This window comes from Ambystoma mexicanum, chromosome 3p (assembly GCF_040938575.1).
Source record: "Ambystoma mexicanum isolate Mex_15411 chromosome 3p, UKY_AmexF1_1, whole genome shotgun sequence".
Classification (NCBI taxonomy): Eukaryota; Metazoa; Chordata; class Amphibia; order Caudata; family Ambystomatidae; genus Ambystoma; species Ambystoma mexicanum.
In genome coordinates, this window is record NC_090925.1 from 364,495,189 (window position 1) to 364,567,277 (window position 72,089).

The window sequence follows — 72,089 nt, forward strand, 5'->3', positions numbered from 1 at the left end:
ATGCTCCAAACTCTGCTATTTTAGTGCTGATACATAAGAACAGCTCTAACAATGTACATCAATTGTACCTTTCAGCAGGTGTTAGAACTGCATCACTGAAACCCACAAACAGCTCCTCCAGTATACCTCTGTTTTTGCATGCAACAACTCCTACTATTCCCTCACTAAAATAGACAGCCACTTGTGAATTGTTTAAAACATGCCAGCTATGCTATGGTTTTGCTTCATATTATTGTGACATTTATTATATATAATATTGTATCTAGTTAACTACAGCATCATCAATTATCATAATAACTACGATGTACCTCACTTTTCACGCAACTTGCTGTAATGTTTACTTAATTATTCTTAACTTTCAATAAAAATCAAAGAACTTAAAAAAAATTCCATCTAATTTGCCTACAGGAAACTTGGCTCCTTGAAAAACCCTAGTTTGCTGGTTATGTCTGCCATTTTCAAGCTGCCCGCCCATCGGGGAGCATACTTACATTCATAAAATCCTACCTGGCGATAGAAATTGTCAGTGTGAAAGAATTGTCAATGGGTTTCCTGGCCTCCCATATTAATGTGAACGAAGGAAGCATAAAGCATAACCTTTTGTTTGTAGATATGTATTGGCATAGTGGGACATCTGAGTTAGATGAAGCGTTAGATAAGTTAACCATCTTTGTAAATGGCTGGTGTAATCGAGTTATAGGTGGCTCACCAATTGACTTGGCCGATTTAAATGCCCATTGTAACGGCTATGATTCAGAGACCACTGCTATCCCCAGGTTGGGTAGATCCAATATGGGGTGGGAAATAGTCAGAAATAGTTGGGAGTACCTTCTGCCCATGGCCTACGAATGTTCAATGTTCCTGGTGATATTCCGTATAAATTTACATGGAGCAGTAAAATCCAGTTCTCCACCAAATATTATATATTTTCACCAGAATGGATGATCAATAGATGTAATTTCTTGAACATCCAACCTACCATTCTAAGTGATGTTAGGCTGATTACAGAGATCGACTTTGGAGTAGTATGTTACGACACAAATGGACTCACTGAAATCTCTGTCAACCCTACGGGGAATAAAATCTTGCGGAATCAATCTAATATTAAAAAGGGTAAATTAAGCAGTTGGTCTCTGTTTAGGTGAACCGTCTCTAGATTGGAAAATAGACACCTTCTCAGTGGATGCATTTGAGCCTTTTTTGATAAATTCCTCGGTGTAACTTTGGGGCACTTTTGTAGGAACAATGGATTGAAGCGGAAACATACTCATGTTTTTGACCAAGATGTGAATGACAGAAAACGCCAAATGAGAAAACTAATTAAAATATTGAAATGCAGCAAATATCTTTCAATGTCATGCACTATTCGTGAAATAAAAAAAAGTTAAGCTCTATCACAGAAATTGGCTGAAGAGTCATAGACTATTGTTATATCAAAAAGATGCAGGGAACATGCAGGTAGTGTTAAAAAGTAAAAACTCTTCTGCAGCTTGAAAGATTATAAATGATGAAGCCGATATGCAATCTAATGCGCAAACTAACCCAGTGTCTGAAAAGGACCGGATAGCTCACTACTCTAGTGTATTCTCGGAAAGAGTACAAAGTACTACACTGAATTTCTGTAATCAGCATAAGAATAACGATTCAGGCCAAATTCCTATGAATCAGGAGGGAGCAGAGGAAATACCTTCTAAGTTAAGTTCCTCGAGTGCACCCGGTTCTAACACACTTTCAAATGCTTTGTTTAAAGGAGATAGAAATGTGGGGAATCATATTATCAATTTTATTTCAGCAGATTTTAACATGTCATTGGGCCTCATTACGAGTATGGAGGTAGCCATGCCGCTTTTTACCGGGTACCGGGTCTGGGTTCCAGGAATGAGGAATTACCAGGCCATTCTGACCTTGGAGGTCCTGGGAATTCCCTTTCCTGGGACCCGGACCCAGTACATCTCATTCCCATTTCCATTGAGCCCCCATAGGAGCCCCCAGACGTCCTTAGCGGGACCCGCGAGCAGACCTCATAATGAGGCGGTAGAGGGTTAATGGCGCCGGCAGCTCTACCGGCACTGTTAACCCTCTACCGCCTTCCTCGTAACGAGGCCCATTGATTTCCAGACTCATGGAGGATGGCACATATAGTGCCAAATTATAAAAAAGGTAAAAGGAGTTATCCAAAAAATTATAGACCGATATCGATACTCGATGCAGACAGCAAAGTTTTTGCCTCATTGATTCTTGTCCACTTAGAAAAGTGGGGTGTGCAATCGGATCGACTGCAAAAGGGGCAGACCGGTTTTGACGTACTATGAATACTACTTTAAACGGTATTGTACTTAAATGGTTTATAGTGATAAAATCGAAAGTTAAAATCTCGAAAGTCAAAATGTCGAAAAAAAAAGTAAAAAAAAAAAAGTTGATTTTTTTTAATGCCGTTTTTATTCGAAATGGGGGGTTTCCACTCCAACCCCACACCCCCCTTTTTTTTTTTTACCCATTGTTTTTAATCCCGGACCCCAAAATAAATATATAATTAAAAAAAGAGTAATTCGACATTTTTTTTTCGATTTTTTTTTCGGCATTATTGACATTCGTGATTTGTTTTCTGACATTTTGACTGACCACCTACTTAAATGTGTCCAATCATTGGTGTGGGGAAGGAAACAGCAGTCAGTTTGTATTGCAACTATCGAACTGTCTGCTGCGTTTGATGCAGTAGACAGAAATATACTTTGGGAAAAATTGTATAAGTGGGGCCTGCCCGAAGGACTACTCTGTCTAATTATTGGTCTTCATGAGCAAACTGTAGTTCAAGTTAGACTGGATGCTGATGGCGGCCTGACTGCAAAGATACGTACCACCAAGAGCATTAGATAGTCACTGATATCCGACATATATAAAGAACGCATTTAACGCCCGCAGTCTTAGCCTCGCCTAAGCTTGCTACATTGAAAGTAACATGGCAGTGTTATGCTGATGATTTTTGTAATATTTGATTGCACAGCGATTGGATTAAAACAATTTTTAACTGCTTTTAATAATGTTGTAATGGCCCACTCCCTGAAAATGAATGCGAGTAAAATGCACTGCACTTTAAAAAAGTATTTGTTTACCTTTATTTTTCAAATATATTTTTATTGGTGAGTTTGCACAAATAAAGCATAAAAAACTGGTAGTATCGCACTTAGAGAACTTTCACCAGGCTGATTTTCTGTTTACCCCCTCCCCCACAACAAAGGCGCATTCACCCTCATTTCCCCCGTACCCGTACCCCACTCCCCCCCTTGTGTCTCGTACAGCCCTGGGGTGGCCACATCAATAATTCTGTTGCTTCCCGTGTTCAAAACTCCTTTAATCATATATTCCCATGCCTGCTTTGAGTCGTTCATCCATGTTCACTTGTGGAATCTGCCTCAGCACCTCAGGGTCTAGATTAAGGTTCACCAGCACTGTTCGTTCCCTCTACCCCTTGTGTCCGGTTCAAGCCAGCCCTCGCCACTTCCACCCACCTCTTTCATGCTCATCGTGCCACATTCATTCACTCCCCATTGGTTCATCTATAGTCTCCAGGGCCCCCTTCCCAGCGTCTAGTTGTGGGCTTTCCGGGTCATATTTCTCGAGGAAGGTAGCCCACTCCAATTCCCTTGATGGGGTCAAATCGAGTATTAGTCTGGTCAGCTGTTCCATTTTGTACAAGTCCAGGGCTTTCGTAGCTCACTGTCTTTCGCTCGGGAGTCCCTTTCTCTTCCATCCCTCCACCAGGCATGCCCTGGCCTCTAGCAGCAGTTAATGCGGCATATGCAGAAGTTTTACCCAATCCTCTTCTACCACCTCCATTCCAAGCAATACTACTAGGGCATCCAAACACCGTTCAACCCCCTCCAGGTCCTTTATCCACCCCAGGATCTCCCTCCAGTACTTCTGCACCTTCTCGCACCCAGACCACATGTGTCAGTAATCTGCTGTCTGCATGCATTTTCTCCAGCAGTGAGGGTCCGCCCCTGGGTACATCTTTGATATCCTTATTGGATCCCACTGCCCCTATATAAAAGTTTGAGCCGATGCAGTTTATATTGGTTGGCCGCCGAGGTGCGGTGTGCACTCACACATAACCTTCTCTACTGGTCTGCTTCCATTTCCATTCCCATATCCCTCTCCCATCTCCTCCTAAACGTGTAAATCTCCCCACCCTGCACCTCCAACAGAGCCTGGTACAGTTTGGAAATTAGACCCCTTGTTCCCCTCTCTGTGTTGAGTATCCTCTCTGTCCCCGTCAGTTCCCTTTGCGGTCCTTCCCTCCATTCCTCTGCCATTAGCACCCCTTTAAGCTGCAAGTATTTAAATACAGAGACTTTCACTATCCTTCTTTTCAATTCTGTAAAGTGCGAATCTGTCAACTCTATTGGCAGTGCCTGGTATAGGTACAGCACTCTGGGGAGAAGCACCATTTTTATTGCATTTAACTTTCCTAGCAAGGAGATAGTGAGCTTAGACCACGTTTCAAGCTCACCAAAGAGCCCGTGCAACAGTGGGGGAACGTTTCTCTCATAAAGATTATCCAGCTCTTTTGGTATTCTCACCCCTAGGTATTTTATACTATCCCCCTCCACCGGTATCCCTAGCCCTTCCCATTCCTTACTTTGTTCCCCTGTTGTCTCTGGGAGGGGGAGGAGAACTGACTTATTTACGTTCACCTTGAAGCCCGACACCTCGTGTTCTTCCAATACCTTGAGTACCCTTGGGACTGACCCCATTGTTACTGTGAGGTATAACAGTATGTCATCAGCGTACATGCTTACCTTGTGGTTTTTTCAATTCTCATGACTTTGTCCCGTTTACATCCTCCCTCGCCATTGGCACTGAGTAGATTGCCCTGATCGCACGACACATTCTGTCCCCCACTCCTATCTTTCGCAGTATGGTAAAGAGAAAGCCCCCGTTCGACTCTATCAAAGGCCTTTCTGTGTCCAGGCTTAATAACGCCTGGCCTCCCAGTTCTCCCTTGGTATGTTCCATACGATCCAAGGTCATCCGAATCGCATCAGGACCCTGTCTACCTGCTATAAACCCCATTTGGTCCGGGTGGACAATAATGGCTAATTTCCCTTCAAAGTGTGTCGCTAGGATTCGTGTGAATATCTTCTCATCAACGTTTAGGAGCGAGATGGAGCGGTACGAAGAGCATTGGGCTGGGTCCCTTGCTTCGGGGTTCCCGATATCAATGCCCTGCTAAACGTTGCAGGTGCCTCTCCCGTGTCTAGGATATGGTTATATAACTTCACCATATGCTGCGATATAACCCTATGGTGTATCTGTTCTCTCACTGTGCCTTTCCATTGGGGAGGCACGATATCGCATCCTGCACCTCTTCCGATGTTATCAGGCTTTCTAGGTGTTCCACCTGTGGGCATGTGAGCCTGGTCAAGGTCACTTACCTCAAGTATTCCCCCACTTCAGCTTCCTCACTAGGGGCTTTGGACTCACATAGCTGCTCATAGTATCGGGCAAAAACTTCTGCAACATCTTTTGGAGAGGCCCGGCATTCCCCCTCGGAGCCCCCCAAAGTTGACACCAATCTCTCTGCTCTCTGTGCCCGTAGCCTTGCCGCTAACAGAGCATCCACCTTGTCCCCTTTTTCATAATATTTCTGCTTGAGGTATCTCAATTTACACAGGGTTTCCCCCATCCCTAACGCTTTCAGCTCTGCCCGCTTGTATAGTAACTCTTCTCTAATCTCATCTGTGTTCCCTTCTGTAGCATGCATCCTTTCCTCCCCATCCACTATCTCTTTCCTCAATCGCTCTTCCTGAAGTCCCCTTTCCCTTTTCCGCCTCGCTCCCTCTCTGCTCCGCAATCCCCTCCAGGTTGCTTTCCCCGCATCCCAGACTACCTCTGTGCGAACTTCTCCAGTGTTATTTATTTCAAAATATTCCACTATTGCCCTGGCCAGTTGGTCCGCAAAGAGTGGATCCCCCCAGAGTGATTAATTACAGAACCAGCTGCTGTCTGGTCTGTGCAATCCTTTGATATCTAAGGACATTATCACCATATCATGGTCGGCCCATCCCACTGGCCTAATACTACTACTCCTCACCCTTGAGCCCTGGTCTTTGTTTAAGAACAGGTCGATCCTAGTATATGTTTTGTGGGGGGTTGAGAAGAAGGTGTAGCCTTCCTCTCGTGGGTGCTGACTTCTCCACACATCCACTAGGCCGTGTGCCTCTATTGCCCCTCCCAGGTGCCCCGGCCTGTCTTCCCTCCCCTCTGGTTTTTCCCCCGCTGTGCTTCTATCCCAGGTTTCATTTGCCCAAGAGTTATAATGTACAGATCTGCTTCAAGCCCCTGTATTGCATTAAGTGCCTTCAGTATAAATTGTACTTGTCGCCGATTGGGTGCGTATGTCGCCGCCAGTAATACTCTCGTCCCTTCCAGGGTACCCTGCAGTATCAGCAAACTTCCTTCAAACACACTTGTGGCCACACAGTCCCGTAGCCTACATTGTTTGTGTAGCACTATACCGACACCCCCCCTTGGTATTTCCAGATGCCAAGTGGACCTGTCCTATCGCCCCTCCCCTCAGCACCCGCTCTTCTCCCTGTATTAGTCGCGTTTCCTCCAGGAAAAGTACATCTAGGGTGGCCTTGCGGAATTCCCTAGCAACTAGAGACCTCTTCATCGGGGAGTTTAGGCCTTTCACATTTAACATGCCCACAACCAGACCCTTATTCGCTTCACCTTTTCCCCATTGTGATTGTACCTCCCTAGCCTTCTTTTCCACCTTTGCATGGTTAGTGACTCTTCCCTTTCCTTCTTGTCCTCATCATTGACTCTTATTTTACCTGGATTGACGCTCACTTCCCCAGGGCCGAGCCCAACACGATAACCCCCTCTTCACTTTAGAACAATTTGTAACCTTAACTTATTGTGTTAAAAAAAAGTAATTGAGACGCCCTCTCTCCCACAGAGGGTCACTTTGGAGCGAAGTCTACTAACTCACTCCAGCAATCCATTAACATACCTGTTCTTTTCAACCCGATTATGCTGTACTTCTCACCAGCCTTCACACAACTTTTTCCCTGGTGTCATTTTCCGAGGGCTGTTCCGGATCGTAGGTGTCTTGCGGGGCGACGGTCTGTTTAGTCTCATATATTTTCTCACTGTTTGTCCTCGTCTCTTCCTCTGCAGGCCGGGTGCAGGTCTTGCTTGTTCCCTGCTTGTGAACGGCCCCTGGGGGCTCCTTGATGCAGACTCAGTATCTGTTGTGAGATGACATAGGGCCTGCTCCGCTTCGTCAGCCGAGTTATACAGTAATCCACTTCTACCTCGAATTGCAGTGAGAAAGGATAGCCCCATCTGTACCTGATGCCCTTTTCCCGTAACCACTTTGTGAGGGGCCTGCAGTCTCTACGCTTGGAGAGTGTATGATTAGATAGGTCTTGGTAGATCGTGACTTTTGAGCCTTCAAAGTCCAGTTACCTTTGTTACTTTGCCCTATTCAGGACGTCCGTTTTGTCCTTGTAGCTAAAGAATTTTGCCACGATGGAGCAGAGGCCACTTCCATATGGTTTGCATCCTCTGTGCGCTCTCTAAAGTTGCACTGGTTTTCCTGCTTCTGCTTCGAAGAGATGGTGCACTAGAGCCTGTACTTTCTCCTCTAGTTGTCTCAGAGTATCCTTATGTTAGTGCGCCTCTCTCTGTTTTCTAAATCATCCATTTTGAGCATCACCTTTTCTTCATGGAGCTCTAGCTCTGTCAACCTGGCATCCAGCCTCATTTCGACCATGTCTGCATTGAGTTAGTTGTGTTCGAGGCCGTCCACTTTGCCCTCAACTGTGGTCATCCTGCCAATTAGGTCGACTACCGAGGCTTGTATATCTCCTCTGAGGGCTTTGATCTCTGGCAGGATGTGCCCTGAGACCTCTTTTGTCATTTCTACCTCAGGGACCTTCATTGTCAATCCTCCTCACTTCCCTGGTTGTGGCATCACTCCCTCATTTTTTTCTTGCCTCCACTCCGGGTGCCCCCTTTGTTTTCCCTTTGTTCCTTTCACCTTCCCTTCCTTATGTCGGGATGTTTTTCTCCACTCTTTTCCTTTCACACAGCCCTTACTGTGGACTACTGCTCCGTTTGCTCACTCCTCTAGCACACAGCTCCATATGCTTCCACTTTGCACCACTTGCAGCCTTTTCCCTTCCTTCCCACAACTCATGTACCTTCTTTCACCGTGTTGCCTATGTGTGATTTCCTCTCTTTTGTTTGGATGTGCACCTGTGAGCAACTGTCGACTGTGCTGTGGCTGTATCCGGCTCACTTACTTTAGACCACTATATGTCTTTGTCAGGTCTCCATTCCTTTTGCACGGGGCCCAGTGGGTGCTGGGTGGTCTCCAGTGCCAGGCGCGCAGCTTTGCCTTCCTACTGCTCTCATTCTTCAGGCAGGCCGTGAGTTCCGGCATATACAGGAGCGTTTCGGCCCTCCCACTGCTCTCTGTCCTGGTGTTCTTCAATGTTTTGTCTACTGACCCCTGGTTGAGTCACATCTGCCTCCCCGGTCCTGTTTCTGTGCTGCCTTCCTGTTTTCCGCTCCACTCTGTTCCTCCTTGTCGCCTGTCTTGGCTCCTTTGGCCCCTAGCAGCGTGTCTTATTGGTAATTAGTCTTTCCGAGACCTGAGGATGCAGGTGGGATGCCCGTTGCCTTTTCCCCAGTCTATGCTGGCACTTGCCAGCCTTCCTGGCTGCTCCGGTGTGAGGCAGGCTTTCTCTCTTGCTTATCTGTCTTGCCACAATGCCAGCAGCCCACTCTTCCTATTGGGCTCCTGCACCTTCCACTTTGGTGACTGCATTATTCCAATGGGCCACTAGTGCCCTGGGTTCCCGTACTGCACATGTTGCACTTCACCCAAGCTTGAGGGTTGGGGGGCACTGTGGGGATAGCACCGTCCTTCTGCTGCGTGCCACTATGAGAGTAATGGGCCTTCCTCAGAGGGCAACACCCTCTCGGTGCCTCAATGCCGTTCCTCCCGGCTTCCTCACCTCCTAGCTGTCGTTCTGCTCACTGCGGTTCCCCACTATGGTAGCAGGGAAGCGGGGGCGGCGGGGGGGGGGGTCCGGCCGTTCCTGGGTTGTTGTGCTGTGTGAGTCCAGTGCACGATTGGTCTTCTCGCTTTCCCCCCCTGGGCTCCTCCTTCCCAGTCTCTCCGCTCTGTGCTTCTGCTGCTACCTCCTCACAGCCGACTGCCACACCACGGTTTCCTCTTCTCGGTGCGCCTCCCAACGGCGTGTCCATCTGGAGCTTGGGGCTGGCACCTCTCCTGTGTGTCTGCACGCTGAGCATATGCCCGACTGTCCTCTGCTTCGTTGCCGGAGCGCCCTGCCACTTCTGGTAACCGTTGCTACATACACTGTGCCTCCGGGGTGAGGCGCAACCTCTCCGCTGCATTCTGGTAGACGTAGTTTTGATTTTCTCCATCATCATTGAGGATGGCTTGTGTACAATGCGGCGCTGCCTGCTGCAGCCTTATTCTGTCAAGTCAGCTGCCTTTAGTTAGTAAAACAATGAGAAGAAGATTGCTTCGGAAAGAGCCACAATGGTTTACTGTTAACAGAAACGCATGGGGAGAGGCAGATGTATATCAGATACGCACAAAGCCGTCCTGTTACAGCTTTCTGGTCATCCAAAAAAGCACCCCAATGCACCTCAACCCTGCCATGCTCCAACCTCTGCTATTCTGGTTCTGACACTGTAGAACTGCCCCGCCAATGTACATCAAAGGTATCCTTCAGTAACTGTTAAAACCGCATTACTGAATATACCTCACTTTCGACATACAACACCACCTCCTGCTATTACATTACTAAAATACAGAGACGGCTCAGCCACTGATCAATCATCCTGTGTTGCTATTACATTATTGGCAGCCAACCACATCCCTGTCGCTGTTACTCCGTTATTGGTTGTCAACCAAAGCATGTCATTCCAGTACTGCCCACACACAGCTCTGATAAAGAACCACGGCCTACCCTCTCAGTTGCCACGCTATTCCAGTACTTAGAACTACAGTAATCCTAAAACGCAGTACCCTTTATTTTCTTGCTGGTTCTCGCAAGCAGCTCTGCCAGCACACCCTTATCCTGACCCATAGAATCCACTGCTATTCGATTATTGGCACCCACAATTTGCTCTGTCAGTAGCCACCTTATTCAAATAAGCAGCTCTGCCAGTGCACATACATCCAAACCTGTAGCACCCCTTCATACTGTGATTCTTTGACCCACACACAGCTCAGTACATGTAATACATGCCTGACCTGTTCACTTCTTCATATTTCAGCATTGGGGCCAACAAAAAGCTCTACTGTACCTGGATAGGACCCACCAGGTATTTTCCTCGGTACAGCAAAGGTGCAACTTGCTTCCAGATGTATTTCTTTAGGTAAAAAGAAGCCATCAGAGAACAGGGCCAGTCGTCTTTCGAGGCTCCTCACTCACCCTATTTCAAGATCTCTCGCCCTACACCTTGGCCAGCTGTCAGCGATTGCAGAAGGTCTCATCCTAGTTGCAGTCACAAAAGATTTGATATCGCTGGGGGTTCCCCTGCAAGCTGATATTTGGCTACCACAATCGTCAGTGTGTGGTTGCCTCAGAAGAACAGGTGAGCGAGCTGATAGAAGGAATAGCAGTGCCCCGGTGGCCTGAGGATGAAGGGCGGGAAGGCTCCCACCTAGATCCTACCCCCTGTGACAGGAGGAGGAAGCCCAAGGGATGGCGTGGCCCTGCAAAGTCATCTCTACAGCCTGCGATCGAGTCGTGTCCGAAAGCCCCAGACTGATGGACTGTTGGACAGCGGTGGCCAGCCCGCCAGGGTATCTCTATTCCTGGTCTGGCCGACCTTCGGGACCTCATGCAGTTATGAGACGTTTGCTAAGTGAGACCTGCAGGTCACTGGCAGGGTTGTTAATGTGTTATACTTGTTCATTGCTAGCTTTTGATGAGGTGGGGGACTATCAGGGGGGGAAGCGGGTGCCTGAATTGGGTAACGCCAGGCACTGTTGGTTTCTTTTTCCGATTTTTCCTTTTCTATTATTTGGGCCTGGGTTTTCAGGGGTTCTGTTTAATTTGCATCATGCTATTTGGACTGATTCTATCACTAGGGGCCTGGTCCCTCATACCCTTCTTTTGGAGGGGAATACGTGTTTGGTGTTTTGAGGTTGGGCCTGAAGGGACTCACGATGGTGACTTCTGACATATACTGCGTCACCCTGAATGTACAGGGTCTAAATGCCCCATTAAAGTGAAAGGCGCTATTTCAGGGACTGTCCACTTTGAACTCATCCCTCCTATTTCTTCAAGAGACTCACCTGTTGCCCTCAGATGAAATACGCCTTAATAATAAGCTGTACCCCACGGCCTACCGCGCTTCCAGTGCTTCTAAGAAGTGTGGAATCGCCATCCTGGTCTGTAAGGGCACTCCCCTAAGAGTCGTTAAGACTTTGCAGGATGGGTAGAGGAGGTATATCATCCTAGTTGCACTCTGTATGGCCATAAAGTAACCCTGGCGTGGATCTATGGCCCAAACGACTAGCAGGACATATTTTATGCTGCTCTCACAAGAAGGCTGGGGGAATTTGCCAAAGGGGAAGTTATTATGGGAGGGCATTTTAATTGTGTTGTTGATCCAACAATGGATAAATACTTACCCCCGACGGCCCGTGATAAGAACATTTTTCTTGTCCTCACTACATTATTGCATGAGCATTCCCTAATTGAAGATTTGTGGTTCTTTCACCAGGGGGAAAAGGAATACACCTTTTACTCTGCAGACCATAAGGGTTTTTCTAGACTAGACATGGTCCTAATTACCAGTACCCTGATCCCAGTTGTGATGGGTATTGAGATTCACCCAAAGGCCATGGGCCTCATTACACGGATGGCAGAGAACCATGGCGCTATTAGCGCCATGGTTCATGCCAGTAAAATACCGGCACCGCCTTGGCGGAAAGGGGAATTACCGACCCATTGCAAGGTTGGCGGGGCGGTAATTCCCCCTTCCTCCATTGCCCTTCCCCATTCCCATTTTTGCCCCATAGGGCATAATGGGGAAGGCGCTAATTACGGTACCGCAAATTGCGGTACCGTAATTAGCTCCCTGGGTCCCTTTGCGGGTTGGTTTTTAACGCCTGCAAAAAGCAGGCGTTAAATCCCCCAACCCGCAAAGGGACCTCGTAATAAGGCGGTAAGGATTTACCGGTACCGGTATTTTACCGGTACCGGTAAATCCTTACCGCCATCCGTGTAATGAGGCCCCTTATCTGACCATGCTCCCTTTGTACTCATGATTGACCTCCCCATCCCACACTCGCTCCCAAACTACTTTGGCGACTGAATGACTTCCTATTGGAAGACCAAGTGGTGTGATCTCATATCTCAGACGCAATACTTCAAGAAAAACGACACTGGGGATCGTGTGTTTGGCACAGTGTGGGATGCTGGGAAAGCAGTCCATCAGGGGTGTATAATTAAACAAGCAGTGGCACAGGGAAAGGCTAGGAAACTTCTCCAAACTCAACTGGAGGGGGTGGTCTGGGAAAAGTAGCAGGTACATACAAAGAGGGGGTCTCAACGCTCTTTCCGTGATATCCGGGTGGGTAAGTCGGCCTTGGAGGCACATCTCATGGGAGGGCATTTTAATTGTGTTGTTGATCCAACAATGGATAAATACTTGCCCCCGACGGCCCGTGATAAGAACATTTTTCTTGTCCTCACTACATTATTGCATGAGCATTCCCTAATTGAAGATTTGTGGTTCTTTCACCAGGGGGAAAAGGAATACACCTTTTACTCTGCAGACCATAAGGGTTTTTCTAGACTAGACATGGTCCTAATTACCAGTACCCTGATCCCAGTTGTGATGGGTATTGAGATTCACCCAAAGGCCATGGGCCTCATTACACGGATGGCAGAGAACCATGGCGCTATTAGCGCCATGGTTCATGCCAGTAAAATACCGGCACCGCCTTGGCGGAAAGGGGAATTACCGACCCATTGCAAGGTTGGCGGGGCGGTAATTCCCCCTTCCTCCATTGCCCTTCCCCATTCCCATTTTTGCCCCATAGGGCATAATGGGGAAGGCGCTAATTACGGTACCGCAAATTGCGGTACCGTAATTAGCTCCCTGGGTCCCTTTGCGGGTTGGTTTTTAACGCCTGCAAAAAGCAGGCGTTAAATCCCCCAACCCGCAAAGGGACCTCGTAATAAGGCGGTAAGGATTTACCGGTACCGGTATTTTACCGGTACCGGTAAATCCTTACCGCCATCCGTGTAATGAGGCCCCTTATCTGACCATGCTCCCTTTGTACTCATGATTGACCTCCCCATCCCACACTCGCTCCCAAACTACTTTGGCGACTGAATGACTTCCTATTGGAAGACCAAGTGGTGTGATCTCATATCTCAGACGCAATACTTCAAGGAAAACGACACTGGGGATCGTGTGTTTGGCACAGTGTGGGATGCTGGGAAAGCAGTCCTTCAGGGGTGTATAATTAAACAAGCAGTGGCACAGGGAAAGGCTAGGAAACTTCTCCAAACTCAACTGGAGCGGGTGGTCTGGGAAAAGTAGCAGGTACATACAAAGAGGGGGTCTCAACGCTCTTTCCGTGATATCCGGGTGGGTAAGTCGGCCTTGGAGGCACATCTCATGGGAGGGGCGGCTCACCCCATCTTGCTCACAAAGCAGCACTTCTACACGAAAGGGAATAAGACCAATAAATTACTAGTTGCAAAATTAAGGAAAATGGTCACACGTAACTATATAGAGGCATTAAGAGATGGTGGCGGGGGTTGGGAGCTTTCGGAGCCCGGGAAAGTGCACATAATGGAGGAATTTTATCGGGTGAATTCAGTAGTACATCGGGGGGTTCAATCTGAACTGCACGACTTCATCCTCAAATCTCATCTCCCCCAGCTGCCTCAGGGCCTGCGGGAACTCTTAGAAGGGCCTATAACTGACCAGGAAGTGACACTGGCGATTTGCTCCTTCCCCTCAGGGAAAGCGCCGGGGCCAGATGGCTTTTCTAATAAATATTATAAAAGATTTAGCTCAATTTTGGTGCCACCGCTGACTAAGCTATTTATTACCTTTTTATCCTCAGGGTCGGTGACAAACTCTATGGCAGAATCGGCCACTACCCTAATCTTGAAACCGGGGAAAACCCCGGAAGACTGCTCATTGTATTGTCCCATAGCGCTCCTTCACAATGAAGCCAAACCTTTTTGCAAAATCACTGCTATTTGACTTGGGGAAGTCCTCCCAACTCTAATTGAGAGCGATCAGACGGGCTTCATACAGAACCGGGCAGCACATGATAATATTAGGCAGGTAATAGACCTTGTGGCGCTGGCCTCAAAATTCTGGGGAGACTATCCCTGTTTTCTTTAGACGCTCATCGAGCATTTGATAGTATGTCCTGGGACTATTTGAAGTTGCTGCTGCCTGCATAGGGGTTTGGCCCGCACTTTTCTAGACTTTTCAGATCCCTGCTACTCTAATTAAGGTCAACTCGCATTGGTCGTTGCTCCTGCCCTTGGGCAAAGAGACTGGACAGGGCTGCCTTTTGTCCCCTTTGGTCTTAATTGTAGTTATGGAGCCACTGGCACAAAGAATCCGCCTTCATCCTGGTATCTTTGGCTTCACATATAGGGAGAAATGCCACAAGGTAGCATTGAATGCTGATGATGGGCTGTGCTTCTTATGGGACTCACTTATCTCCTTGCTGGCTCGGATTGGCCTCCTAGGCCAGTTTGCTAAAGTCTCTGGGTTCGATATTAATTATGGGAAATCTGTTGGACTAGGCCTGACTGAGACCCCGGGAACCCTGGCTACCTTGAGGCAGACCTTCCCCTTCCGGTGGTCTGATCGGGAGTTCGCATATCTGGAGGTAGAGATAACTCCCACCTACTCTGGATTAGCGAAAGCCAATATCCCACGGCTGTGGAAAGAGGCCAAAGACCTGTTGAAGCGGTGGGACTCGCAGGAGATATCATGGCTGGGGCTGCATCTGCACTGTCAAGATGACACTCTTCCCAAAATTGTTAGCCATCTCACAGGCTTTACCAATTTTCATTCAAGAACGTGATCTGCTTGACTTACAGAAAGCAGTGGAGCAGTTTATCTGGCAGCGTAGAAGACCTCGGGTCCCTCGTAAACTTCTCACAAGGGCAAAAGCTTTCAGCGGGATGGGGGTCCCACCGATCCCAAAATATTTCCGGGCCTCCCAAATTGCCTCAATGTTAGAGTGGGCCATGGTAGATGACGTTCCCAAATGGAGGGATATAGAGCAGGCCGCCTCTTTCCCCTTGAACCACCTCCCATTTCTCCCCAAGGAAGCGAGACAACTGTATGGTACTCTCCTAGTAACTACTCTTGCCACCTTACAGAACTGGGACAAGGTGTGTGCGCAACCGGGGTTTAAATCTGGGTTAGGCCCGCTCTCCCGGACCATCCAGAACCCAGCCTTTACACCAGGCATGTACGCAAATGCTTTTCAACACTGGGGTTCTGGAGAGCTCTTAAGGTTACAGGACTTCTACAAGGAGGCAGTGCCACACATTTATTGAATGCAAGGAGAGGTTTAAATTGCCAGAGTCAGAACACTTCAGATATGCGCAATTACGCCATTGGGTATCTAATACACTGGTCAAGCAGGCTGGGTCTTGCGCATCAATGGGTATTGAGCTTAAAGTGCTGGAGGGGCAGAGTTCACGTAAAGTCTCAACATGTTATCGACTGCTGGAAAATGCATTGCCAGGGGAGAAATTCCCCTATATGCTGAAGTGGGAGAGGGAACTGGGCCTGGAAATCTCAGAGGAATCTTAGCTGAGGATATGGGCTAAAGCGCATAACAGCTCTCGATGTACTCTCATTAAGGAAGGGGCTCTCAAACTGTGCTTCAGCTGGCATCTGTCTCCTCAGCTCCTACATGCTATCGACACCAACTACTCTGCCCGCTGTTGGCACGGCTGCGGACAATTAGGAGACTCAACCCACATGCACTGGCATTGCACATCATAAAGACCTACTGGCAGGAGATCCGGTCCAGAATTAAGCAGATCACAGGTGCCCTGCTTCCCATGGACCCGTTGGTTCTCCTTTTGGGCGATGTCACTGATAATGGCTTGTTTCCTATGATAGGCTCTACAGCAGATTTTCCTTCACAGTTGATAATGGCTGCATGCATCACCCAGTCACGATTTTGGAAGTCTGCAGAGGGCCCGTGCACCTTTTATTGGTGGGTGAAAGTGTGAGGGACAATGGATATGGATAAAAAGGCAGCACTCCTTGCAGGCTGCATGTTACATTTCTCACACACCTGGGGCCCTTTCCTGGAATATGTGACTGGGAGAGAACAGATGTTTTTCAGACTTTGGTTTTGAAACATCTAACGCTACAGTAATTGGGTGGATGTTGTGGGGATCTTTTGATAAATCGTGTACAGCTATGTCATTATACCTAGTTGTGTGACTTATATACAATTTGGTTCATTATAACCCTTTACACTTTTTTCCCCCTCTTCTTTTTCCCTCCTTCGTTTCTCTCTGCCGTTATTTGGCTGTTTTAGTTTAGAGTTTGTTTATCATGCAAAATGAAATTTCGATGCTGTTTCCTTGCTCTTGCATTATGCTATACTTTGTACTGTGACCATTGAGGTTTCAATAAAATAAATATGTTGCCACAAAAAAGGTGAAGGTATTACTTTTGCTATTGACTATTCTGTTTTTCTGAATCGGGGAGTGTTAACAGGCAAGGCCTCGTGAAAGAAGGACAGACACCAGCGTAAGAAGATACAATTTCTTTATTTTTCCAACTGGACTGACGATCTACGCTCCTCCCTCCAACTCCCGTCCTCCCCTGCGTCACTTCCTCTTGTGACGCTCTATCGGGAGGGTTGTCTTAAAGAGACAGTCCCCCGCAACAACACCCCTGGAAAAATGTCCTTGCAAGGACTTTAACTTGATCTTTTTTAACTGTGGCTTAACACTCTTGTACTAGTCTTGGGGGGCTCTTGATGACCCTCTGGGGTCGTCCTCGTGGCTCTTGACTTGAGCCACCGTCAGTATTGCCATTTGGGTCCGACTGACGTAGAACTGTAACGCTCACCTGATTCCTGCAGAGGCGCCGGTCTTGACTGGGTGAATGCCGTATCTTCAAAGGTGATGTGTAACACACGGTTGGCTCTTTGGGCTGGACCTCTGTGCACTGTATGTCTGACTCGAAGAGTAAGATGTCTGCAGATAGAAAATATGGGATTAATGAACTGGGGTTATTGGGTGCCTCTCTCCTCTTCCCTTTCTCTTCTCCTGTAGAACCCCAAAGGTTAACGCCCTCACCTTAGGTAAGTGAACGCCGAGCTCTCCATCTGCCTCGGGGCAGGGTGCCGTAACCAGTTTCTTCACTGGATAAGGGTGCAGGCCTCTTGACCTCAGAGGACTGCTGTCCGTCGTTAACTGCACGAACGGTAAGTTCTGGGCACTTCAAATGTCTTAAAAGTCTTTTGTAATGATATCTCTTGTTTTGCAGGGTTCCGGCGATGGTGGATGGCGGGCTGATGAGAGTTGAGGTTCGAACCCGCGTGAGGAATAGAAGCGCCTGGAAGCACGTAAGTAAGAGCTTGTAACCTGCTTCACGATGCGCACTAACTGTCCCTTTTATCTTGCAGGGACAAGTTCGGAGCTTTAGAGAAGCTGAAGGGTGCTGGAATACCCACTGGATTCGGCGTGGGAAGGAGTAATGGCACGTGAGTGATAAAGTTGCCCAATGCCTTTAAACGCACCTTCTTTTGTCTTTCAGATGCGGGATGCAGTGCCGAAGGCCTCCGGAGTGTGCGAAGAGCTGGTAAGCTTTTGTCTTTCAGATGCCGGAATGCAGTGCGAAGACCTCCGGAGCATGCGAAGAGTAGGTAAGCCTTTGTCTTTCAGATGCCGGAATGCAGCGCGAGGCGTTGGTGACAGCCGATGGACCAGGTAAGAGATGCGCTGCCACTGAAGACCGTAGTGCTAACCTGTTCTTTCTTTGTCTTTACAGGTGCTGCTGAAGACTGGATTCCAGGATGGTAAGCCTTTGTTCCCTAAGGCCCAGGATCAGAAGCAGAAGACACGATGAGCGTTCTGCTGCAGAGAATGCAGAATAACGCAAAGCAAGATTCATCCATCGGGTGTGGTTTAAATAGCCTCCTGTAGTGCTTAGGTGTCTCCTTCCACAGCCACGCCTAGGTAAGAAAAGAGTTCCTGCTTTCCAGAAGAGTTCCAGTGTTCTGAACCTAGGGAGTGGCTCCTGCCCCACCCAACAGGAAAAGTAGTCCCAAACAGAAGAGGATCAGGGGTTCAACTGGCAGGTAAGTAAGCAGCATGGTCTGCTGCAGGTAAGTCCACCCAAGCATTATGAGCCCGGCGCTTCCAGCGCTGGGAATGGGCATCTTTATGAGCCTGGTGCCACTGGCGCCAGGACAGGGTCCAAAAGGGCCCAATTGGGACTGGCTGGCACTCGGAACCGGGGTTATGGTTCTGCTTCCAAGGGAGTCGGGCAAGTCCTGATCTTTTGGAAGCAGAGATCATGACAAGAACCTGCGGTTTGAGGGGAACCGACACCTTGTCATGTGCGTCATAGTGTTCTGGGGCTGGGTCGACAGGTGGAGGTCTCTCTTCCTCTCCTCTCATAACATAGGTCATTTGCTGCTGTTATCATTGTCTCTTTTACATCAATAACTTGTAGTGGCTCCAGTGCAAACTGTGAGTCCGTTTTCTTGTTCACGTTTTGTTGGACCCAGACTTCATCTCCAACTTGTAACTGCTTTGTTTGGGCTCTCCTTCTTCCGTCTGCCTGAATTCAGGCTTTCTCTTTCCGTTCAGCATCCCTTCGGATGACCTCCAGATCCGGTTCAGGCCGGGTTATTGGGTTATTGATAATTCTGGTTCTAACTTGGAACTTCATCATGAGTTCAGCTGGGATTTTGTTGGTGGCCTCATGGGGTGTGTACCGATAGTCTCTCAGCATTCTAAACAACGCTTTGTGGGGGTCTGACCCCTCGATTTATGCTCTTTGCATCGTCTTTTTGATTGAGGCCATGAATCTTTCTGCCATCCCGTTGGCTTGGGGCCAGCGTGGCGTGATCCTTTGATGAATAAACCCCATATGCTTCGCAAATATTCCAAACTCCTGTCCACTGAAGGGCGGACCATTGTCTGACTTTATTGTGTTCGGATCCGCCATTCACTGATGATTTTGTCGAAAGTGGCGGCTACGCGGGCGAACGCCGTGGATTTCACTTTCTTTACAATGGGGAACCTGGAGTATTTGTCGATGAGAAGCAGCAAATACTCTCCCGACTCGAGTGGGCCATAGAAGTCTACCGCGACTCGTTCCTAGAGGTGACCTGGGATTTTGGTCAATCTGAGCAGCACTGGGGGTTCTGCTTTTGCTGTACAGTTCTTCACCCACCTGTCAACCATACCGTCCATGAAAGGGAACCAGATGTGGCATCCGAGTTGCCTTTTTGTGTTCTCAGCACCCCTATCGCCTTCATGGGCTGTCTTGATGACATCAGACCTAAGCATCGCTGGTATGACTAGCCGGCATCCCCTCAGTAAGATAGTTTTGTCTTGGACAGCCAGCTCCGTGTGTATCCTGGCCAGCCTCTCAAGCTCATCTCTGCATGCGCCAGGGTGTCTCTGGACTGCTCGGCGAAAGTCTTTCCACTTATTGTTCTCCGTCAGGCTTATGGCTAAGGCCATGGAAGGATCTGCTGCCGAGGCAGAGGCAATGGTTTCAATGGAAATGGCAGGGGGTAATGCGTTGGCTGTTACGTAGCTTACGTATTCGGTGTCACCGGGCCTGGGGATTGGTTTGCCAGTCGGGTACCTGGACAGATAGTCAGTGGGATTGTTCTCGCCCCCTGGTCAGTGAATGATCTTGAAATCATATTCCTGCAGGCAAATTCCCCATCGTTTGATTCTGGGGGGCATTTTCGTTCTTGGACTCCCAAAGAGGCATAGTAGTGCCTGATGGTCCATGATAAGTGTGAATTTCTTTCCGATGAAGAAGTTGTGAAAGTGTTCACAGGCCAGGATGGCCGCCAAGCTTTCCTTCTCCGCCTGGGAGTACGCCGATTCAGGGGGAGCCAATGCCCTGCTGGCGTAGGCTACTACGAGCTTCGGGTAGGTATCCGGGCCGCTGGTTTGTGAAAGGATAGCCCCTTGGCCCACTGGGCTGGCATCTATAACAATTTCAGTGTGCCAGTCGGTATCAAAGTAAGTGAGTTTCCGGGCTTCGGCCACGGCTTGTTTAATGGTGTCAGAAGCACCTTGGCATTCATCTGTCCAGGCAAACAGGGTTTCATTTTGTAACAAGCGCCTTAAGGGTTCAGTGATGGTGGCAAAGTGGGGTACGTAACGGGTGCAGTATCCAGCCATACCCAGGAATTATCTTACGTTGGCTGCCTTTTCAGGTTTCTGCAGGTGGGAGATGGTAGAGACTTTGTCTGGATCAGGGGTCATCCCGTCAGCTGAGACAATATGCCCAAAGAATTTGAGATTGGACTTACTGAATTGGCACTTCTCCAGGTTAAGGGTCAGTCCTGCATCTTGAACCACTGTGCAGGCGGTGCGGAGTGCTTCATCATGTTCTTTGCGAGTCTTCCCAAACACGAGGATGTCATTGCTATAATTCAAGGTCCCTTTAACAGGTCGTATGATCTGCCTGATGGTTTCATGAAAGATTTCAGCTACTGACGATATACCAAAGTTCAGTCGTTTATAACGAAACAGTCCATCATGGGATGCAAAAGTGGTGATTGTTCGCGAATCGGGATGGAGTACCAACTGGTGGTACCCTTGGTTCAGATTTAACTTTGAAAAGAGAACAGCTTTGTTCATTTGAACGATCATGTCTTCGATCCTGGGTCCTGGATGGCGTTCCCTTTGGACAGCTGTGTTGGCCACCCTCATGTCAACACACAGTCGTAGGCGACCTCCTTCCTTCGGGACGATCACAAATAGAGAGACCCATGGTGTCGGTCCCCTGGCCGGTTCAATGATGTCATCCCGTACGAGTTCATTGAGTTCCTTTGAGACTGCTTCTTGGAGGTAAAACGCAACTCTGTGCGGGTGTTGTGGGACCGGGCAAACTGCCGGGTCAATGTGTAGCTTGACTGGTGGACCCTTCCTTTTGCCTAGGCCTTGGCATAGGCGTGGAAATTCCTTCAGGATGTCGTCCTTCGTGATGGTTGGGGTCATGGGTGATGCATGATCCATGTTGTATATGTGTCCTTGGGTTTCGCATCGAAGTGTTGTTGAGCTGATGGTGTCGCCTTCCTGTACATGTATGTTGATTAGGCCCAAGCAGGATGCCGTTTTGTAGCTCAGCAGGCATCGCCCATTGGTCGGGCTCCTTATTACATGTATTGTGGTGGTGGTTATCTTGTCACCATAGATGAGTTGTCTTTTGAATGACCCAACACTGTGTAGAGGAGTGTTGGCACCCCATTGGAATTCCCTGCCACAATTTCCGCACTTTTGAGTGAGTGCAGGGCATGATCTGGCATGGGGAAAAGCCATTCCACACCTGCAGCATTGTCTTAGCATTTGTGGGGTTGATGCATAATTTGATCCACTGGTCCTTTCGCTCACTCTGGTGCTACCTGTGTGGACTGCCACTGTCACATCATTTCTCTCTTGCTTGAGTGTTGTTGTGCTGGTCATCTGGGTGGCTTGCTTATCGACTCTATCGAGGATTCTGGCCATTTCGCTAACTTCTTTGATGGTGAGGGGTTTCTTGTGAAGTTGCTTTTTCAATGTGGGCGAAAGGCACCCTTCTATTACTCTTAGGCGAATGGCCTCTTCATGAGAAAATGCGTCGAATTGGCAGTGTGCCCCTTTGATTTGGAGTCTAGTGATGAATTCATCCACCATTTCGTCACTGCGTTGGGTACCTTGATTAAACATATACCTTTCATAGTCCCTGTTGGGTTCTATGACCAGTCTTTTGTTCAGGGCTGTTATTAAGGCTGCAAAGTCAGTGTGTTCTGGTGGCGGGATGGTTTTGATTAATGTTTTTATTTCTATGCCAGCTGTTTTGATAAACATGCTGTGTTGGCGTGGGGAAGACTTCTCGTCTGCAGCGGCTATGAAGTTGTTGAAGTCCTCGAGCCATTCGACCCACCTCGGGCCTTTATCTGCTTGTAGGGTCATGGAGAAAGGTGGGGGCATGCGCCATGCTGTCGCCGTTGACCGTGTCACTGGTGCAGGGGACTGTGGGGTTTGCCTGGCACGATCAGGGGATGTACTCATGGTGGTACTGAGGTGTTATTTAGGTGGGAGTCCTTGGTTTGGGTTAGGGTCCTTTCACAGCCTGCTATTGTGCACTCACTGTGTTGGTACACGTTCGAGTTGAAGAGCGCACTGGCTTGGTCAGATGGGAGAGGGGTGGCACCCACCTGTTGTGGTCGTCGGCTTGTCTTGTGGTTCTGCTGCATGCTGATTATGTGCTTTGCAGGCTTGGAGGCACACCGTGCCAAATGGGCTAAGACACTTATGTGTGGCACCTGTGGTTTGCCACTGCCCCTGAATGCGTAAAGGGGCTTCACTTTCGATTGAACACTGAGAAAGGGCCCGGGATCGGGCATCACTGCCACGTTGTAAGGGATGGTCCCAGGTGAAGGGCACACGGCCGGACCGATGTTGTCGTGGGAGGCTGGATGGCTGGCTCCCGCAGGCAGGAATGTAGTGGAACGCCTGCGTTGCACGAAGGAGGACCGCGGTGGAGAGAGAAGCGGACCGCTGTCTCAAGCGGTTAGGCGCACAGTGGGATCACTGGCGCGTGGCAAAGAGGACTGCTGGTGAGTGGGAGTGTTCCTCGTCGCCAAATGTTAACAGGCAAGGCCTCATGAAAGGAGGACAGACACCAGCGTAAGGAGATACAATTTAATTTTCCAACTGCACTGACGATCTACGGTCCTGCCTCCAAATCCCGTCCTCCCCTGCGTCACTTCCTCTTGTGACGTTCTATCGGAAGGGCTGTCTTAAAGAGATAGTCCCCCCCCAACAGGGAGTGTGGGTCAGGAGTCTGACTCATAGCCCAGGCTCTCATACTTCCCTCTCACAGAGGGCACAACCATAAAGCTTTCTTTATCCTTTTTCCTTTGATGGCGGTTGCTCTGTGCAGTAGGAATCAGGTGCAGGAGCCCCTTCCAATCCCCAACATAGCTCATGGAGAAGTGGGGCTTTCGCTCATGCCCCAGGAGGATGCAGTCAATATTCATGGGGTACAGGATTCTGCCACGCTGGGGGCTCCGCGAATCGCTTTGTCGTCATCACAGTCTGTGACTTCAGATTTGGGCCCTCCTTGCTCATAGCCGTGGCCCCAGAGGCTCATATCAAAGGGGTTACCTAGGCACAGGCCCTGCATGCAGAGGACCAGAACTCTAGAGTGCTGATTCCCCACAGGCACAGTTAGATGCGGCGGAGCGAGGACCTTCAATGAAGTGGGGAACGCAGGGTTCGGCAACATCGAGCCTCCTCCTTGTCTTTGGAAAATTTAATGATCCTTGAAGAATTATTTTTGAGACTGTATGTAAGGTAATGGGGGTATCACAGGTTAACAAAGATGGCCTCCCATCTCCAAAGGACTTCAGTGGGGACATGGCCACCTTACCTTCTCACCAGATTGCTGCAAGGGTGTTTTTCTCAGCTAACCAACAAAATCAGCACAACACCGGTTTCTTTACGCCAAGAAACATTAATTTGAGCAGACAATCAGAGATGCTTCCTAGGGTGGATTCCCTAGGACCAGCATCCAACTCGGCCCTACATGTAGTACTAGAGTCGGTCCTGAGACTATATGACAACATAAAGGAATGGGCCCCATTACACGTTTGGAGGTAGCCAAGCCTGTAATACAGGCAGGCTACTCCAAACTTGCGAAAAAATCTGGCACCCGCGAATGGGCAATTACCGGGGTATTCCGGCCCCGCTGGACCCGGTAATTGCCCTTTCGCAGGTGCCATAATTGGGTGATCCCCATTCCCAATGAGCCCCATGGGGCTCAATGGGAATAGGGATGCCTGTAGCACCGGCACCAATCATTACAGTGCCTGTGCTACAGGCATGCTGTGCTCCCGGGTGCCTTTCATTCCGCCAGGTCAAACCTGGTGGAATGAAATGCACCTGCGAGCACAACTCAGAGTTTGCCAGTCCGGATACAACGGTACCGGCAAGTTTACCGGTACCATTGTATCTGGACTGGCAAACTCGCAATGAGGCCCATTGTCTCAAACAACTCAGTGAAACTTTCTACTCTGGAAAGTTACTTGCTTAAAGCAGCTTCTCCCGAAAATTTGGGGAAAGGGCCCCTAGAAGGGTTTCTTGGTCAGGAGTCTAGTATTCCACTTCACGGTAACCATGTAATATCTGGGAAAGGGGAGGGTTTAAGGATGGATTCCTTGATTATCAGCCAAACTCTCAACTCTCATACCCCATTGCTGGAGTGTGTATCTAGATTGAGTGCTTCACCTGTTCTCTTTGATTCACCTGTCCCAGTGTTGCATAGGAGTGAAGCGGAAGAGGAAAGGGAAGCTCTAGGGCCCCTCTCATTACTCATTACATAAGTAAAAAGAAGCCCAATGGTAGGAAAATAGAAGTCCAAAAATTAGCCGCCATTAAAACCAAATTGCCTGAATTCCTCTTTAAGTATCTATGTCAAATGCCTATGTCTGAGGATATTATTGACTTGAACACTCAGGCCATTCGTGATAGGGTCAACAATTCAGTGCAGATGTCATCTAAGGGGCTGCAAAGGGAGTCTTGCTCCACATCTATACTAACATCTGGCCAAGAGGCATCCCAAGGGAGCATTCCTCACAAAATGGACTCTCCCAACTGTGTACAGTAAGGACAGGCCTGGTATCATCAATGAAGACAGACGCACGTGATCACAGTTCAAGGGTGTTTATTGAACTTCGATGGGTTGGTTGAACGCCTATCTAACCCTAAATCTAAGGATGGCAGCAAGCTACGACCATCAGAAGATAATAACGCAGTCCTAGTGGAGTCTCTGTCAAAATAAAAGGGCCTATACTAAAAAGCTATTGCCAATCCTTCCCTCTAAACACAAATAGTGTGGGGAAAATGATGTATGCAAAATAAAAGTGTTCAAGAAACAATCTGTCAGGATAGTTGAGCAGTTGGCTTCCCTTCCCCATGTTTTCAGCACGGGACAAGGTGGCACACTCGAGCTTCGCACACACTCTGGCTTCTCTGCCACGAAGATGCAGTTCAAAACATAGGTATATGGGCCTTCTACGCCAAAGTCTCTTTCCCAATAAAATTCTCTTATTGGCAAAGTGCCTGGATTAACAAACCAAATGCCAAAGTTCCTTTCCTTCAGGATTTTCACATGCACAAGTTCTCAGGTTTATCGTTCACCACAGGTCTACCTCAGTGGGGCTTGGGCCCCCTTTAAACACAAGTATAGTACATCAAGCCCTTTCAAATATCCCAGGTTCCTTCCACCTGAGATTCAAGATTCACCCTCTCAATTTGTTCAAGGGTTCCCTCTTTTCTTTTGGTCAATGAAACAATTCTACATAACACACACTTGCTGGATGAGGGTTTTCTTTTTGTCTGAGACTTTCGGGAATGCAGGCTATCTGACTTCCTCCTCCTGCGCGACCACTCAGACACACTATGCCGTCACCTCATTCCCCTTTGTTCTGCTTTCTTCCTCTTGCACCCTCTTTTCACTTATTCGGGCAACGTGCCTTCTCTTTGCTTTCCTTCAACTTTTGCTTGGGGTAGTAGGCCATTATTTTCTAGTTCCGGACCACTTGTCTGTTCTATTTTCACCTTGTTTCACTCCCGAGCCACCTGCCTGCTTTACTTTCTCCTTTTCCCCTTTCTCTGGGTTTTACAGACTCTTTTAGCGGTCTTCCCTTGCAGCTGGCGATTCACTTGTGATAACACGGGTTGCTCATAACCCTTATTGTCGGCTTGCATTCAATGTGTTTCTGCTTCCGTTGCATTTGAAGTTACACACTTCCCTCGTGCAATCCCTAACTTTCATTCAGGTTTCTCAATATGTCTCCGGCAGCTCAGTTGGGTTCTCACAGCTTCTTCCCGCTCAGTCTCTTGTCTTGCTCTCTCCCGTCGGCACTTCCTACACACTGTGCTTATGAGCATTGATCCGCTCCCTTCCTGGCGGTTTGATTGAGCACTCTGCATTCCTTTCTTCCTACAGTGAGTCTTGGAGACAGCTTCCTGCACGACTTCCGGCCCTCGGACAGCACAGACTGACTGCAGCGTCTGTGTCTTGCTGTACACGTCTCGTGACTCTCCTTCTCAGATGAGCTCCCAGCTGCTTTCTCCTCTTGGCTTCTAGTTACTCTCCAGCGTCCCCAGCTCGTTCTAAGTGTGTCTTAGTGTTCCAGCTTTTATACTGGTTGGGAGGTTTAATAGGCGTCAGGTATGAGTAGCTGTCCAGCCCTGCCTGACTCTGCCTGACCTTGTTAATGGGACAAGATGGAGATCGCCCATAGGGACGCATGTCCATTGGTCCCTATGGGTAATCTTCATCATTCCTGCCCGCCTCTTCCTATTCTCACTGGTTTTAAGAAACAGTAGTGGAGAAGAATTATAGGAGTTGTAGTTATCAGGATGGATTATAGAAAAACCATGGGGCATCTTGTCAGGGTTCAAGGGGTAAGTGCATGGGGTTGATTAACAGTATCTCATAGCAACTGAAGGGGTGTCGGGTAGGGGTGCAGTGAAAGAGGGGGAATACTATGTCTTTCCACTGGATGTTTCCTCATCATTCCGCAAGGTTCTGGGCAGTGAAACACCCTCTGGTTTTTTAAAGTACCCACTGTGGTAACTAAGGATGTCAATATTATTTCCAACTTGATTGCTTGGGAGGTAATACATAGGGAGAGAACGACTAATCCTTCCTCATGTTTATTGAGTTATTTGCCCCCTACTTCAAGAGTTGCCTTGAGTCATATGAAGGGCCATCAAATTAAATTGACTTCTTTTCTACGATCTAATACTACTAGTGCTTCTTCTAATAGGGTAAGTAAGGGCTCTAGTAATCAGGAGGTCAACATTGAATGTCCCCAGTAGGTGTTCCAAGTCAATCAATAAGCCATAAGGATGCTTCCAATTCTAATGAGGCAACAGCACACATGGGACAAGCCTCAAATTCTATTGAACACTATCCCTTGAAGATCATGGGTTGGGAGTACACTACACAAAATGAGGGAATAAAACATCTAAATAGAACCTAACTCTTGGGTATCTTTAAACAGATTCTATTGTTGAGTTATCGACAGTCAGAAAATGGTGACTCCATCTCTCTCTCAGTGACACCCAACAACAGAATCGCTTCGTATTTCTACTAAATTATTATTTCCAACCTGGTATGGGAGCAGTGCACAAATTTAAAATCTTTAGGTTAAGTAACTCAGGAGTTGAACTCTATAGAGTAAGCAAAGTCTTTTACATCGACCCCCCTATTGGGATCACTAGGGGGTCCAGCTATCCTGGACAAAAAGCACCTAGATTCTGCCCCTTCAGCTGTGGCAATTACGCATATTTCAAACATCTTTAGGGAGGGTCAGAACGGTTCATGGATTGAGTCAGCATTTAAGACCTTTTCAGTAATAAGACAGGGTTTGACCCAACCCTAAACTCACCTCTATTAAGATTCGTCATGGAATGTATGTGGATTCAGAAATGTGAATAAGATGTTTTAAAGTTCAGAATAATTGAGAACGGATAATGTTTTTCAGGAAACAACGGTAACATTGCATTTTGACCTTATGGGGTACTGTACCTTTACCTCTCCTCCCACCCGAGCTGATAAGGGTCAACCAAGTGGAGGTATGGTCATAGCTATAGATGGTGCCCTGAACCTGCAATCGGATTTGTTCCACTTTTCTGAGGGAGTCATGGCAGTTTCTCTTACCGATTACAACACAAGGTCCAAACTATTACTGGTTAATGTTTACTGCAACCCAGCAAGACATAACATGTTGGCCCTTCATGAGGTCCTGTCAGAAATATTTGAATCTTGGTGATAAGAGGGACATGAGCATGCCATAATTGTAGAGGGTGATTTCAATTCGGATTGTGCGGAGGGGGCAAGATTAAACTCCATCGGGGCTATTCCCCAGGTTACTCAGATTACCATCAATAGAGGGGTGGAATTCTTTTTTGGCTCACTGGGAACTGAACCAATTGGAGATGCAGTCCCCTACGGCATCCCCCACATTCACATGGCATAGGGGACTGGCATCCTCTTGGACAGATTACTTTTATGTATCTCGGCAATTAACTTCTAAATGTGGGCCCCTTGCAATCCTTAACCACCTTCTGGGTGACCACCTGATGATTCACTTTGACATCAACTTTACCCATCCCGCACATGAGTTGAATCCGTCCTAGGCATGGACATCCATCGATAGGGGAGGACTCTCAGTGAGATGGAAAGATAGATTGAGCAAAAAGTTCCGAGATACATTGGTGCAGGCTAGCGGAAGTGATGAGGTGACCCGGCCATTGTGTTACAATTGGTCTGACTTGTACTTGATCGTTATGGTTTGTATCAAACTTACCATCTCCAAGGGTGTGGAGTTGAGGAAAAGGAATATCTCCAATCAGTATGATGCAAGACTTGGTAGCTCAAAGACAGAAAAACATGAGCCTCAAACATCTAAAACTGAGGTGGTCATTGCCTAATGTTTTTATTTAATTTAAAAGGGCTATCTGCCAATGCCACAAGAACTTTTAAAATCAATGAGACATGAGCTTCACATGAATGACAACCATATTGTTTTTAAACATCTATTGGCTAAGAATGCTGGACAATGTTGGGTACATATTATTTAAGGCATGGCGGGTACCCAATCACATTTAGACTGTCCATTGGAAGATCCTACACAGGGTCCTATAGAGCCAGGCCAATGCACATGGTTAGAGGAGGATATCCTATGGGCTATTGCGAAACTGAAGCTTCTAGAGCCCTGGATGGCTTTCCGCCATTTGTGCTGAAACAAGCCCCGATGTTGTGGTCGGAGCTTTTACAACCATGCTTCGATCACACATTCAGATATCATAGAATTCCTTCCTCATGGCCCCAATCTATTATCCCGATTTTTAGAAAAGGGCCCACTGATAAACCTTCTAATTATCAACATATTGCTTTGATCAATGCCATTGGTAAGGTTTTTCCAATCCTTTTACTAAGGAACCTCAATCTAGCTTTGTGACATTCGGAAACTCTGTGTCACTTTCAAGTAGGTTTCCGACAGAACATGGGACCACGTCTCGATGCAACCATCTTGGCACACTTATTTTAAGCAACCACCCGGGGTGGGGGGTGCAGGGTCAATCTACATGGCCTCCTTGGATATGTCTGCGCTTTGATCGTGTAGTGCGTTCCATTTTATGGTCAAATATGCTGAATTTCAACATCCCCCCTTAAATTGGTACAACTTATTGCATACTACACACTAACTCTTCTCTTAAGATTTGAATCACACAGGAAGGGAGAACGACAACCTTATCCCTATAGAATTGACACTTAGAGAGGGATGTATTTTAGCCCCCCCCCCTCTTTACATCTATATGAGTGATACTGACAATCTATGGAAGGGCAATAACATGATCCCTGTTAGGATGGGTCATCTGAGAGTACACTGGCTTGCTTTCGCAGATGAACTTATTTCCTCTGATAGGACTCCTATGGGGTTACAATCAAAGCTGAACCTGTTCCATCAATACGCCCTAAACAAACAACCTACAGGCGAATGGGTCCAAATCAAAGGTGGTGATATTTGTGAAAAAAGGAAACCTAAAACAATGGGGTGGTCTATTGGTAATGAGAGAGTTGAAAGGGTACCCGCAGTAAGGTACCTGGGATACAACTTAATTAATTTGATTTCCATAACAATGTGAATAGCCTACCTCAAAGCAAAAAGTATGCCATTTATTCCTCAGTTGAAACGCCTATTGTCTAAGTTGTGCAAATTCTCGCTTTTACCAGCTCTGAAATATCTTGCCAAAGAAGAGCCGGATTTGGGTTGGAACTGTCCTCATCAGATTTGGAAGATTCTTTGAATGTCATGCAGGGTTCACTGTGGAAAAAGGTTTTGGGATTGGCTCCCTCGATACCGAACTCTATCGTCCGCCATGGATTGGACTTGGTCTCACTGAAAGCTTGTTATTATTGGAGACAAATGTTGAATAACACAAAATGTTTGCCACCCCCAGACAACTCCCTTTATGTTGACCTACAGAGAATGATGAAGGACCCGTCTGTTCATTCATTAGACTTTTTAAAGTCTAGGATGCAAGACCCATTGATGTGCATCAAATCCACTGAAGAGCAATTAATCCATCGTCCAGGAAAGACCAAATTCAAGCTATTTTGCTACGATTGGACGCGGACTCTTGAATCGTTGCCTACCTATTCTTTGTACACAGAGTACGTGAAAATCCCACACAAAAGATTTCAACTTTCACCCTACCTAATTCGGTTTCCATGTAGCAGGCTGCGCAGTGTATACTTGCGATTTAAATTAAACCAACTCCCTACGAAGGAAATAACTATCCATTGATCCAGTATAAATCTACCAGCCAATAAGGTGTTTTGTCAGTTCTGCAAGGCTAAGGACTTGTTGGAGACGGCACGGCATTGGGTTATTGACTGTCCCTCTCTATTTCTGCTTAAGCAACACACATTTTGTAAAAGAGGCAGACGTTTTGGTATAGATTCTTTGACAAATTTGTTTTGTTCTAGGCACATGTGGTGGGAGAATGTTTCGTTAGTTATTGCTCTATGTCGTTTTTTTAAATGAAATTGATGCATTAGTTGGTAAGACTTAATTATCATTTTATTGTATTTGTATTGGAATGACATGTCGCTAATGGAATGAATGTGTTTGTAAGGTTTATTTTAAACCATATCACAATTTAAAAAATATTTTTTTTAATGCCGATTCAAGCAGTCATCCCAGCCCTCAGACCTAGCCAGAACACCCCATTATGCCCCAACATCAGAGCCCCTAAAGACCCAATCACCATAGCCCCAAAATGCTAATATTATAGACCCTCAAACCCAGTCGCCATAGATCCCCCAGGACCAAACCTCATACCCTTCTAGACGCAATCTCCATAAACACCAGACTCAATGCCCATAGCTCCAGAAAACCAATAACTGTGCTCCACCACCCAGACCCAATCACAATAATAATAATAATTTGGTGATTTATATAGCACTTCATGCCAGATTCTGCCAGCTTTTAAGCACTTTATTAATTGATGTCACCATTATTACATTATTACCTATTATGGTTGTGGAACATACCACCCCTGACCCAATCACTGTAGCCTGCAGCCACCATAGCAGGCCACACCCATAACATTCTCTCTTAGCACCATAGCCCCAATAACCATATGTCTCCCAGTCTGAGACCCAATCCCCATTACCCACCACAGACCCAGCCACAATAGCTGCCAACCCCCAGACCCAATCACCATATCACCTCAGACCTAATCCCTTTATCAAAAGCTCATTCACAGACCCAATCCTCATTGACCCCAGACTGAATGACCATAGCCCCCGATACCCCATATCCAATCATCATTGCACCCAGACCGAATCACCATAGCACTAGACCCAAAAACACTGTCCCCAAACCCAAATAAAAAGGAGCTCATGCCCAAATAACATAGCCCCCAACCCCAGTGAACATAGCACCGCCTGTACTGAAGGTTTTTGTTATATTACAATTATTTGCTCTGCTGGGGATAGCCCAAAGATGGAAATCGAAACAACAACCTCAAATCACTGACTGGCTCTCCAAAGTTTGGAACTTTTTGGCACTGGAATGGTTAACGTACTCTATACAGGGAGCTCATGCTAAATTCACTGAAGACTGGAACTTGATCCTGAACTTTTTAGAAAAGGACTACAATGTTAGATATTGTCCTCAAAAACTACGCATTTTAGGTATCGCATGAAAATGTGGATTTTGGAAAAGTTGTTTGGCGGTCTGGTTTATATACTTGACGTTTTATGTATGCACTCAGGATTTGGGAAGGACGAAGGGGAACGGAGGGTTTGGGGTGTGGGGGTGGACAAGTTTGATGGTTATAATATGATGAAAACTCCACACACACAAAAACAATATAGCACATCCTGACCCCAATCCATATAAAACTTCTCAGACCCAGTCGCTCTATGACCGCAAAAACTTAACCCTCAGAGCCGCTAGACCCAACCACCATGATAATCATTGTGACTTATATACTGCTTCATTAAGGATTCCTCCAGCCTCTAAGCTCTGCAATAAATGGTGTTGCCATTTTAAAACGGTTAAATTCCATCCCAGACCTAATTGCCATAGCCCCCAACCACCGTGGTCCACCAACCACCAAAGCTCCCATCCCCCAACCACCAAAGCTCTCGCAACTCCAGACTCAATCCCCATAACCCACCACAGACTAATTGCAATAGCAGCCAACCCCCACACTCAATCCTCATATACCCCCATAAGCAATCATGGCTAATCCACACAGCCTAGAAGCAATTAACATAGCCTTCTAGGCCCAGACACTAGAGCCCCCCGGACCAAAGCACCATAGACCCCAGAGTCAATGCCCATGGCCCCCGTACTCCCAGACCCACTCACCATGGCCCCACAGATGCACTCACCATAGCATCCACACCCTAATCACCTTACCAGGAACCATCAGAGGTCTACCAATCATACTCAACCCATAATCTGCCACAGATCTAGTCACCTTAGCCCGCCAGACCCAGTCACCATAGCAGACCAGACGCAATCACTGTAGCCCCCACTTCCAGGCCCAATCACCATCGCCTCCAACAGATCCAATCCCCATAGCCCACCACAGACCAATGCCCTTTGTCCCCGCCAGACCCAAAATGCAGAGACCACACCAGACTCAAATCCCATAGGTCCCATGACCTAATTACCGTAGCCCCAACAATCCCCAGAGCCAGTCACTGTGGCCCCTAAAAGTTTCACACTGGCAGCAAAAATCCCCCAAGCAAAGAAAGGGAACCCATTCTCTCCCCATGAGTTTGTGGGGGGTTTCTTCCCCATAAGATGTATTTGAATGTGTAAAAACTGTGTATTTTACAACACAAGTATTCTAAGATTTAGGGGAAAAAAGTAGTATATACAGGCACGTCTCAGCACACGAGATCACAGCACCAGTCACACAACCTTCTGAGCTACCTTCCCAGCTTTGTGCCTCCGGTCAGATCACTCAACTTTCAAAGAATTCAACATCATCCCTGGGTAATATCACTGCATTACCTATAATGTGCAGTACCTATAACTCCTAATAAAACAAAATAACGTTTCTCTCTAGCAACATGGACCCTGTCATTGCCTGCAGCATAATTTAGCATCCAGAGTAAGAAACAACAAAGTGTAAACATTGCAATGGACGTGAATGTAGGTTTATGCCCCCGTCGGTAAAGTTCAAGTCGCAGTTGCACACTGTATGCAGTGCCTGTGTTAAACCAGGCCCCTCTTAATGGCTCCAAATCCTCTGATAAACTATGCCGAATTTCAGAAACATAATCCATTTGAATATAGTCCGTATGAAAGTCCAGGAAATCTGGCAGCACCTTAACCCCTTGCTCTTTCTTTCGGCAAACATTTCAAAACGTTATTACACAAGTCACATAGGACGAAAATGATGCACGTCGGGATGGCCGTGCAAATAGTATTAAACGGCCGCTACCCTTTGTCCTTGCGAATACACTTCCAAGTTGTAACCGGTAAGTACTGACCTGAAAACCTCATACTGTTGAATAATTGTTTTGATGCAACTTCTGGGCGTTTAGGCTACTCCCACACCCAACAGAAATTGCCTGCCCTCACTCTCCGAATGCAACCCTGGACCACTCAAAAACAACAAATCCTGGTGCCAGGACACATTTTACCCACAATACATGATGTAATAACATAAGGAGATTCTGCAAAGGATAGACCTTTGACCTGAAAACTGCCAGTGAAATGTGTTTTGTGACTTGAAAATAAACACTGAAATGTACGGCAAGATAAAAGCTTACCTCGTGAAAGCCCTGAGCCCAACCCTGCCTGCTTATAGGATGAAACTGCTTCAGGCATAGCCTAAAACAGAGTGCGTCACTGAAGCACGTGGGGCAGGATGAGCTGAAAGATCAGGGGCGTGGCAGGCATCAAATGGAGCCCATACCTAGAGAACGTAGATCATCCAGTCCTGTCTTTTTCTTTGCATTCTGGTACATTTAGTTTTGCTTTTCTCCAGATCATTGAGGTTGGCTTGTGTGCAAAGCAGTGGTGACTGCTGCAGCCTTATTCTGTGAAGTCAGCTGCCTTTACTTAGTACAACAATGGCAAGAAGTTTGCCTTGGAGAGAGAGAGAGAGAGAGGGGTTTTGTGTTCACAGAAACAAAGGGGGAGAGGTGGATGAATATCAGACACACAAAGCCCTCCCATTACAGCTTTTTGGCCGCTCAAAAAAAGAAGCTCCCCAATGCACCTCAAGCCTGCCATGCTCCAACCTCTGCTATTTTAGTGCTGACACATAAGAACAGCTCTGCCAATGTACATCAATTGTACCTTTCAGCAGGCGTTAGAACTGCATCATTGAAACCCACAAACAGCTCCTCCAATATACCTCTGTTTTTGCATGCAACAACTCCTACTATTCCCTCACTAAAATAGACAGCCACTTGTGAATTGGGAAAATTGTTTAAAACATGCCATCTATGCTATGGTTTTGCTTCATATTATTATGACGTTTATTATATATAATATTGTATGAAGTACCTCACCTTTCATGTAACTTGTTGTAATGTTTACTTCATTATTCTTAACTTTCAATAAAAATCAATTAACTTAAAAAACATGCCATCTAATTTGCCTACAGGAAGCTTGGCTACTTGAAAAACCCTAGTTTGATGGTTATGTTTCCCTTTTTCAAGCTGCCCACAAGGGTTTACTGGGCCGCCCATTGGGGAGCATACTTACATTCATAAAATCCTGCCTGGCTTAGAAATTGTCAGTGTGAAAAAATTGTCAAGGGGTTTCCTGGCCTCCCATAATAATGTGAACGAAGGAAGCATAGAGCATGACCTTTTGTTTGTAGATGTATTGGCATAGTGGGATATCTGAGTTAGATGAAGCGTTAGATAAGTTAACAATCTTTGTAAATGGCTGGTGTAATCGAGTTATCACCCAATTGCCTTGGGTGATTTAAATGCCCATTGTAACAGCTATGATTCAGAGACCACTGCTATCCCCAGGTTATGTAGAACCAATATGGGGGTGGGAAATAGTCAGAAATGATTGTGAGTGCTTTCTGCCCTAGGCCTACGAATGTTCAATGACTGTTCCTGGTGATATTCCGTATAAATATTCATGGAGCAATAAAATCCAGTTCTCCACCATAGACTATATATTTTCACCAGAATGGATCATCAATAGATGTAATTTCTTGAACATTCAACCTATCATTCTAAGTGACCATGTTATGCTGATTACAGAGATCGACTTTGGAGTAGTATGTTACGACACAAATGGACTCACTGAAATCTCTGTTAACCCTGCAGGAAATACAATCTTGTGGAATCAATCTAATATTAAAAAGGGTAAATTAAGCAGTTGGTCTCTGTTTAGGTGAACCGTCTCTAGACTGTATAAAATAGACGCCTTCTCACTGGATGCATTTCAGCCTTTTTTGATAAATTCCTCTATGTAACTTTGGGGCATTTTCGTAGGAACAATGGAGTGAAGCGGAAACATATTGAAAGGCAGCAAAGATCTTTCAATGTCATGCACTATTCTTGAAATAAAAAAAGAAAAAGTTAAGCTCTATTACAGAAATTGGCTGAAGAGTCATAGACCACTGTCATATCAAAAAAGTCGCAGAGAACATGCGGGTAGTGTTAAAAAATAAAACTCTTCTGTAGCTTGAAAGATTATAAATGATGATGCTGATATGCAATCTAATGCACAATGCACACATTAATCCAGTGTCTGAAAAGGACTGGGTAGCACACTACTCTAGAGTATTCTCAGAAAGAGTCCAAAGTACTACACTGAATTTCTGTAATCAGCATAAGAAAAACTATTTAGGCCAAATTCCCATGAATCAGGAGGGAGAAGAGGAAATACTTTCTAATACTTTCCAAGTTAAGTTCCTCGCCTCCACCCGGTCCTAACACACTTTCAAATGCTTTGTTTAAAGGAGCAGATTTTAACATGTGATTGATTTACAGACTCATGGAGGATCGCACAATTAGTGCCAATTTATAGAAAAGGTCCAAAGAGTTATCTGCAAAATTATAGACTGATATCGATACGCTATGCAGACAGCAACGTTTTTGCCTCATTGATTCTCGTCCACTTAGAAAAGTGGGCTGTCGAATCGGATCGACTGCAAAAGTGGCAGACCGGTTTTAGAAGTAATATGAATACTAATTTAAACGGTGTGGTACTTAAATGTGTCCAATCATTGGTGTGGCGAAGGAAACAGCAGTCTGGTTGTATTGCAACTATCGACCTGTCTGCTGCGTTTGACGCATTAAACAGAAATCTACTTTGGGAAAAATTGTATAAGTGGGGCCTGCACGAAGAACTACTATGTCTAAATATCGGTCTTCATGAGCAAGTTAGTTCAAGTTAGACTGCATACTGAAGGAGACCTGACTGTAAATATACATAGCACCGGGATTGTTAGTCACCAATATCTGACATATATAAAGAACGAAACCCTGTCTAACGCCTGCAGTCTTAGCCTTGCCTAAGCTTACTACATTGAAAGTAACATGGCAGAGTTATGCTGATGATTTTTGTAATATTTGATTTCACAGCGATTGGATTAAAACAACTTTGAACTGCTTTTAATAATTTTGTAACTGCCCTCTCCCTGAAAATGAATGAGTAAAACTAAAGTAATGCACTGCACTTTAAAAAAGCATTTGTCTAATAATTAATTTTAAATATATTTTTATTGGTGAGTTTGCACAAATAAAGCATACAAAACTGGTAATATCGCACTTAGAGAACTTTCACCATGCTGATTTTCTGTTTACCCCCTCCCCCACAACAAATGCGCATTCACCCTCACTTCCCCCACTCCCAACTCCCCCTTCCCCTCCCCTCCTTGTGTCTCGTACGGCCCTGGGGTGGCCACATCAATAATTTGGTTGGTTCCTGTGCTCAAAGCTCCTTTAATCATATATTCCTGTGCCTGCTTTGAGTCGTTCTTCCATGTTCACATGTGGAATCTGCACCAGCACCTCAGGGTCTAGGTTGAGGTTCACCAGCACTGTTCATTCCCTCTCCCCCTTGTGTACGGTTCAAGCCAGCCCTGTCCAGTTCCACCCACCTCATCCATGCTCGTTGTGCCACATTCATTCACTCCCCATTGTTTCATTTATAGTCTCCGGGGCCCCCTTCCCAGTGTCTAGTTGTGGCCTTTTCGAGTCATATTTCTTGAGGAAGGCTGCCCACTCGAATTCCCTTGATGGGGTCAAATTGTGTATTTGTCTGGTCAGCTGTTCCATTCTGTACAAATTCTGGGCGTTCGTGGCCCACTGCCATTCGCTCGGGAGTCCCTCTCTCTTCAATTCCTCCACCAGGCACGCCCTGGCTGCTAGCAGCAGGTAATGGGGGATATGCCAAAGTTTTACCCAATCCTCTTCTACCACCTCCATTCCAAACAAAACTAGAAGGGGATCCAAGCACCTGTCTACCCCCTCCAGGTTCCTTATCCACTCCAGGATCTCCCTCCAGTACTTCTGCACCTTCTCGCACCCCGACCACATGTGCCAGTAATCTGCTGTTAGCCCGCATTTTCTCCAGCAGTGGGGGTCTGCCCCTGGGTACATCTTTGATATCCTTACTGGATCCCACTGCCACCTATATAAAAGCTTGAGCCCATGCAGTGTCATGACCCACAGGACGCGCCCTTTTGATCTTCCTGGTCCTTATAGCAATGGGCCTTGCATTCCCTTACATTCCCAACATGGCCGTCCAGCGTGACACGCCTTCCGTGGTCTATACGTTGGACGTAACGTATTCTACTAATAGACCGCACCCCCGCGGCTCTGCGCATCTCAATGCTATTGCCAAGTAGCGACCAGACGTGTGCTCCGCAGTTCGCAGTATTGCTTTCCTGGTTCCTAGCTTTTCTACTTCCATTCCTTGCCCCTTCCCCTTTTCCTCTTGCTTCCTGGACTCGTGCGCCATCAGCACGTCTTCTTAGTTTCCTGGATCCCTGGATTGCTGCATCCCGGAATCTTAAACGCACGCTGGAGTCGGAAGAGACTCGCTCAGCCTTATTCAAGTCCAGGTCTGTCCGCAAGAAGACACCGCCCACGGAGTCCAGCAAGGATCGGTCTCAGTTGATAAGGGGGGAACTCCGTGACAGTTTGAGACGCCTACCGACCGCACTCGAAGTCGACATGGAAGCGGCCGTCCAGGACCTGATGCAAGCTATGCAAGAATTAACCACTGAGGTGCAGAATTTATAGGCTGAAAACGCTGCACTCAAGCAATTAGTTCTATCCCGTTATTCAGCCGCAAAAGAAAGTGTGTTACTGGGCGGCATTGTTGACAAATACGATGGGTCGGCAAAAACCCTTCGTGGATTCCTGGACTCATGTTTGGTTCACTTTACATTTAAGCCCCATTACTTTTCCACTCCCAGAGCTAAGGTGGGGTTCATAATCTCTCACCTTTCCGGAAATGCTTTAACCTGGGCTACACCCCTAGTTAACTCCGGCGACGCTTTCCTAGATGACTACGATGGTTTCATACGGGCCCTAAAGACCATGTTTGATCGCCCTGAGCAGGTCTTTAGTGCCCAGGAACGCCTCTTAGACATTCAACAGGGATCCCAGTATGTGCTCAAGTATGTAACCCGCTTCAAGCAATTGGTCAAGGAAGCTGATTGGTCTCCGGAGGCAAGTTTTACCCTTTTCAGGAGAGGACTAAATGAGGAGATTAAAAATGAGGTAGCCAGAGTGGCCCGACCAAACTCATTCCAGGCTCTTATGGACCTTGCCATGCAAATAGACTTTCGCATCCAGGAAAGGAAGGCAGAGAAGAAAAAATCTAGTGGAAACCCTCCGAAGGTGTCCTTTGAGAGTACCTCCAAATCTGACACAAACCCTGGATCAGTCACCGAACCGGAACCCATGCAGATAGGAGCCTTCCGTGAACCCATATCCCCGCAAGAAAGGATGAGAAGGATTAATACGGGGTTGTGCATGTATTGTGCCTCAGACAAACACTTGGTTAGAGAATGCCCTCTGGCCCCTCCTCGGCGTTCGGGAAACGCCAACTCCCGATCCTAGATGGAGCAGGGCTTCGGGAGAGAGATGTTTGCTCCACATCAATTCCATCCTTGAACTCTCCTGGACAAAACAATCTAGTGATACTACAGGCCTTCCTATCAACCTCCGGGAATAAGACCTATCCTGTTTTGGCCTTGGTGGACTGCGAGGCTATGGGAATATTCATTGATCAAGATTGGGTTTTTAGTCACCTCATCCCATACGAAACATGAAGCATCATGCAGCCGGTGTAAGCGATCGATGGAAGACCCCTCACTTCGGGGCCCATAAGCCTGCAGACCAAAGAGATCCAGCTTTCAATTAACCACCACCAAGAGCGGATTCGATTCGACATTATTAAGTCAGCTCATTACCCCATGGTACTGGGCATACCCTGGTTACAGAAACACAATCCGTATATCAATTGGACAGCAGGATCACTATTCCTCGGCTCAGAGTTTTGTATGTCTCACTGTCTAATCCTGGATCCCTCCTTGACCCCCTCCAAAGAACCACCAATAGACCATCAAGCACCTCTCATGGTTTCCAATATCGTGCAGGTTCCTAAGGACTATCAGGGATTTGTTGATGTGTTCTCAACTGCCATAGTCCAGGCCTTACCCCCTCATAGGCCTGAAGACTGCGCCATAGACACGGATCTCTCAGCAGTGATTCCTTTTGGCAGGATGTTCATCCTTTCCGAACCTGAGAAAAAGGCCTTCCGAGAATACTTGGATACCAACCTTGAGAATGGCACCATAAGGCCTTCAAAATCTCCAGCCGGAGCTTCATTGTTCTTTGTTCCTAAGAAGGGCACTAAGGAACTCAGACCCTGCCTCGATTATCGTGGATTAAATCAATGCACCCTCAAGGACCGGTACCCTTTACCCTTAATCTCGGATATCCTGGAAGCGGTCAGAGGCGCTGTAATTTTCACGAAAAAACTGGACCTCCGGGGTGCCTATCATTTGATTCGTATTGGGGAAGGAGATGAATGGAAAACAGCATTCAGAACACCCTTTGGTCACTTCGAATATCTGGTCATGCCCTTTGGATCAGCTAATGCCCCAGCAGTCTTTCAACGTTTTATGGACAGGGTGGTCTCTGACATGCTATTCCTCTTCGTCATCGTCTACCTGGGTGACATTTTGATCTACTCCAAGGATCTTCTAAAGCATGAAGAGCACGTAAAGGCAGTACTACAACGACTCCGTGAACATAAACTCTTGGCCAAACCCGAGAAATGTCTGTTTCACGTTGCTTCTGTTCATTACCTAGGATTTATCGTTACTCCGGAGGGAATTGGCATGGACCCTTCAAAGGTAAAGGCTATATTATCCTGGCCTGCTCCCACATCCGTGAAACAAGTTCAATCCTTCCTGGGGATTGCCAATTTCTACCGGAAGTTTATACCCACCTTCTCTGAGATTGTTCAACCGATTGTTGCTCTCCTGAAGAAAGACACCCCCTTTGTCTGGTCTATTCCGCAAGATAAGGCATTCCAACTCTTGAAGACAAGATTTACTCAAGCTCCCATTCTGGCCCAACCCGACATTGATCGACCATTCCTTGTGGAAACGGATGCCTCTAACTACGCCATTGGAGCGGTGTTGAAGCAAGAATTTGAGGATAAACTAGAAAACCCCATTGCTTACCTTTCACGAACCCTGACTCCCAGTGAGACACACTACTCCGTCCTGGAAAAAGAACTTTTAGCCATCCGCCAAGCCTTCACTGAGTGGCGACATCTACTCCTGGGAGCAAGATATCCAGTCCAGGTCCGCACGGACCACCGAAATCTTCAAATTCTACAGTCATTAGAGTGTCGGAACAGTCGTCAGGCTCGTTGGGCCTTCTTCTTCGCCCAGTACCAGTTTCACATCACTCATGTTCCTGGATCACAAAACTTGATTGCTGACGTCTTATCTCGACGGCCTGACTATGAAACTACCGAAGATAAGGCCTATCCTAAGATGTTTCCCCACACGATTTTTGTAGCCCAAGCAGTCAACCTCCTGGAAGAAATCCGAGTACAAACCCAATCCTCTGAACTCTGGAAGAATATTTCAAGAAAGAATCAATGGCACCTGAGATTCAAGGAAGGATATTTGTTCAAGGACAACGCTCTGCTCATTCCTACACAAAAATTACAACCAAGAATAATAAACATTTGTCATGATACCCTTCACTTCGGACATCGTGGCATCACCAACACCCTCCACCTCATACAAAGACAATTTTGGTGGCCTAAAATGAAGACTGACGTACAACTATACGTCCGAGCCTGTGCAATCTGTAGTCAGAATAAACATGACAACAAGAGGCCGGCGGGTCTTTTGCTACAACCCGCACTACCAACAAGGCCATGGGAATTTATCGCTACAGACTTCATTGTGGAATTACCGCCTTCCAGAGGGTATACCACCATCATGGTCACCATTGACTTGTTCACTCCTATGGCTCATTTCACACCCCTCAATAAGCTACCATCCTCATCTGAACTGGCTGGAATCTTCCTGGAGCACATATTCTGCCTTCATGGACTTCCTTCCAAGATAATTTCCGATCAAGGACCTCAATACGTCTCACAATTCTGGAAACACTTCTGTCAAACATTAGGAATCCAACGCGCTCTTTCATCAGGTTATCACCCTCAAACCAACGGGGCCACAGAACGTGCTAATCAGACTCTGGAACAATATCTTCAATGTTTTGCTACTAAGGTTCAGGATGACTGGTCGCTCCTGATACCCGTGGCTGAATTCGCCTATAACAATTCCGATCATTCAGCAGTTAAGACCAGTCCCTTTTATTGCAGCCAAGGATTCCATCCATCAGTTCTGCCCTCTGTTCTTGCACAACCCACACCAGTACCTACTGTCGACTACTGGATTGAAACACTCATCAACATACATAAGGAAACCAAAGAGCACTTAGAGAAGGCCAGAACACAGAGCAAGAGATATGCGGATTCCAAAAGAAGACCCGGGCCTTCTTATTCAGTTGGAGATCAAGTCTGGTTGTCCTCGAAATTACTACCCCGACATCTATGGCCAAACAAATTGGCCCCCCGGTATTATGGTCCGTTTTCCATCAAGGAAATTATAAACCCAGTATCATACCGGCTCAAGTTACCAGAATCCTGGAAAAAGATTCACCCAGTTTTTCATACCTCCTTATTAAAAACTTACATTCAATCCTCCTGGAAATCCTGCAGACCCACTCTTGTGGTGGTGGAGAGCAAACTGGAATATGAAGTGTCCCGGATATGCGACTCCAGGTATAAACGGGATCAGCTTCAATATCTGGTTGAATGGAAAGGATATCCCCCCAGTGAAAGAACTTGGGAACCACTTTCTAATCTGAATACCCCTCGACTGCTCAGAAAATACCACCTCATACACCCAGGCAAACCTGGAGGAACAGGTTTTCGGAGGAGACATGCTGTCATGACCCACAGGACGCGCCCCTTTTGGTCTTCCTGGTCCTTATCGCAACGGGCTTTGCATTCCCTGACACTCCCAACATGGCCGTCCAGCGTGACACGCCTTCCGCGGTCTATATGTTGGACGTAACGTATTTTACTAATAGACCGCACCCCCGCGGCTCTGCGCGTCTCAATGCTATTGCCAAGTTGCGATCAGACGTGTGCTCCGTAGTTCGCAGTATTGCTTTCCTGGTTCCTAGTTGTTCTACTTCCATTCCTTGCCCCTTTCCCTTTTCCTCTTGCTTCCTGGACTCGTGCGCCATCAACACGTCTTCTTCATTTCTCAGATCCCCGGATTGTTGCATCCCAGAATCTTAAACGCACGCTGGAGTCGGAAGAGAAGCGCTCAGCCTTATTCAAGTCCAGGTCTGTCCGCAACAAGACACCGCCCACGGAGTCCAGCAAGGATCGGTCTCAGGTGAGAAGGGGGGAACTCCGTGACATGCAGTTTATATTGGCAGGCCACTGAGGTGCGGTGTGCACTCACACATAACCTTCTCTACTGGTCCGCTTCCATTTCCATTCCCATATCTCGCTCCCATCTCCTCCTAAATGTGTCAATCTCCCCACCCTGCGCATCCAACAGAGCCTGGTACAGTTTGGAAATTAGAACCCTTGTTCCCCTCTCTCTGTTCTGTATCTTCTCTGTGCCCGTCAGTTCCCTTTGCAGTCCTTCCCTCAATTCCTCTGCCATTAGCACTCCTTTAAGCTGCAAGTATTTAAATACAGAGGCTTTCCCTATACCCAGGGCCTCTTCCAGGTCTTCTAGGCTTATGAATTCGTCCTTCTTTAGGACCTGTCCTATTCTCTCCAGCCCTGCCTCAAACCAATCCTGAAACTTCTTGTGGTCTGGCATGCGGTTTTGTATCAGGGGCGGGGAGATATATGGCTTAGTGGCGAGGGTCAAGTTGTGACCCCCAGCATTTCACTTTTGACCCTCCACAGATTGCAAAGCGGGCCCAGGATCTTGTGTCATTTTATCCTTCTAGGGGCCGCTTTGATGGCGCCCAAAGCCACTCCCCTAGCGTGACTGGCCTAAATAGGTAGTTCTCTATACCTACCCATTGTTTCTCCTTGTCTGCACGCAGGTGGGGGATCAGAGCACTGAACTGGGCTGCTCTGTAATAGGTGCGCATGTCAGGTAGACCCACCCCTCCTTTTTCTTTGGGCTGCAATAGTATTCTATACGGCACTCTTTGTTTCCCTTGCCACAGGAATTTCACTATCCTTCTTTTCAATTCTGTGATGTGCAAATCTGGCAACTCTTTTGGCAGCGTCTGGTATAGGTACAGCATTCTGGGAAGAAGCACCATTTTTATTACATTTAACCTTCCTAGCCAGGAGATAGTGAGCTTAGACAAGGTTTTAAGCTCGCCAAAGAGCCTGTGAAACAGTGGGGGGGGCGAGTTTCTCTCATAAAGATTATCCAGCTCTTTGGGTATTCTAACCACCAGGCATTTTATATTATCCCCCTCCACCGGTATCCCTAGCCCTTCCCATTCCTTACTTTGTTCCCCTGTTGGCTCTTGGAGTGGGAGGAAAACTGACTTATTTACGTTCACCTTGAAGCCCGACACCCTCCCGTATTCTTTCAATACCTTGAGTACCCTCGGGACTGACCCCATTATCTCTGTCAGGTGTAACAGTATGTCGTCAGCGTACATGCTTACCATGTGGCTTTCTGCCCCACCCTGATCCCTTTTTTTCTGGTCGTCCCTGCCTATTTTTCCCCCAACGGTTCCATTGTCAATGCAAACAGAAGGGGTGAGAGGGGGCATCGCTGTTTGCTTCCCCTGCCAAGCCCAAATTCTCGTGACTTCATCCCATTTATGACCACCCTCAATGTTGGCCCTGAGTAGATTGCCCCGATCGCATGACACATTCTGTCCCCCACTCCTATCTTTCGCAGTATGGCAAAGAGAAAGCTCCATTCAACTCTATCAAAGTACTTTTCTGCGTCCAGGCTTAAAAACGCCTGGCCCCCCAGGTCTCCCTTGGTAGCCTCCATAAGATCCAAGGTCTTCCGAATCACATCAGGGCCCGGTCTACCTGCTATAAACCCCATTTGGTCCGGGTGGACAATACGGGGTAGTTTCCCTTCAATGCGTGTCGCTAGGATTTGTGTGAATATCTTCTCATCAACGTTTAGGAGCGAGATGGGGCGGTGCAAAGAGCATTGGGCTGGGTCCCTTCATTCCTTCGGGATTACCGATATCAATGCCCTGCTAAACATTGCAGGTGCCTCCCCCGTGTCTACGATATGGTGTTATAACTTCACCATATGCTGTGATACAACCCCAATGTATTTTTTATAGAAACCTATGGTGTATCTGTCCTCTCCCGGTGCCTTTCCATTGTGAAGGCGTGATATCGCATCCTTAACCTCTTCCGCCATTATCAGGCTTTCTAGGTGTTCCACCTCTGGGCATGTGAGCCTGGTCAGGGTCACTTCCCTCAAGTATTCCCCCACTTCTGCAAGTATTCCCCCACTTCAGCTTCCCCACTAGGGTCTTCGGACTCATATAGCTTCTCATAGTATCAGGCAAAACCTTCTGCAACGTCTTTTGGAGATTCCCGGCACTCCCCCTTGGGGCCCCCCAAGGTTGACACCCATCTCTCTGCTCTCTGCGCCCATAGCCTTGCCGCTAACAGCGCATCCGCCTTGTCCCCTTTTTCATAATATTTCTGCTTGAGGTATCTCAATTTCCACAGGGTTTCCCCCATCCCTAACACTTTTAGCTCCACCCTCTTGGATAGTAACTCTTCTCTAATCTCATCTGTGTTCCATTCTGTAGCATGCATCCTTTCCTCCCCCTCCACTATCTAATTAGCAGTCCACTCCAAGTTGATTTCCCTGCATCCCAGACCACTTCCGTGCAAACTTCCCCAGTTTGGTTTATTTCAAAATCTTCCACTACTGCCCTGGCCAATTGGTCCCAAAGAGTGGGTCCACTCAGAGTGATTAATTACAATGCCAGCTGCTGTCTGGTCTGTGCAATCCTTTGATATCTAAAGACATTGCCATATCATGAACGGTCCATCCCACTGGCCTAATACTACTACTCATCACCCTTGTGCCCTGGTCTTTGTTTAAGAACAGGTAATCAATCCTAGTATATGTTTTGTGCAGGGTTAAAAAGAAGATGTAGCCTTCCTCTCATGGGTGCCGACTTCTCCACACGTCCACTAGGCTGCGTACCTCTATTGCCTGTCCCAGGTGCCCCGGCCTGTCTTCCCTCCCCTCTGGCTTCCCCCCGCTGTGCTTCTATCCCAGGTTTCATTTGCCCAAGAGTTAAAGTCCCCTTCTATAATGTACATATCTGCTTCGAGCCCTTGTATTGCATTAAGCACCTGGAGTATACATTGTGCTTGTCCCTGATTGGGTGCATATGTCGCCGCCAGTAATACTCTCGCCCCTTCCATGGTACCCTGTAGTATCAGCAACCTTGCTTCAAACAGGCTCGTGGCCACACAGTCCCGTAGCCTACATTGTTTGTGTAGCACTATACCGACACCCCCCCTCTTGGTATTTCCAGATGCCGAGTGAACCTGTCCTATCACCCCCCTTTCAGCGCCCGCTCTTCTCCTTCTCTTCTCCTAGGCACGTTTCCTGCAGGAAAAGTACATCTGCGGAGGCCTTGCGGAATACCCTAGCAACTAGAGACCTCTTCATCAGGGAGTTTAGGCCTTTCACATTTAACATGCCCACAACCAGACCCTTATTCGCTTCACCTTATCCCATTGTGGTTGTACCACCCTGCCGTTCTTTTCCACCTTTGCATGGTTAGGGACTCTTCCCTTTTATTTCTTGACCTCATCATTGACTCCTATTTTACCCGGATTGACGTTCACTTCCACGGGCCAAGCCCATTACGATAACCCCCTCTTAACTTTAGAACAATTTGTAACCTTAACTTATTGTGTTCAAAAAAAGTAATTGAAATGCCCTCTCACCCAACGAGGGCCACTTTGGAGCGAAGTCTACTAACTCCCTCCAGCAATCCATTTCCATACCTTTTCTTTGCAACCCGATTATGCTGTACTTCTCACCAGCCTTCACACAGTCTTTTCCCTGGAGTCATGTTCTGGTGGCTGTTTCCGGCATTGTAATAGTCTTGCGTGGCGACGGTGTGATGCTGGAAATGCATTGGAGGGACAGGGCCTCTGTATCCTTGTCCTTTATTGCCTTATCAAGTATGTTCTGTCCTGTTTTCCACGCAGGAGTACATGTGGGACACCTGGAGGTGCGGCTCTTCCTTTTTTGGTTTGGTGAACACACCCTTGGATACCCTTATAGCACCCATGGGTGGGAGTACGACCCTGTACTCTTAGTGTATGTTTTTGGGTACCTGTGTCTGGCCCACAGAGCTGGGTATGGGCTGGTGGCAGCTCCGTGCTGAATTCACAGGTGCCCTGCACATCTTCCATTTTGGGATGCCCTGGCCCTGTCATTGGAATCAGTGGATTCCTTATAGGAAACAAGATGGCCCCTGTGGCCTCTTGCTTTCTATCGCCTGTTACCTTACTTTTCCCAAAGTCCTGGGAAGCCCTCACTCTGTCCCTTCCCCCTGACTGGCTGTTGGGTGGAAGTTCCATATATGGTCTTGTGGGGAAGTCCAGGCCAGACTGGCTGGAGCCTTCCCAATGACTGTATGTTGTGGGTACACTTGCGGGGTGGGACCTGTGTGAATGGAGTGTGTGACGAATACGCATTTCATTTTATGGGTGTCTAGTATCTGGTGTTTGCCACAATGACTGAGACAGCCATGCCCGAAACTGGTATGAATGTAGTGTGCAGTGCTGAACGGCAGAGTGCTTGTCCGAATCCACATTCTGTGTTGTGAGTGTCTGGATGGATAAGAATGGCCTGAATGTATTGTGCGCTTGATTGGCTGCCTGACTGCCTCAATGCCCTTCTGAGTGATTGGTTGCCCGAGTGTGACCCAGCAGAGTGAATGGGAGATCAACAGTATATCTGAGGTCCTCTCACTGCTAGAAATCGTTCAGAAGCTGAAGTTGAAACTGATGCTTAACCTTGAAGCCCACTGGAAGAAGAAGAACTGCTGCTGCTGTCCTTCGCTAATCTGAAAGCTGCTTTGCCTTCAAGAACTGATCCAAGAGAGGACCTGGTGAGGAGACCTCTCCCCGAGCTACGAGGGACCATCGTGCACTAGCTGATCTTTGCCAAAGCTCCCTAATAAACAGACCTACGAAAGGCTGCCAACCAGAGACGGGGACCGCCGCAGAGAACGAAGAGAAGCACCATACAGCCGTCCACTGTCGCCGACCACCGTTGCAGACCAGAGCCGCAGTGCTCCCTTTGCCTAAGAACATTTTGATCCCAGGACTCCCTTTCACCCTCGTCGACCGCTTTCGTCCTGCTGGAGAAAGTCAAGGCTGCCGACGATCGAGGAGAATCTGCCAGTGGGCTTCCTGCCACCCAAAGACCTCAGAGATGCCGACAAAGCTACTGAAGCCCCCCGTGGTCCATTCCCGTTCGCCGACGGCAGACACTGACGACACAACGCCCTTGCTGGGCCAAAGTTCTTAATTGACTCTTTGCAACAACGAACACTCGTCGTCGAGGTGCACCGCACGCCTCAGCTTGTAGGACGTTTTTGACCGATGGTCAATGAGCACCGCAAGAACCGAAGCTGCTGCCGCAATAACAGGTTTCACCCTTTTTCCTCGTGGGATCTCGACGATCCATGGCTCCTGCCTTAAAGGGAGCCGCACAAGAAGGATCCGTCGATGACCCGACGACGAATTCTGCCATACTAGGTACATTGGGGTTGTAGAACTATTTAAAAGGAAATAAGACTCTTGTGAACAATATATGGACTGGGCTTGTAGTACATCTTTACTTTACAGGTTGCCCAGGTGGGGGGATCTCCTCACAGAACTGTGTCTAGTGGTAGGGGCCAATATTCTGCCTATTCTAACCAACTGCTTTTCCTCCTACGTCTATTTTTGGTTTTCTTTATTACTTTATTTGTGTGACATTTAAACTAAGTCCAGTTGATGCACTTTAATGAAATCTGATAGTAACGGTGGTACCACGTAGAAGTGTATATATTTGCCGTTGTAGATTAACTGAGCACAAAGTGAGTTATTGTGATTGTGTATATCACTGTGAACCTTAATTTTATAAAGACTGTGTTGTCAGTAATACAGTGTGTGGACATTCCTTTGTGGGTGCTTGGGGACTACACTGTACCTAAGAACCAACCTGCATCACCTCCTGAGAGCTAAGCCTTGATTCCTCGCCACGATACCAATAATAGAGAATCTTGGCTGGGGTCCTCTGTGCCTATCCTCTGCCATATAGAGAGCAGGAGTACAGACACCCCCCTCCAGTATTTACAGATGGTCCATTTAGTCTCATATATTTTCTCACTGTTTGTCCACGTCTCCTCTTCTGCGGGCCAGATGCAGGTCTTGCTTGTTCCCTGCTTGTGAACAGCCCCTGTGGGCTCCTTGATGCAGACACATTATCTGTTGTGAGATGACATAGGGCTTGCTAAGCTTCATCCGCCGAGGTTATATGGTAGTCGACTTCTTTTACATCGAATTGCAGTGAGAAAAGATAGCCCCATCTGTACCTGATGACCTTTTCCCGTAAACACTTTGTGAGGGGCCTGCAGTCTCTACGCCTGGAGAGTGTAAGATTAGATGGGTCCTGATATATTGTGATATATTGTGACTTTTGAGACTTCAAAGTCCAGTTCCCTTGGTTGCTTTGCCCTATTCAGGACATCCGTTTTGTCCTTGTAGCTTAGGAATTTTGACACAATGGAGCTGGGGCCACTTCCATATGGTTTGCCTCCTCTGTGTGCTCTCTCAAGTTGCACCGATTTTCCTCCTTCTGCTTCGAAGAGATGGTGTACTAGAGCCTGTACTTGTCTCAGAGTTTCTCTTGCCGTTCCTTTCAGCCCCAGTATCCTTATGTTATTGCGTCTCTGTCTGTTTTCTAAATCATCCATTTTGAACATCACCTCTTCTTCCCAGAGCTCTAGCTCTGTCAACCTGGCTTCCAGCATCATTTCGACCATGTCTGGGTTGAGTTGGTTGTGTTCAAGGCCCTCCACTTTGCCTTCAACCGTGGTCAACCTGCAGTAGGTCGGCTAGTGAGGCTTGTCTATCTCCTCTGAGGGCTTTGATCTCCACTAGGATGTGCCCCGAGTCCTCCTTTGTTGAAAACAGGCACATGTCCATTTCCGTCCTCATTTTTACCTCAGGGGCCTTCCTTGTCGATCCTCCTTGCTTCACTGGTTGTGGCGTCACTCCGTCCATCTTTTTCTTGCCTCCACTCCGGGTGCCCCCTTTGTTCTCTCTTTGCTCCTTTCACCTTCCCTTCCTTATGTCGGGAAGTTTTTCTCCACTCTTTTCCGTTCACACAGCCCTTACCATGGACTACTGCTCTGTTTGCTCGCTCCTCTGGCCCACGGCTCTGTACGCTTTCACTTTGTGCCACTTGCAGCCTTTTCCCTTCCTCCCCATGACTCCTGTACCTTCTTTCACTGTTTTGCCTGTATGTGATTTCCTCCTCTGTATGCTTTTTGTGCGCCTGTGAGCAACTATCGGCTGTGCTGTGGCTGTATCCGGCTTGCTTACTTTAGGCCTCTATACAGCTTGGCCAGGTCTCCGTTGCTCTGTGGGGATAGCGCTGTCCTTCTGCTGCCTGCTGCATGCCACTATGAGAGTAATGTGCCTCCCTCGAAGGGCCAGGCCCTCTCTGTGCCTTGCTGCCGTTCCTCAGGGGCGTAAGAGACACATACAATCTGGGGGGGGGACAGGGGACACCTTGGGGACTTTGCATGGTAAGATGACACGATCCATTAGGCCAGGCCAGCAGCCGGACAGTCCATGTTTTGATCCCTGCTGTGTCCTTCCCTACTTCGATGCGGGTTGTTACGTGCATCTCCATTCCATTAAATAGCAACCGGGTTCAGGAAGTTGTCTCAGGTCTTCCCATGCCTGTAGAAGCTGCAATTCCCTAGGGAAGGTTTTGGTGGGCGATGCCCGCTCCCTGACGCCAGATGGAGCGGCTACAATCTGGTCCTCTGTGTTGCATGCGTGTAAATGGGCCGGTAACGCCACATCATGGTTGCCATTGCTTCTTCCCAAGGGTGTCAAAGTACTGTTCAAGTGGTTGTGTTAGCCCAAAAAGAAACAAAAGTGGTTTTAATGAGCCTGTATGTTCCACCTGTGAAGTGTTGCCATGGCAACAGGGAGAGCTGGGATTGTGCAACAAGAGGAGCCTGCGTATGACAGCATGACCAGGGTAATCCAACAGCATTAGACCAGGGAGCATGGCACAGTAAAGAGTAGGTTGAGCTGCCTGCCCCTGTTGAATGGTGTGTGTAAAGTGAGAGGCAGTGGGTCAAGGAAGAAGACTAGAGTAATTTGGGTTAAACGCTGCCAGTGTGAAATGGCTTGAGGGGGAATGGTGCCAGTAACTTCGCAGAGATCATATAGCCAAAGAGCTTGGTGAAGGGAAAGAGAACAGTTCAGGCAGAGTGTGAGGGAAGGGGGCAGCGGAGAGAATGAGAGCAGCGGAGAGAATGAGAGCTGTATGCAAGGATTGAAGAGGAGATGGGAGCCAGGATTATGTAATTGGAGGAGACAGACAGATTAAACAGTCACAGAGGGAATGGAACTAACATTGGAGAAAGCCGTCCATGAGAGGATAATTCTGGGCAACAAACAGCTAATAATGCCCAGAATTCCACAACTCTGATTGGGTGATTGGGTGGGCCACCATTAATATTTTGGAAAGGATCCTAAAATAGATTTCTACCTATGCTGATCCAACTCTATGTTATAGCTCATATTTCTGTTTGTATTGTTCAACTGAGGAAGAAAGTGGTGGCATAATAAAACATGACTATCAGGTGTGTCCCAACCATTGATGGCCCACGACCTGAATTATGGCACAAATGCAGTGAGGGCTTTTGGCAAGTGCTGCACAGAGCTCTTTATCACTAGTATGGCTTTTCAAAGCATGCTTTATCACCACGATCACCCAATTTGTTTGTGGCAAACAGATGCAAGCTGGAAGTGCAAACTTGTTTTTCAAAAACAAATACAACTACAAAAAGGTGGCTGTCTTGGAGAATCCAATGGAAGCTTTATAAATATACCCTTTTCAGTTTCAATGGCAGTCACAGTGCTTGACTTAATGTGGGTCAGGAGCAAAGGTGGAGTAAGCAAGCAGACATAGGCATTTTGATTCATTTAGTTAAATTAATTCCAGACCTAGAAGGAAATGGAAAAACAGGGGAAAGCAGGCAATACGGATAGTGAGCAAATGCTGTTAGCCAACTAAGAAAGTGGGATGGTTAAAATGGATAAAGCCCATGTCCAAGCACACTCTTTGGATGTAGCACCCATCGATAGTGCTAATGAATGATAACACATGAGTCTGCAGGTGAATGAATGTATTCATTGGACGGGAATACATATTTCTCATGGATATGTGGGAGCAACCAACCATTGTGAGGGCTTCCGGAACCAAGCAATGGGAGATCGGAGGGATAACCACCCACCCCCCTTAGATTTCAATATATGGCAGAGCTTTTTTGAAACAATGGGTAAATACCTACAAAACATACAATTGGTTGTGTGGGGTATCACAATAATACAATACAAAAATTGAATGCTAGGTTACCAACAGTACACAAGAGTATTGTTCAGTGCATTTCCGGATCCTTCTGCACCAAATATATCTCAGCATTCTGCTAGTGTCAAAAGACATTTTCAATCTCCATGTTTCAATATAGCCAGTATTCCAAAAATAAGAACACACTCATGTCGGTATTGCCCATAATGCCAGTAATGCCACTGTAAGAAGAAAAGTTCACACTGGCCAGACTCATATATGGCAGTATTCCCACAATGTTAGTACTTACATCTGAGAATACCTATTATGGATTGGCCCATAATGTTGTTGCCACATCTTAGTTGTGCTAATTAAGGGCAATATCCTTATCTAATAAAACTCAAATTGCCTCTTAACTAGATAAAAAATTATCAATGTTGGCTGTGGCAATAGTGGCCAGTATCTCCATGGAAGAACCCTCATAATGCCTTTGCCAATATTGCCAGTAATATTACCATGCCATTGTAAACATGTCCATGCAGGTTATGCCACTATAGGCCATTGTCCCCCCTAAGAACACTCACATTGTCTTTGCCAAAAATGCCAGTATTATTGACATGACACATGAAGAAAGTATGCCCATGCTGCCACTGTAAACATGAACATACAGGTTGTGTAACATTTACCCATACAAGAACACTAATATTGGTTTTGCCCATAATGCCAGTAACATTGCAATGACACAGCATAAAAACATGCCCATGCAGGCTGTGCCAACACAGATAAGTACCTCCATGTAAGCAAAATCATGTTGGCTTGGCCCATGATGCCAGCCACATTGCCAGGCTATTTTATACAAATATGTTCATGCAAGCTATGCCAACATAGGCGATAACACCCTTAAGAACAGTCATGCTGTCATTTCCCATAAGGCCAATAATATTGCCATATCACATTAAAAAAAAGATCAATGCTTGTGCACGTTTACTAATCACCATCCTCTCGCAAAGTGCCCATGCGCCAGCTTCTTCCATCACAGCCCGCAACCCCCTATCTCATTTCATCACATCACAAACACAACATCCTCACGCAGACTAAATCTCACTCGAGAATTCATAACCACACAAGCTCACACACAAATACTCTAACACAAACTCACACTTGAACACACACATATGCTCACATCCAGGCCCGGACTGGCCTATAGGGCAATAGGCCCATGGCACAACCAAAAATACAAAATGCTGGTGTGGGCCAGTTGTTGGTCAAAATGGGCCTCTTTTTTGACCAATTTGGGCCAGTAGATGAGTTTATTCACTCTGCAGCTAGTCGTTTTGATCAGTGTTGCTGAATAAATATTCTTTAAAATTCACAATTTGCATCACACGTTATCAAAAAACTCCTCCTTGGTTAATATTCAAACTGTGTCACAAAAGGAATTAATAGCAATTTGCAAATGTGGGACACTTTTTCATTGGTGCCCGAGACAATTGTATGGCCCAGTTCGAGCCTGTTCACATCGCCCATTCATACACCATTATAGCACTTGCACAGGAACAGTATTGCTTCCTCTCTCACAGAGACAGGCACACACACATTTGACTTTGATGAAGAAATTGCTACTGCGGCCTGAAGGTAAATACAAAGAGCTTCGAGCATGCATGCACAGTACACACAGGTGAGGGGTCAGGTGCCTCCCTTCAGTCCCCCATCTTATTACTCTGAATCAGACTGGGGCGGGAGGTCAGTAGGGGAAGGGAGATGGGAGGGTGAAGACATTTGTTTCCAACCATGGACAGGATTTCCAGTGGCCATTCTGGGAAATATGTGTTATGAGAGCAGAAGTACTTTTAGCCTGCAGACAGTCTGCAGAACTTGTGCTTTTGCAAGCTGACGGCTGCAGCCTGCAGACATATATTTACACGCTGCATGATGCAACTGCAAACAGTGCAGAGACACACTGCACTGCACTGTGCACAACAACACTTACATATTCTGGGGGGGATAAATGCCATTATATCCCCCCACTTAGAATTGTGGGGGGGTTGTCCCCTCTGTCCCCCCCATGTCCTACGCCCATGCCGTTCCTCCCGGCTTCCCCACCTCCCAGCCCTCATTCTGCTCACTGCGGTTCCCCACTCTGGTAGTGGGGCTGCAGGGGGGGGGGTCCTGCCATTCCTGGGTTGTCGTGCCACCTCAGCCCGGTGCACAATTGGTCTTCTTGCTTTCCCCCCGGGCTCCTCCTTCTTCCCAGTCTCTCCGCTCTGCGCTTTGGGGGGCCTCTATGCACGATGGACATGCAATTACAAGCACTCCTAACACCTCCCTTCCTTCCTCCTAATCTCCAACACACATTAAATTCCTCTGCAAATTTCCACCTTTTCCATGTTCCACACCCCTCCCCCTTTGACCAGGACAGAGGAACCCAAATCCTTAATCACCTCTTTGGGTTCAGAAAACAAGGAATTGCATTTCCTCAACTTCATCAGCAACTCCACGTTGACCCACTCGCCAGGTCTAACCACAAATTCTCTGCAACAATTCTTCTCATCATATCTCAGCTTGGACTTATGTGCACTGGCTAATAACTTCTCCCTCACCTCATCCACTTCCACATCCAGACACTTTGACCTTCCCATCCATCCAGGACATAAATGAGAATTGGGCTTCCTACCACGCAACAATTCAAAGGGAGGCACTCCTGTGACCGCATGTGGAGCTAGTCTACATTGAAACGTCCTCTCCATGACGGTTCAGACCCAGTCTCCACCCGTGGCCATCGCAATCCTAATGGCATCCATCAAAGTGCTGTTGAATCTCTCCACACACCCATTACCTTGTGCATGGGCGTAACTATAGGGGGGTAGAGGAGGTTTTGTCCCCCCCAACTATTGTGGCATGGCTTTTTGTCCCCTCCATCTTTTGGCAGGGGACTGGGGGTGTCGCAATTATCAATTATGTAATTTGACAGCGCGAGCCTGGCTGGGTTACCCAGCCAGGCTTGCGCTGTCTCATTACATAATTGATGATTGCAGGTGGCCACAGTGAAGTATGTTCGGGGCCGGATGACCTGCACGACTCAGTCCTTCACCCTGGCTGGCCCAGGGTGCTGGACTGGGTGGGGCAGAGCCCTGCGCCGGCACTGTCATCATGCTGTCAGCACCGCAGCACTTCTGCATGGTAGAGCCTCTGAGCGTCGCTTTCTGGCTTTGCACTTGTGCAACACAGACAGGAACTAGGAAGCTCATTGAGCTTCCTGGTTTCTGTCTGTTGGTGAGTGTGCGCAAAGCTAGCTAGCTAGGTATTAAATTGAAATGCTGCCCGGCATTCAAAAGCAGAGCAGAGGCAAGATTTCTTTTTCTTTTTTTAATTGTGTTTGAATGTGTGTTGGGGAGCTGCGGCCCCCAGATAACCCAAGTGAGGTGTCACATTTGGACAATGTGTGAACAGAGTTCAAACTTGGGGTCATTTGAACACAGGTGAGGTGGCAGTGCACATTGGATAGCAGGTTTGTCAAGAGCCAACACTTGTAGTGATTAGTACACTGCACCCATCTGGATAAACAGTGTACACTAGCTAACACCTGTTTTTTAAAATACTGCTCGAACATGACAGTTTGTACTGAGCTCATAGATGGAATCATCTATGCATAGTTCACACTTGGGGTAGATTGCACATAGTTCCCGCTTGGAATAGTGTACACAGTGTGTAAACCACTTGCACCAACGATAGTCTGTACAGAGCTTGCAAGCGGGATAGTATCAAGACTTTTCACAGCCGGGACCATATCCTTTTGCAAAGTATGTACACCACACTCCAGTGCTTTAAATGAGGGGAAAAGAAAAATGCAGGCAGGGGCGGGGCCAGCTGCAAACTTTGACGGTGCTGGATGGCAGTTTTAAAAGCTGGTAATGGGTGAACCTATTGTGCTGTTCATCCCCACCCTGAGCCCAGGAGGCTGAAAGATATTACACCTTCCTTTGACCAATTAAATGCATCTTTCACCCACACTCACCAGGGGCATAGCCAGGATTGTGTAACAAGTGGGGCCTCGAGGTGAGCCCGAAGAGGGAACTGGGGTTGTTCTGCCCCCAGCCGAATCCGTAGGAGCTACTGAGCATAGCAAGAGAGAGCGAACCAACTAAGGTGGGTACAGAGGGGTTCTCCCCCAAGAAAAATGTTTCAATAGGGGATTAAAATGATGAATTTTACAGGACACTTTCTGTGATACATTAGGTCAAAAGTCAGACAGTTTACAATCGGTTTTGTAGGGTGAGCCATGAAAAAAGTCGATTAGAGGCCAAAACATCAAAAATGCACAGTAGCATTTTCAAACACATTTTCAAAATGCCTTTGCCCACTGTATGCCAGTACTATGCATGTGTAAAAAAAACATTTTCAAACTGATTGTGCCCCAACATGTCCCTTCTGCTGCACCTACATATGCCAGTATGCCCACATTAGAAAATACTCATGTTTGCTTTGCCCATGATGCCAGTAATAATAATATAACGAAACACTGTCATGCTGGCCTGGCTCTGCTAATATATGGCGCATCCCCACGTAAGAACATGCTCCTGTTGGCTTTGCCTTAATGCCGGTTAAAAAGAACCATGTCACTGTAAGAAAACATGTCCCTGCTGGCTACTGGCTAGCTTGTACAAGAGCTCAGCAGGTTGAGCACTCACTGCTATAACCTGAGTGCAATCTCCAGTTCACAAATTCAAATCCCAAATCCAATTTAGCCTTTCATCCTTCTAAGGTTGAAAAATGAGTACCAACTTTGATTGGGTGATACTTTTATATAAATACATTCTCTGTTTAGTGCTTTGGCGAAAGCGATATAAAAATAACAAATCATTATTAGTTGCATTTGCCCCCTGACGTCTGTAAAAAACGTCATGCGGCTTTTAGAGACTGCGGGAGTCGCCAGGAGTGGGGCGAACTTTGTGGGTGCATGCATCTAACTGTTAAAATATTCTAATGACACTATTCTACTCAGCTTAAATTAAATGTTAAAAGCTGTTGACTCTCTGTGGCAGAACACACACTTAAGAGCTGCTGTGAGAATGAGCTGTCTTCTGTCTCTCATTCCCTGCTCACTCCATTGACGTGCAAGTACCAAGTCACCCATCTTGATTTCAATTGCCTAAATATGTATGCATACAAATTCAGGTGCTAGCAATGAAATGTGTTAAATTATTACTAATTGTCAGGCCTTTGTTAAATGGGCAACCACTCCAAGCACTATTTATTGTCAGGCCCTGTCCTGCCATGGCTTTGTAGTTCAACCAGGTGAAGTCAAAATAGCCCAGAATTTCAGGGATGGAGGAATAAAGCCTGGTATGCTCAATGGCTGTTGCGACACTGTTTGCATGTGTTATTGTGTATGTACATATTAATTATGTGTGCGCACAATGCATGTCAATGGAGGTGCTGGGTGCATGTATGTGTGAGTGACTGACTGTGTACAAGCATATGTGTGTTGACTTTTGTGTCTGAATGATAAATAATGCATTGTTTGTATGTTCTGAGTGGAATGAAGTTTGTGGATGTAATGTGTCACTGGGTGAATGGCAGGGCAGGCTGAAGATGTGTGGGGGCCCATTTTCAACATGATGGTTGGGGCCCCCTGATTAGAGTGAAAACAGTCTGAGGGGGTCCAGTTAAAGGGTCGAAAGCAAAAAGGTCGAATGCAAAAGGGTCGAGTGCATTCTACTGAAAACCAAAGGATCGAAAAAAAAAATTCACAATATATATCTTTTTGCTCTAGTGTAGCTTTAAAAGGGGTTTTAATATATTCAATCCTTTTTTTTTCCATCGAATTGACTCGACCCTTTTGTCATTCGACCCTTTTTCTTCGATCCTTTGACCTATAACCAGTCTGAGGCACACGTGGGGTGCATACATTACAATGGCGAAAAAGATAAGGTTAATAGCTGCAGTTATCACGAGGCGGCAGCCAGCAGGGAGCTTAAACTCTAAATACCCACTGAGGGGCTCTAAAACTTTCTTTGTCAGCAAGTGGTTGATGTGGAGAAACCAGTGTTAGAAGGCAGGGAGGTGATAACACTTCTGTGTATGCCGTGGTAAGTGAAAACACAGCTTGTAATGCGAGTGCTACAAAGTGTACATTTTAAGGCCCAGAACAAAAATAGAGAGAAATTAATATATCGCAGTGTTACAAGACTACTGACTGGAAACATGGGGGCATGTGCTGGGGGGCACGTCTTAGGCCTGATGCCTCTTTCATTTGAAAAGTTTGAAAGGCCCTTATGCCATCCATGGTGAATGGGTCTGAATTTTGTGTATGTATGTATATGTGTGCGTGAGAGGCACTTGGCAAGCAAGGTATTTGTTTATGGGCATCGAGAAGGCAAATTTGAAATATTACATGGCTGGATTGTCCTTTCTGGGGCAGCCATTCTAGCCCTTTCTGTGACATTACTTTATTCTGGGCATCATGCTAAAGCAAGCATGGTATGTGTTATTAATTGGTTAGACTGGGCATTTTGGGGCAGCCATTCTAGCCCTTTCTTACTGTGTCAGTGGCTGTCATGAGATTTTATACTGGCATCATTATCAGTCAGCAACTCTGGCAGGGGCATGCAGTTCTCGGCCTTGAAGGTCTAGGTTGGAGGTACATAAATACAGTGAATTCTAAAAACCCACTCTGGTGCTATAAGTTTCAGAAGACTGGTGTGTCTTTAGAATTGAATTGTAAAGATACGCCACCAGTCTTATGGAAGTTTTAACAGAGCATCGGCAAGGGACTCTTGTGGTGTAGTAGTTTAGTGTTATCTCTCAGAGCCACCATCCGCCGATCCTCCACCCAGCCCATTTCCTTCAGTTGTCATGTCCCCCCCAACATTTTCAGCACAGTTACTCCACTGACCTTGTGGATGATAGAGTGAAGTTGTAACTTGCTCTACACCATGTTTCTCTAAGAAGTCCTTGAATTCCCTCGAAAAAACCTGCGAGGAAAACCCTTGCTCCAAAATAAAGGTTCCAAAAATCAGATAACACTACTACCGGTCACTTCTTTCAGAACACATACCTCCGGCCACCTAGACAACAAGTCCATCACCACTAGTAAATAGGCATCTCTAGATCCTCTAATATTAAAAGGACCTAACAAATCCAATGCTAGCTCATCCCACGGCATCCTCAGACTTTCTCTTACCACCATGGGTGTTTTCTGAACTCTGAGACCTTTGTCCCCTTCCACACACTCAAAACATGCCTTCACCTGCTCTTCTACATCCTTGTCGACCCCTGGCCACCAAAAATCCGACCTTACCAACCCTTTGGTTCTTGCAAGACCCAAATGACCACAATGCACCAACTCCACAACTGCAGTTCTCATCTTCTCCAGCACCACCAATTTATGACCTCTGCATAAATAATCATCTCTCACACAAAGTTCATTTTGCACCTTCCTATACTCCTTCATCCTCACTTCACCCACGTCAGACGCATTCCTCCTTACCAAATCCACAACCCGCTGATATACCGAATCCTCTATGCCAGATCCCACTCAGACTTTTTCATGCTCTCTTGCACATGAAAAATGTCACCTATATCTTCATCATCAATTCCTGACTCCTCACCAGTTCCACATCTTTACACCACTGACCTTGACAACGCATCCGCTACTACATTGTTGTTTCCTTGAATGTGTTCCATACAAAACTGTAGCCTTTGAAGACTACTAACCCATTTCATAATGCACCTCGACACTCCTTCCAAACCACCCTTTGAAAAGATACCAATTAGAAGCTTATGGTCAGTACAAAAGATGAACTTCCGACCCCACAAATACATTTTGAACTTCTCCACTGCCCACATACATGCCAACGCCTCCTTTTGTACCACTGAATATCTGACCTCCGCCTCCTCAACATTCTTGAGGCAAATGCAACGGTACGCAACTCAGACCCACACTCCTGCGTTAGGACTGCACCCAGCCCATAATTACTGGCATGTGCAAAAACCAGAGTCCTCCGACCCTCCACAAAACTAGCCAACACTGGAGCTTTTATAACTTCCTGCTTTATGTCCTCAAATTTCTCAGCACAACTTGCATCCCAGACAAAAGAAACCCCTTTTCTGGTGAGCCTCGTCACACTTTTTGTCCTATCAGACAGTCTCTCAATAAATTTGCCATAAAACTCCACTAATCCTAAAAATGATGATACATCACCCTTACTCCTGGGCGACTCCATCTTCCTGATAGCTTCCACAACATCATCCTTTGGTCTCACCCCTTCTGAGGAAATCTCATGCCCTAAGTACACCACTTTCCTTGCCTGAAGGTCCACTTCTCCTTGGAAATGGTAAGACCTGCTTCACTTAAAATCTCTAACACTCTCTTCAGTCACACGTCATGCTCCTCATCACTCCCACCACAAACAAATACATCATCTTGGTAAAATAATACACCCTTTTCACTTCCCAACAACCGATACATGACATTTTGGAACACACTGGCTGCCGACACCAAGCCGAACGGCATCCTCCGACATCGAAATAGACCAATTGGAGTAATGAATGCTGTTAAGTACATTGAATTCTCATGTAATTCAATCTGGTGGTAAGCAGATTTAAGATCCAAAATCGAAAACATTTGAGCTCCTGCAACACCCGTCAGCAAGTCATCAATCCTCGGAAGAGGGAACCTCTCTGCTATTACCATGCTGTTCAAGTGTCTCAGATCTATGCACAGTCTTAGTGAGCCGTTGGATTTTCTTACAACAACGATGGGACTAATCCACTCAGAATTTTGAATTTTCTCAATAACTCCATCACGCTCCATCCTGGCAATCTCATCTTCCACGTCCTTGCGCAAAGCCAACAGCACCATGCGCAACTTTGCCACTTTGGGTTGAGCTCCACGTATGAGTGGAATCCTGTGCACAAACCCTTTAAGACAACCTAGTTTTTTTATTAAAAATGTGTTGATCACCTTCCAACAACTCCGAGCCACCACGTGATTTGAATTAATCTACTGCTAAAACTTGTTCAGGATAGCTCGCGTCCAATCGTATCTCCAATTCTGCTTGATCACTCCACGATAGTAGCTCTCCTTTGCTTGCCACGTACATTTTTCTTTCAGCCTTTCTTCCTTTGAACTGCAACTCCCCACTGAACTGTCCCTCAATTTCTATGGGAATGTCACCATATCCTTTGGCTTTTATCTCTGGCTCTCGTAAAGTACAAAAGTTGAACTTGTCTCTCTACACCTGAACACTTATAAGTGTATAGTCGGCACCACTGTCTACCAACAAACCTTATGCTGTCATAACTGTCAAAGGAATATCCATAATATGACTTTGACAGTTATGACGGCATAAGGTTTGTGTCTCCTCAATCTTCCTGACATCACTTGCACAGAACATACTATCTCTTTCTCCATACTTCCATATTCTCATCTTCATTGTCTTCACTAATCTCTTGTACATGAACACTAGGTCTAACGTTTGTGCAGCAACGGGCCACATGACCTTTCCTCCCACACTTGCAGCAAATAATGTGGACTGCCACACACTCTTTATAATATGCTAGGTGTGTTCCACTACCACACCTATAACACTTTATTCCTATGGAGGGTTTACATTACATTCTTTTGGAGGTCCCCTTGGTTGTCCCACACTCCTGTTGTTGTGTGGGCTGGCATCATTCAAAATATCTCTGGTCATCCTTTCCACTCCCTCACCCCTCTTTGCACCCCCTCCTGTCAACTGTCTCTGAGATGCCTTCGAACTTTCGTTCACTGAGCCTTCTTCTGGTGCCGTCCTTCCACCTTCTGCACCCTTATCCAGTTGAAGAGCTTTGAAACACTTCTCTGGATGCTCTATGCGCGTCGCAATCTCAACTGCCCTTCCTAAGGTATTGGTGCACTCTCTCGACATCTCCTGTCTTATTTTCTCAATATTGCACTTTATCATCAACTGGTCTCGCAAGTGTTCATCTTGGCAGTGTGTAAACTGGCACTTCGCAGCTAAAACCCTCAGGGCCGTGACAAATTCCTCTATGCTGTCCCACACTTTCTGTTCTTTAGTTGAAAACCCATACCATTCCAGAATTATATTTTCTTCCACTTCAAAATGTTTATCAAGTTTCGCTTTTGTTCTTTCATATACACTTGCATTCTCTAACCACGCCGGCTCTGAGCGTTTCTCTAAAATGTCTTGACCTGCGAGACCCAAACAATGAAATAGCAGCATCTCCTTCCTATCATTGGAGTAGTTGTTCCCGAATACAGCTAAAGCATATTTAATAAAACCATCTCTCCAGTCAGACCAGGGCAGCATGGGTTCACCCGATGTAGCCAAGAAAAATACTGGGCCTGGGACATTTGCCATGGTGTTTTCTACTTGCAAAGTGCTTGACTTCTTGAATTCTCTACTATTTTCTCTTATTGCCTGTCTCCACTCCAAGAATTCTCTCTTAATTCTTGCTATGTAATGGCTTATGCTCTTGTCCTTTTTTTCTTTCTTTTACTAATTGCTGGCTTTATCTTTTTTTTTCACTTTGCTCCTTTAAGAAACATTCTCACGCTTAAACTGATGATGATTCACTCTCTTGTGCCCACACTGCTTCCACAAGTACTTTTACCATGTACTAGGTCACCTAGCAGTTCACTTTCCTTTCTTTCCCTTTTCGTTGCAAGCGTTCTGCCTGTCTTTGTTTCCTTCGGTGAGGGTTGCAGTGGCAACGCGATGCTATTTCCAAAATGGCAACACGCACGCCGACGCTGTTAGCGCTGCAAGCATTCTGCTTTTTTTGTTTTCTTTTTAGTGAGGGTTGCCGTGGAAACACAATGCTATTTTCAAAGTGGCGTCACGTCACGCTCACTGACGTTCTTAGCGCTGCAGGCATTCTACTTGTCTTGGTTTTCTTTCCAGTGAGGGTTGCCATGGCAACACAATGCTCTTTCCAAAATAACCTCATGCACGCCAACGCTCTTGGGTTCTTTTCTCTATTGGGACCGGAGCTCATTGCGGGGCCCCTCGGCTCGCTGTGGGAGAACATGCATGCTACGCTACTTAACTTAAAGCATGCGTGTGCTATTTAATGTCCTCCTGTCCGCCACGCGCATGCTATACAATGCCCTTTTCTTCTCCCCGTGGCTGCCCTTGAGATGGGCTTCCTCGGCTCCTTTGCACTAGCGCAGCCCTCACCTGTAATTCGTGGTGCGGTCCCTGCTGCTCACGATCCTCTCCCAGCTGACGCTGTTCGCCGCTCGCCCATTCTCCCTCGCCTTCAGGGATCAGCTGAACTTGAAATACACAGCTGCTCCACACGCTGTCACGACAGCCTGAACTTGTGACAGGCTCCGACTTCACACAGGAAGAGTCACATTCGCCCATGGCTGAAGCTGTGCTGCTCTCCTTTCTGCTTTGCCGGGGGTCGCTGCTTCCTGATTTGCCTTTAAACCTCGTCACCAGATTGTTAAGTGTGTAAAGGACAACACACACGCTGAAGGATGCAGTGAACCTTGTACTTTATTATCAGATCTTCAACAAGGTAAGAGCGACCCCCAGCCAGTGAGGCTCCTTCCAACTGACCAGGGTGGAATTAGAACTTCCATACGACCAGGCTCCAGGTTCCACCACAGACCCCACCCACCTTAGAGCCTGGTAACTATTTACATAAGAACCTATTAAACATATTGATGAATAACTAGGTACAACTAGGTACAAAATGAACTTTCAAGCACTCTGAACAGTTACCAAATTAAATTCTCCTTGCATGGATGAATCTCACTGCTGGTTTTCACACAAGCACTAATTTCCAATTTCAATTTTATATATATATATATATATATATATATATATATATATATATATATATATATATATGCGCTACTAAAAACCTATCAAATTCATTAAAAAAAACTTTGTTAAAGGGCCGTTATGGTTCAAAGTAAAACCGAAAAACCCCTGAAATTCACCAGTTATGGTAAGCTAAGCAACCATAACTCGTGCCACCGTGCACTGCTAACACTAACACCCAGGACATCACATGTCTGGCTCCCCCTTTTTTCCTTTTCTGACATATCTAGGCCACATGATTCTGTTCAGTAACAGTTAAGAACTAAAATTGAAAAGATACTATATTTGTAGACTTATCCTTCAATAAAGTTCTTACAATAATTCCCTTAGGTTCAAGTCACATCATATGAAACATATACATAGCGGAAGACACAGGCTTGAAAGAGAGTAATCCTTTCTGTGCATGAAGATACTCATTAGGATTATCAGCACTTTCTCATAGTTTCTTTTTTATTACTGTACTTTCCTGTATATAACCATATTCGTATACATTGTACTCACACTCCTTTCCTTAGAGTCCAGTCACATCATGTGATACACATACATACAGTAAGTAGCAGCTTTCAAACAGAGCAATCATTTCTCTGCATATACTCATATTTGTATGTGTTGTCTCTTTGTGTTTTGTCTGTAATAATGAAATTATGTATTAAGTGGGTTTTATTAGCTACTTATTACATGTTTCACAGTACACAAAACTCTAAAAAAAAAAGCAGTAATTCATTTCACTATTCAACATGGCAAGATTATGAATATTGCGCCTTCATCATGTATGCTGCACACACTGCTTATGTTTCTACATGAGTAGCTTAGTATACTGCGTAGAACTTCAGAATAGAATGCTATTTATATCAATGCATTGCTTAGTGCACTAATTAACTCATGATATTTATTCCAATGATCCTTGACACTTTTTGGTCAACATTATAAGAATCCCTTGTACAGAGTTTTCATGAAAAATAAATGCACATATGATGTCATCAGTGATGTCATCAATGACATTTGTGATGTCATCTTTGATGTCCTGGGTGTTAGTGTTAGCAGTGCACGGTGGCGTGAGTTATGGTTGCTTAGCTTACCATAACTGGCGAATTTCAGGGGTTTTCCGGTTTTACTTTGAACCATAACGTACCTTTAACAACGTTTTTTTACTGAATTTGATAGGTTTTTAGTAGCGCAACTTAACCATAACGTCCCTTTAACAAAGATTTTTACTGAATTTCATAGGTTTTTAGTAGGACAACTTAACCATAATATCCCTGACTTTATATACATGTAACATAGAACATACTGAAACCCAAGCTAGTGATTTTGATGTCCGCGGACTGTGCGCGGACATCAAAATCATCAACCATCCATTTAAATACCATATATACTAAAATGGAATATAACAAAACAAGAAAGATATGCTTCTAACATAATTACCTCACAGAAACTGCACAACTAGGAGCAACAGCAGATCTACAGAACAGTGTGAAGACAACTTACCACAATCTAGTAGGTAAACTTCTTTTTTCTTATATATTTCTAAAATGTCTATATTAGATACAATAAAAGTAATATATATATTTTCTTCCTCACAGAAATGTCAAATACTTTAGAATGGCTTGAGGAGAATTTCCCACCTGGTGAAATGTCTGAAGATAATGAAACTAATGGTAGACACTTCTCTATATAACCAAATTAATAAGCATTACTTTATGTGCACTTAACATATATATATATATATTTTTTTTAACGGACCATACAAACATTGAAAACAATCCACAACAAGATACTTTAGAACAAACTCTCCAGCGCATGGAAGAAAAAATGAACAAGCTCATGACAAATTTCCACCTTTTGAAAGACTTTGTGGAGGACCATATAAAAGAAAAAATTAGATACCACTGTGCAACATGTACCTGTCCCCCTCTCCATATCCCAGTCAATTATCCCCAAACCCTCCCACATAGAAAAACGTTTTGATGAGACTTCCATCCCTTCATCTTCTCCTGTCCATCCTCTTGAAAACCCCAATTCCCCTGTGTTTGTGTCAGTTTCTGCTTCCCCTTCTCTATCATAAATTGTACATATATATAATATAATGAAAAATAAATGTTATTTGTGTGTTAATTTAGTCCTTTGTGTTTTTTTTTAAAAAGTCAATTTTGGTGTCCGCAGACAACACAGGTGTCCGAAATGTTCGTAAATAAACAAAATCGGGGTGTCCCGAGGACGCTTTGCCTGTCTGTATTGTTCGTAGGCAAGTTGAAACTGTTCTAAGAACACATCAAGTGTCCTGGGATGTTCGTAAATAAACAAAATGGGGGTGTCCGGAGGACGCTATGCCTGTCCGTATTGTTCGTAGGCGAGTTGAAACTGTTCTAAGAACACAGGCGGTGTCCTGAAATGTTCGTAAGTAAACGAAATGGGGGTGTCCTGAGGACACTATACCTGTCCATACTGTTCGTGGGCAGGTTGAAACTGTTCTAGGAACAACCGCCTGTCCGTAACTGTTCGTTTCACTTGTGTCGCACTTTTAATTAGTTTCAGAACCCGAACACTGTCCATAGACTATCTATGCACATGCGCACCACACCCATAAGTCCTACGCACATCGCGCCTGTCCGTAGCTGTCCGTCACACTTGTGTCTCACTTTCAATTCGTTTGAGGACCCGAACACTGTCCGTAGAACACCAACGCGCATGCGCAAAACAGTCCCTGTGCATTTGGTGTCCTGCGGACACCCGTTCCCTTCGCGGACATGTTCGCGAAGCCATCATGTGACCGCGCCCACGGTGAGCCTGTGTTCTGATTGCGGACACTGTTCATGTCCACGAACAATTTAAAACTAATTTTTCAGGGAATCCACAATATTTTATAATAATACATCACCATAGCACATGTCCCAGACAATAATCCTGACTTTCTACATACTTTTTGGGACTTTTTGAGCCTTTTTTGGTGTTCGATCTGTCCGCGGACAGCGCGGGTGACCGCGGACCGCGCACCAGCACCCCTATAAAGGGCCACACCCCAGAACTCGTCTGGCTACCTTACAGACCACAGTGCATTTTGCTGCCAACTGTCCAGATTTTCTTCTGAAACCTGATGGCATCCATGGCTCCTCTACTGCCACCTGGTGCTACATCTGCTTCAGCACCACCCCCAGCCCCTCCACCACCACCACCTCCCCAAGGGCCTGACGAAGGGAACAGGAGTGAGGATGTAGAGGAGGATGAAGAGGATGAAGTAGTGGAAGTCCCTACTACCAGCACTCGCCGGGACTCTTGGGTGTGGCGGTTATTTACCATTCATGGTAACGTACCCAAGGCGCGTCCGAACAAAGTCACATGCAACAAGTGCAAAATGGTGCTCAGACGCGGGAGGCCTAGTTCATACAGCTTTGGTACGACAACTATGAAGCGACACCTAGTCGTTCCACGGTGGGGCCATTCGCAAGGTTGTACCTTGCAAGGAGCATAGTAGTTTGAGTTCCTCTACTACATCCTCCGTTTCCGCTCCTCTCACCACAAGGGACACTCCTGTGGGAGAGCGCATCCCTCCAGCTGCCTCACAGGCCATTCATAATGCTGATGACCCTTACCTTTCGAGGGTCACAGTTTTGTGTATGTACTGCGACGCAGTACTCTGCAGGGGGGAGAGACTTTGTAGTGCTTTCGAGACTGCGGTCAAGGAGCACGAGAAGACCTGCTACCTACCTAAGTAAGGCCCACCCTACATCATCCTCTCTCCACCTGCCTTTTCCTATCCCTGTGGTTGGTGTCTCTCCTTACCCTCCTTTTCCCTCCTCTCCTAGTGTGTTGTGTGTAAAAAACCAAAAAAAATATAAAACAACAAAAAATAAAATAAAAAGGCTCTTTTCAGAGCTGCCTTTCACAGTTTAAAAATAGAAGTGGCAAATAAATAGAGCAGGGCCGGCCTTTGTATTTTTTAGAAGTGCGCAGACAGTTCGCTGACATCTAAAATTTTGGGGTGCTGCCCTATCATAACCATTGTACTTTTGTCTGGGAGGAAGTGGTGGCTCTGAAAAGAGCCTTTTGGTGGTGTTTCTTTCTGTTTGAAAAACTTGAAATGTTCAACACCTACTGTAAAATGGATGGCTGTAATTCCAAAAAAGGTTGCAATGCATTTTGTACATTTCTCAGAAAAATCTGATTGCCAGCATAAGTAAGATGTACTCCATCTCTGCGAAAAATGTATGTGCTACGAAACATAATATTTTCATTGTGAAAAGAGGACATGCCAGCATCTCTTAGAAAGGCACAAACAGCCTTATTGACATTGCGCCTCGCTTTCTCCATTTGTGGACCAAATGAAGAAGAACCCTGCCACATTTGTCTCTGCGCAATCCGATAAAAAATTACTTGAGAATTTGGAAACATGTCCATGACCTTCCCAAGTCCTTCTTTCATTGCAAATTGCAAAGAAATTCCAGACACATGTCCTAAACTATTCCCTCCACAATGAATTATCATTATGTCTGGATGATGCTCTGTCTCCAAAGTAGCACAGAGAGGTAGCAAGTCCAGCCACTTCATTCCACGTACTCCATTCCAGTGCACTTCCACATGTGGGAATCCAGGATCCACAGCTACTCCATAGCTTTCTGCATGCACCAATGTATCCACGAGTCTCCCAAAATCCAGACAATCTATTTTCTGAAACACACAGCCATAGCTATCTGTTCTTCTCTCAGGAAAAAGACTTTCTGACAAACTCTCTCCTGACACAACACACCCACTAAACTTTACTGACCAATCCCTTGCTCTGCTCATTCTCATTTGCATGCCTCCCCACCCCAAAATCCCTGTATGTAACACGCGATGTCCACAGACTACCGCCATGTCCGCGGACATATCGTAACATGGACAGCCCTTCTACCGTTTCCACTTCACTCTCTGTGCCATTCCCTGGTTGGATACAGCTAAGCAGTCACACAACCATCCACCAATCACATCCAAGACCTCTACATCTAACTCCATCATCATAGATCAGCACTTCAAATGTACTGTTAATCACTATGAGTACAAGTGTCATATCATTGGAAAGCACCTACTACAAGAACTACTGTACAAGTCTCCAAGATTTCTACTTGCAGCTGCATGCATATCCATTTGCATGAACACAAACTACAGGTATGCATATTTTCTGTTTAGCAAAACAGAAAGGTGATGGCTGGAAGGTATTGAATTAATCATAACCACGGGCAAAGCTCTGGGCAACCCTCCAGACCATCGTTTTTCAGCCTGCCAAGCCATTACAGAAGGGGAAAAACCATATGCAAATCAGGCTTGGTCCTACCCCAAAAGGGGCAGTCCAGCCCGAACTGCTAGGTCACATCCCTTCTGCACGAGACCACAAGCATCCCCAGACATGTTTCAGCCTTGTTGGGCGTCATCAGTGAGGAGTAGATTGGGTCTCTAGGCCCGGCAGACTCGGGACCCACGTCTGGGCATACCCGTCCCACTCGGGGTGACTTTAGCAAAACAGAAAGGTGATGGCTGGAAGGTATTGAATTAATCATAACCACGGGCAAAGCTCTGGGCAACCCTCCAGACCATCGTTTTTCAGCCTGCCAAGCCATTACAGAAGGGGAAAAACCATATGCAAATCAGGCTTGGTCCTACCCCAAAAGGGGCAGTCCAGCCCGAACTGCTAGGTCACATCCCTTCTGCACGAGACCACAAGCATCCCCAGACATGTTTCAGCCTTGTTGGGCGTCATCAGTGAGGAGTAGATTGGGTCTCTAGGCCCGGCAGACTCGGGACCCACGTCTGGGCATACCCGTCCCGGCAGAGGGACTCCCAGGACCCCCCTTGTTAATTAGCATATTCAAGTAACTTTGGGTCTCACCCTAAGTTACTAGGGGAATCCAGACGTGGACCCCTTGCTCACTATTCTTAGAGAGGCGCAGATCCACCCTACTGATGAGGTCCAACCAGACCGAAACACGTGTCTGGGGTTTCTGTTGGTACTCTTGTTCAGAGGAGAATTGCCTAGCATTTCGGTGCTGGACTGCCCCAGGGCAGGACAAAGACTGATATGTTTGGGATATTTCTTCTCTGTGAAAGATAGTGAGCTAAAGACTCTGGGTAAGTCTCTCGTAACCAGGACTGATGTCTGGCAGAGGGACTCCCAGGACCCCCCTTGTTAATTAGCATATTCAAGTAACTTTGGGTCTCACCCTAAGTTACTAGGGGAATCCAGACGTGGACCCCTTGCTCACTATTCTTAGAGAGGCGCAGATCCACCCTACTGATGAGGTCCAACCAGACCGAAACACGTGTCTGGGGTTTCTGTTGGTACTCTTGTTCAGAGGAGAATTGCCTAGCATTTCGGTGCTGGACTGCCCCAGGGCAGGACAAAGACTGATATGTTTGGGATATTTCTTCTCTGTGAAAGATAGTGAGCTAAAGACTCTGGGTAAGTCTCTCGTAACCAGGACTGATGTCTGGCAGAGGGACTCCCAGGACCCCCCTTGTTAATTAGTATTTTCTGTTTAGTACATGTACAATTCTTATAAATGCATATAAACAGATTAACTGTCTTTTAACCTGTATAACCTATAAAATGAACTTACTGTCATTTTTCGCCAATCTGCTATAATCAACTATCACTTCCAAACCTATCTGCTATTTAATTTCTTTTTACACACACATTTGCAAAGCATGTTGAACTAACATATTTAAAGTAAAATATAAAGACTGCACATAGTCAAACGAAATTGCATGCACACACTATGTTCAGATATCAAACAAGAATACTTCTACAAAAACATAAAAATCAATGTCTAAATTAACATCAGTGCTATAAACACACAAGATTGCTAACTTCTTTCCTTTACAATTGCAGTGAAGACCACTATCCTGAAAAGCAGCAGCAGAATCTAAAGTACAAACAACAACTCAGAAGAAACATGCTCATTCCACACAAAAAAGTAAGTTAAATACCACCATAATATTTTTACTGTTACTCAAACACACTGTGGGGTTCATTCATGGTATTTCTGCACCTATAAACAGAGATTGTGCACCATTCTGTCCACAAATCCCCATTTGTTAAACAGGGATTTTCAGGCAGAATGGCAACCAAATCTCTGTTTTTCGGCACACAAATGACATAACTCAGCCCCTAGAATGTTTTTTTTAAAATGATTTTATTAATTTTATGCAAACCAAACAATACAAACCAAACACGCAGTGTAATTTATACCAATTCCATTAAACACCATTTAGTCTTAGTCACTGCTCCCCCAGTCCCACCCCCCTCCACGAGCCTATTTGTTATTCGCATTCAGTATCAGCTACATGCGGCAGGGTCTCACTTTCCTCGGATTCTGTTGGATCCGATATTGCTCCGAACAATTCTGCTATTAGTCATTTCCATGCCATCAAGGTGCCCACCTCTTCCTCACCACTCACGCTGCTCGCTTCTTGCCATACCACTGTTTCAGCCTCTGCCCATTTCTGCAATTCCTTCCACCATACCTCCACCCGTGGTTTGTGGCATTTCTTCCATCCCATGGCAATCCTCCGTTTTGCGAGCACATATGCCAAATCCTTCAGTTTCCCAACATGCTTGAGTTTCCGTGATCTGGGGAACCCACCCAGTAAGCAGGCCCAGGCCGTATCTATGACGAGCGTAACCCCTTTTTCTGCCAGTTTCTGCGCTACTTCTCCCCAGAAGCACTCAATTATTGGGCATGACCAAAACATGTGTGTCATGTCAGCGTTTTCTTGGTCACATTTAGGA